The sequence below is a fragment of the Colossoma macropomum genome, unplaced genomic scaffold (genome assembly GCF_904425465.1).
Source record: "Colossoma macropomum unplaced genomic scaffold, Colossoma_macropomum, whole genome shotgun sequence".
Lineage (NCBI taxonomy): Eukaryota > Metazoa > Chordata > Actinopteri > Characiformes > Serrasalmidae > Colossoma > Colossoma macropomum.
The window spans coordinates 98435-170523 of NW_023494862.1; the positions used below are offsets into that span (position 1 = coordinate 98435).

Consider the following 72089-nt stretch of genomic DNA (forward strand, 5'->3'; position numbering starts at 1 on the left):
AAGTTGCTCCTCCAGCTGTTTTTTATTAGTACCACTTACTTTTCCAGCCTTTTGTTGCCCCTGTCCCAACTTTTTTGACATGCATTGCTGCCATCAAGTTCTAAATGAGTTAATGTTTTTCATGAAATGGTAAAATGTCTCACTTTCAACATCTGATATGTGTTCTGTGTTCTATTGTGAATAAAATTTGGGTCAAATCATTGCATTCTGTTTTTATTTACATTATTTACATTTACATTACATTACACAGCGTCCCAATTTTTTTGGAATTGAGGTTGTAGTAGCCCAAACGTACATTATAATACTGGTTAGCAACTGGGAGTTGGCCCACTTTCTACCATACAAGACTTCTATGAAGGCATTTCCTGGTTATATGCATACCTCTCTCTGTATATATTCATGTCTGTTAGCATGTTCTTAGGCCAGGATTAAAGAAGGATTAGAAAGTCTAAGGTTAATGTAATGAAAGACCATAGTCTCAAGACAATTTCAGTGCAGGATTCCCCTTTGACCTTAAAAGTTTTAAACCAACCCTGTCATGACATACAGCTCTGAAGGATTCAGTTTAATCTAAGTAACACATAAATCAGAATATGGGTAGGAAATTAATATTGAGTTAAGAAATATGGCATACACCATATCACATTGTTATATTGTTTTATCAGTATTGATAGATAATGATAATTATATTCAAGATAATATTCTATTCCATTAAACAGAGCATAAAAATAAAATAAGAACCTTACTTATATATTCTTTGTAGTGCTTTACACATGGTATCCAGGACCTGAAAGTTAACTACAATGTATGCCATTTACTGGGTGCTTTAGACTGTTTTGACTGAAGATGTCAAAATATATAAAAACTAAATAATTTATTAAGTTTGCTTTCTCCTTTGGTGTAACTTTAAATGACAAAAAAACAGAAGAAAATTAAGCCTAATCAAAACAGACTATGTTTAGCATAAAAAAATCACCCAAGCCCAAGTCTAAGATAGTACAAGAAAATTCCCTGAACCCCACTGTGAAGCCCCACTGTGCTCAAGGTGGGTAACAGACTTCAGATAGGAACCAGGGATCTTAATGTTTTAAAAACATAGCCATTATATTTGCTTTCCAAAATGACTAGTACTTTTTATATGTAATGTGTAGTTTTATATGCAATGTTGACAAAGGTAAAAAGGAAAAAATGGTTTTCATGTGGGTAGTTTATCTCTCTGCCATGATAGGATAAAATCTTTAAACTATCATAATACAATGTCATAGGCACGCACACACACAAATTTTCTGCTGGAGTCTATCCCAGCGGACACTGGGCGAAGGCAGGAAACACCCTGGACAGGTATGTCATAGGCATGAGGCAGCATATTTGTAACCATCTATGTTAGTTTTGTGTGAGGTAGCTTTAAGAGGCATTAAACACATTGGATGTCTGGCTGCTATTACCCTTGCTGTGAAGAATTCTGGCTTGGTAAATGTTTCTCGAATGGTGCATTTCACATCAGACCATATTGATTGACTTTGTATACAGCTTAACCATTTAATTAAGCAGAAAAAATACAGAATTCCCCTTTAATGGCCAGAAGAACATTTGCGAGGATTAGAATTAGCAAGGTGTACACAACCATAATACCTAGATGAGGTACAGCAACAAGTTGACGTGAGTGCGGCCAATAACCTTTATGTGTCACCAAATAATCTTAGACCTGTACAAATTAATAAAAGGTCACTTTGACTGACTGGGGAGCACAGAGCGAGTATAAAAGCAGCGCCATCTGTCGTCTAAATGACTGTTACCCAATAAACACTGCAGGCCATTGTTCTGATACCCGGAAGTCCAGACATTTTTGACGAGTTGCCTGTACCAGTAAAACTCCCCTTTAACACACTGTTTAAGACCATGCCATCGGGAGATTACAACAATTCTGAAACGTCTTAGCACAACGAGTATGGTGACGTATCAGACAATTTTGGAATGGGCAGTTCTCCTGACTGTCTACCTGCTCTGCACTGCTTTAATTGCATTTGTTGGATATTGTCTTTATGTGAGACATATTCACAAGAAATATGACCACATTCCCGGACCTCCAAGGGACAAGTAAGAAAATTTGTTCTGTATGTAGTAATTAATATTCTTTACTAATATTGCCTGGAATAGAAACTATAGAGGCGTAGTTGGCTTGTTTGTGAGAAGTAATTCGGGCTACTGTTAGTCCTCTAAAGGCTAATATAATGTCGTGTTTTCTTATTTTTTTGCTTAGCCATATACCGACTTTTCTGAGAGAAACGAATTCGGAGCGTGTCGTACACGACAAATTCCTCGAACGGTAAGGCCCTGTTCATCTAATGCACTTTCTTTTATCTTATATCCACCAAGAGCTTATATAACAGGTACAAATTCAACTAAAATTATGTTATCGTTCGTGTCCATCTTGCACATAACTAGTATAACTGTCATATATATTGAGTTTCTGAAATACAGAAAATCAGTCTCTGCCCCCTCGTTTTCCCCTTCCCCGTCTGTCTCTTTCTCTCTCAAACACACATGCGCAGCCACAAGCAGAGCTGTTCAGCTTTGAAAAGGCAAAATCGTACTATGAACTACAGTCTGACCTCATTAAAGCCACTTTGTGGTTTGTGGTTTCAGAAACTCAAACTGATTTGTTTACAGGGCTGAAACGTACGGCCCGGTCTACAGAATTAACAGCTTTCATGGTGTGGCACTAGTGGTCAGCTGCCCGGAGGCTACAAAGGTATATATTATGCTGTGCAGTTACAGTTAACCTGTCTTATAAAACATCACAAAAATAGATAAAATCAATTTCTTTGTTTTGGTACTGCAGGAGTTTTTAATGTCCCCCAAGTATTCCAAAGATCTTTTTGTCTACAAACGTCTGTTCAGCTTGTTTGGAAGAAGGTAAGCTTCTTCATATCTTACACTTTAGATAAATAAGCTCTGGTTTCACTGACAAAAGTCTCAGAAGTAGCAAGTATTCATTTGCCGAGTCTAGAGTACATACATAACAGTAATATGAAGATTACTCATCTTTAACCCTGATGTTGATCTATAAGTAGGCCTTCATGGATATCATGAGCCAGTCAATAGCACATTTTTTGCTCAGCACTCTGGAAGACTTGAGCAGGATTGTAAATAGAGTGAAAGATTCACATTAATTCTGAGCTCATTAGCGGTAAATATCCACTCTAATTTACTTCAGTATGACAAAAGGACTCAGCAGTCACTTTGATTAACCATACTCACCTTCAGAGAAGGCTGTGTTCAGTTGTTTTCCAGTCTTGTTTAAAGCCTTTGCGCACAAATAAAAATGCTTGATTGCATTTTGAGAGATGCTCTTTGTTGGTGGAATGAAGCGATGAGCAATGTACGTCTATACAACCTACGCTTCTCTATGCAAGACGTAGCAATTTGTATGTTTCCACTGAGGGGAGGGATCCCCTTTCCCAGTGATGCATATCTGAGGAAGCATTACACATGACTTATGAAAGGGCCTTGCAAACACAGCAATTACTTAAGTAGATCTATTTTGACTCTTGTTGTCAAGTTCAAGAAGTTCACTGCAAAAAAAAAAAAAAACACTTGCTGATAACTGCAGCTCAAACTTTACCTCAGCTTGAACTCAGCTGAGTTGGGTGAACATCTGTCACATTTCTTGGCATATCTACAGATTCCTGGGAAATGGACTGGTGACTGCTATGAACCATGACATCTGGTACAAGCAGCTCAGAATCATGGACCCTGCTTTCAGCAGCTCGTAATTTATGCTTTGTCACTCATCTGTTTAGGAGAGGCTGAAAGGTTGTAGAAGGCAGAAGTACACAACTCCTCTTCTAACTCTTGACAGTTACCTACAAGGTTTAATGGGCACCTTCAACGAGAGGGCTGAGTGTCTTATGGAGAGGCTGGAGGAGATAGCAGAAAAGCGGATGACTGCCAACATACGCCACTTGGTCAATTGTGTGTTGTGTCACACTGGATGTTATTTGCAAGGTTTTGATGTTCTCTGCTCTCTATCTTCCAAACTCCTGATAATATGTCAGTGATTTAAGAGCTGTCCACAGTGGAGATAAAAGGACTTGATAGGCAATTTTCTTGATCCAACATGTTAGATTTGGAACACTGGTATGTTTTCAATAGAGTGGTGACAGTACTAAATATTCTACCACAGCTGGAATAGTTTATCTTGAATCAGGTTTTTGTTTCTGTTATGTCTGGATAAGATTAGGTTGTAAGGCTACAAGGCAAACAAATAACATAATATTTACCCTCAGCGAGGTACATCATCATGCAGGCAGTTGTTCCCCACAATAATTATGAGTTAATTTTTCTCTGCCTTTATTCCACAGGTGGCTTTTGGGGTTGATGTGGACTTGCTGAAGAATTACAACTCCCCCTTCCCAAGTGCCATAGAACTTTGTTTGCAGGGCATGGTTCACTATGTTAGAGATCCATTCTTCACAGTGCGAACATCCTCACCTTTCACAGATTTGCAGTTCTTACAATGATTATTATGTAAGAATGCCTCTCTGTAATCCAGGTAAATGGTAAGGGCATTTTGTTTGTTCACAGCTCTTCCCTAGGAACAAAAAGAAAGTGCAGGAGATTAAAGATGCTGTTGAACTTCTACGTACAACTGGATCCCAGTGGATACATCAGAGGAAAAGTGCTGTGGAAAATGGCGATGATGTCCCCAAGGACGTTCTTACCCAGATGCTCAAAACGGCTGGTGAATGAGTGCCACTGAACCAACCCTGTCCCAGATTATTTTCCATCCTCATTTGTACACAGCTGTTTCTTTTTAAGTAGTAGAAGTAGTCAAAAGATATTGCAGTCTTTTAGAGTCCCCTTCAAATCAAGGAAAATTAAGCATCAGTTCAGCATCTTGTTACATTACAATACGTTTGTTATTGTATTATGAGATTTTTTTAAATTTCATTTCTTGCAGAGGAACTTAAGGCTAATAATGAGGAAAACCATGAATTGATGCTTGACAATTTTGTGACTTTATTGCGGGTTTTATTTTATGTTTGTTTTGATCTCATAGTAAAAATTAAATATGTTACTTAGTAACCCTCCCAATACTCCTGCAGGGACATTTTCAGCTTAGTTGTCAAACAAGTCCTGTTTTTCTTTCTTTCTAAAAGTGAAATGTGTTCTTATGGCAGTGCAAGGACTGCAGTTTTGAATGTAGAGGACAAAATAGTGGGTGGTTGGAGGTGGGTGGGTAAAGTAGTAACACTCACTTTGAAATGTCTGCAAAGCATTGACCTCAGAACAGGGATAAACTCAGACATATGAAACTCTGAACTCAGAAAAAAATTATACTCATTTTGCACAAAGAAACAAATTATGTAATTTAAAAAACTTCAATATACTTGCAGTTTCTCTCTATTATTCCAATATTTATGACCAATTTAATGAGCCTCTTTCATAGATATTGGTTTGTATTGTTATTGTATTGACATAATGTTATATGGTGTGATTGGTTACTTTCGTACTTTGAATAAGCCATTTTCATGCTTCCAGTCCATGCAGCCATGATAGTCTTGAAAGAGTTTTTTTTTTTTTCTATTATTAGCAGTTATCCTATTCAGAGTTTGAAAAGGTTAGCAAATGGTTAAACTAAAATTTGATTGGTCAGTGCAAAAAATGGTATTTCAAATGTCACATATTTAGCAAGTGCATTTTTGCTTGTGTTTTTGGTTTATTTATTATTAAGATTTTAATATTTAATGCACACTTAGGCAGTTATTTTGGGTGCGACAGTGACAAAAGTGGGTTGGCCTGTGTAAGAAACTTCACCACACTTCTTTACAAACACTAGCTGTTTTTATTATTCTTGTTATTTTTTAGGACAGGAAACAACAGCCAATCAGCTTTCATTTGCCATCATGGAGCTAGGGAAGCACCCAAAAATATTAAAAAGGTAAAATAAGAAGTGTCCATTAAATAATCCTAAGTCATTTAATAAGTTTCACATTTTTAAGCTTTCTGAGGTTAGACATTTTAGTGAGCATGTGCAATGGTAATTCCAGCTGTTGGTAATAGCTGTATAAGAGTTATGTTTTTAACCGTCAGGGCTAAAGAGGAGGTGGATGAGGTTCTTGGAACAAAACAAGAAATTCTGTTTGATGATCTTGGAAAACTGACTAACTTTTCCCAGGTTAGTCAACAAAACATTTGAAAGCATATTCTGGTTACAGATATTTTCTGGGGTCACTCAGTATTGATTTGTTATACACCGACTGGCTACTTCATTAAGCACACCTCCTTGTGCCTACACTTATTGTCCAGTTGTGCTGAGAATGATCCACCACCCAAATAATACCTGGGCCTGTTGGGGTCCTGACCCTTGAAGAACAGGGTAAAAGGGGGCTAACAAAGTATGCAGAGAAACAGATAGACTACAGTCTGTAAATGTAGAACTGCAACATGCACCTATTTGGTACGTTTAGCCGATAAAATGGACAATGACTGTAGAAATAGGAGATGTACGTAATGAAGTCGTTGGATGGTGTATGTTATACTATTAGATGTAGTTATTCCTGATGTATGTGCTATAGGTCTTAAAGGAAACACTCCGCCTGTACCCCACTGCACCAGGCACATCTCGCTGGCTCCATGATGGCACTGTTATCAGTGTATGTGCAGTCCCAGCAGGATGTGAACTTATTGTGAGTGTCCTTCAGTTTGAAAGTACACCTAGCACCAGACTATGCTTAATAATGCTTATATTCACATTTTTTACATTAAATAAAGTATTGTGGTCCATATATGGAAACAATGCTGCTGTGTTTTGATTTTTGTGTTTTCGTGATGTCATGAAAGCCAACACATTTACCGACTATAGCAGTTTAGCACACTGAATTTATAAAACGCGTTTCAGCCCAAACTGCCTTTTGAATCAAGCACAATACAGGACAGCCAATCAGAAGAGAGTTCATTTACATATATCAGTCTTAAAGGCACCACAACAAAAAATGGTTTAAATCTAAGCCATAAATAGCATTTGGAAATGGTCTTGTAAAACTTATTATATATGAATTTGTGTTCTTTTTGTGAAGACCATATTTCTGCTACTACCCATTTGCCCTTGGTCCACGGTCCTGTCTTGGGCAGATTTTTTCACAAGTGAGAATTTGGTCTTCAGGTAAACAGTGTATATATAGATAGATATTATGTAATAGAACAGAAAAGAAAGTATATTTGACTTTGCAACCATTTATTTAAAAAATAATTAAGTGATTATTTTCTGAAAAAGTAAGTGCACCCCCGGCTTCTGTAACTGGTACTTCCCTCTTTGGTAGAAACAACCTTATGTAGGTGTTTCCTATAGCCCTCTACCAGTTTCTGACTTCTATTGGGAGACATTCCTCCATGCAGAATTTCTGTGCAGTATTCTGTGCAAAGGGCTTTCTTGCATGTACAGCACGTACATGATTTTAGAGGTAAGTCATATTTGTGCAGTCTGTTTCTAATGGTAGGTGCATGCACTTTGACATCCACAGAAATTAAGACTAGACATCTATATGTCTAAACATGTTAAACAAGTCGAACCTTTTCATGGGGTGTATTTACTTCTTCGCATGATTTTATGTATGCATATTGTCATTATCCAGTAGAAACCAAATAGTTACATGAACAATAAAATCAAACAAACGCTTTTACACTGTCTAAACTCTCAAATGTGTTTCTTTTCAGATGGAGGCTAAAGTTGTGCTTGCAAAAATTCTTCAAAGGTTTGAGTTCAGTCTTGTGCCTGGACAGTCTTTCAATATAAAGGATACAGGAACTCTTCGCCCTCAGAGTGGAGTGCTATGCAAGATCAAACATTGTTCTCAGGGCAAGAATTAAGTATTTGGCTTACTGAAGATAAACAATATGCTATACTTACCCTTTGAAACACTATGCAATAATATGTGCCTATTTACTATTAACCTAGGGAATGTCTTCTGAATGTGTGCTTCAGAAGCAATATTAATGAGATCTATAATATTCATAGGAGCTATAAGTATAACCATAAGATGGCAGTGTTACCATTTTTTTACTGCCATCTGTATCACTGACTACTGATCTAGTGTTGTATTACATTAATAAGTGCCTTTTTGCCCAAGTGTCTTTAGGATTTTGCTTCTGTATGGCTTTCAATGAATAAAACATACAAAAAAGTGACTTTCTTTTATTCTGATCGTTATTATTGTCTATTCTTGTTAACTGTTCACTAATGTTTAAGTCAGATTTTTTAGATTTAGTGATGTAAAAGTGTTACTAGGCCCCAGCGAGGATCGAACTCGCGACCCCTGGTTTACAAGACCAGTGCTCTAACCACTGAGCTATGGAGCCAGCTGCTGGACAAATCCTACATGAGAGTTTTTATAGGTAATACGCACTTTTTCGTACACAATTCTTCATAAATGTTTGCCAGTAAACATGAATACACGACGAGATCAACATATTATGTAAAGGAATATTGCTTTGATTCAGCTATGTCTATTTGCGATTGTGGTACGGAGTCACTGGCTCACTAAGATTTTTTTTATTTGAAGCAGCGGTTTCTCAATACCTCGTTTCCGAATGACTGTTAACAAGAATTTTTTTTGTCCTATTTTACCGTTTCCTGTTCAAAGTACATTTGCATGTCAATACGTGCTGTCCACTTGAATGCGACATGCACCATCAAATGGCAATATTTCGCATTCACAGGATGGCTGCTTTCAAGTGCTGTTTCTTGTAGTGGAAACAGTTTCTAAAGTCGTATGATCAGCGAAGATTCATTAAGGTTTACCTTATATATATATATATAATCCGTGGTATGATGATACACATGCTGTCGAGCCGATTCACTAAGAATAGCGAAAAGTTAGTTTGGTTTTTATTTAGCTTCAGTTTTAGTTTTTAACACACACACACACACACACACACACACACACACACATATATATATATATATATATATATATATATATATATATATATATATACATATATATATATATATATATATTGCAAGCTGTTGTGAGAAGAAGTATGAGACAATGATAAAATTAAATAAATGCAATATAACTCTCATAACTCAAAACTCAATAACACAATAAATTCGCTGTCAAACAGTGAGTGCTACAGTACTTCCTATTGCCAAAATAATTGCGTCACGTCGCGTGCACATATGTGACGCATTCAAACATAATTTGAAAGTCTGTCTGTACGCCGACTATAAAGAACGCCCACTACAAGACACACCCACTTCAAGGAACATAGCGACCACTCCCACTACATTGCAAGACGTTCCCACGCGGGTTATCCGTCTACGTATTTTTTTTTTAAACTGGCGCAGTGTACTGCAGTAAGGGTTTTTGTTAGGATAACTATGTGCTCAGTAGTTATAATAATTTTATTTCCAAAGCACATTCCATACGACAGTTTAATTACCAAAGCAGACTGATTCATAATGTGCATAAATATGTGTTAAAATCTGCAGTTGAATAGGCTTAAGCATATGTGGCACTGTCCAATAGTGTCTCATGATACTTCAAAATGACACTAACAAATCCCACTGACATCCATAGTGGCCAACTATGCGTGACAAGATGTATAGGTCTTATAGGGATGCACTGACATAGGAATTCTAGGGCTGATGCCATTATTCAATATTTTTCATTTCTATCAGTGCCCACATTGATGCCAAAACAGTAAAACAAATAAAATTGAGACATCTTAGTGTAGTAGCCCAGTGTTGCCCAAACATTCTGCTTTGTCATGAGAGCAATAAATGTGCAGTCAAATATCGGTTTACAATATTAGTCAAATTTAAAATCTGTGTTTAAAGCAATTATCTGCTGACACAGATATGAGTATCATTGTGGGACCATCCATCCATCCATCATCTAAACCGCTTATCCTTCTGTGATTGTGGGACCCTAATCCTACTTTTCCCACCCTTTGTCCCACAGACCTCCTTCAGTCCCTTGCAAAGTTTTTGCCTTTTGAAGTTGCAAGGATGTCTCCATTTGTCCTGCATACAGTCATACACCCCAGGTTAACGCTACAGAGAACAAACTCATGCACACTTCAATACACAATTATGGTTTGTTTGCTGAATTTACAATGCTGGAAAAATATATATAATTAAAACATAAAATGTGGCCTATGCTAAAGTTCGGCACATATTACATCTGATGTTTTGTTTTCTTCCAATCAGTTAAACTGTGCACTAAAATTATCAGAAAAATGCCATCACTTAGAGAAATTACTGAACATGTGATTTGACTCTCTGTCAACATGTCTGGTTTATGACATAGATAAAAATGTCATAAAGGCTCTGCCTTTTAGTTGGAAATAGTCTGATTCATAATTCTGAGATTGAGACATAATGAAAATTTCATGTCTAAACACCAAATTGTTGTTTGACCTCCTTACCTTTAAATGCTTGTTTACCTGATCATCTGCCATTTTTCTAACAACTTCATCACCTTAAGCTGCACCCTTTCCCTTCTGCAGTGAATATGGGCCTGCATTTCCTAATACATCCAGGTTTTAGGTGTCTAAACATGTGAATCATGCATGTGCATCATTTAAAAAAATGATATTATGCAAATACATGATCACAGTTTTTGTCTTTTATAGTTTCAATTACATATTGTGCGTAACAAAAAATACATATTTTATTTTTTGTGTCTAATAACATTGAGAAGTACAACCCCATCACACCGTACTTGTGACAGAAGCAATGTGACAGGGTGCAGTATTTCAATCTAAACAGACTGCCATACTCCCTGCTATCAAGGTTAAACCTTTTAACATTAGTTTCAGAAAATTACACAATGTTTTTTCTGAATATCATAAAAAATGACAAAAAAACTGTCCTCTATACATTTAGTGTGATGGGATGGACATGTTTTGCTTGACGAGCCCTGTTAAGAATGCAGAGGACAACAAATTATCAATGTAGAATAAAAGCAAAACTCACCAGCTCTTGAATTTGGCTCCCCTGAACACTTAAATGATGTCACTTACTCTTCATCATGCCGCTTAATGTGGTACTATACTATTTTTATGGCTAAATAAAGTTATGTGGGAGGGCACAAATTGTGCTTTAAAATAAAAATGAAAATTAAATGCTAAAATTAAAAACAAATGTTTTCATATTAAGTTGATACATGTAAACGTCAAGGTTAGATGTTAAAATTAAAACTTTTATTTAGTAACACTTGAGATGTGGCTTCAAAGACTGTCAATATTAACATGTAAAAATGCCCATATTCCAAAAATACATATAAATACATTTTTCACTTATACGTTTTTATGTATACATAAAAGGTTTGTGTTAAAGACAAACTTAATTAATACAGACTAAAAGCAAAGATTTTCCACCCAAATGTATTACATCAAATGGTGTGACACTCTTTGCTTGTTTATTTATTTATTTACTTAAATACTATTTATTAAATTCTGTTCTTACCTACCAGTCTTGATTCTAATAGACTAGTGTTTCTCAACAGGAAAAATACTAAAATGTGAAGGCAGTGGGCCTCCAGGAACAGGGCTGGGAAACACTGTAGTAGGCCACCCACATAGTCTACTAGGTCGCATTATATAATGTTTATCTATAAAAACATTAGCTAGACAGATTATTGATTGATTAGCTAAGATCCCTCACAGATTTCACACGAACAGTTGGCCTCCTGACAGATAAAACTTATGTCTGTAATGGCTGCGTTTGATAAACCCAACTGTGTGCGCTGTTTCTTTAAGAGGGCAGTCTGATTTCCACTGGGCTTCTCTTCGTGTCTTTGCCTTTGCTACCTGTTCACCATTCTTTCGTCTTGCTCACATTGCAGCCGACTTGTTAGCTGACCATTTTTCAAGCGTTTCTGAGTATCACAATTTTCGATAGTCTTTCGGAACGCATTTCCAGAACGCTTAGGTTGTGCATTACTATAGCGATGTCCTACGGTGCTCAACATGAAAGTCGCTTGAACTGTGGGATTTTCAGGAAGCTTCTTTAGTGACAGACACGTACGTACAAACAGGTGCTAGTTTGATTTGTCGGAAAATGTTGCATTACATGCTTGCCCTCGTGTGTTGTTTAAACCCGATCCACTGAAAATCCCTTTTAAAAAGGCAGCGCCAATGCATTACTGGGTTGTTTATCAACATGCTGTTTGAGAATGAAAGAGCTAAAGCATGCCTATCTCGCTTAATGAAATTGCTACACTTACATATTTGTGATCTGCGATGGCAAATTTCCCCGACGAGCCAAACAAGGACCTTAGTAAGGTTTCTGACGAGGGTCTGCAGAGATGGACCAAGGATGAGTTGGTCAAAAGGCTTAGGAAGGTGGACGGCGAGAAAATAAACTTGATGATGGAGCATGGGAACATGATGAGGAACGTGAATCGTAGGCTGCAGGTGCACCTCCACGAGATCCGCAGTCTGAAGGAGGTCAACCAGAAGCTGCAGCACGACAACCATGAGCTCCGGGAACTCTGCTGCTTTTTGGACGACGGCAGGAAAAGGGCAAGAAGCTGTTGCGGGAGTGGCAGCGGTTTGGCAGGTACCCGGCCAGCGCTCTGTTTAAGGAGGTGGGCACGTACCAGCAGAAGCTTAATAGGCTGGAGGCCAACCAGGAAACTTTGGTGCGCGAAAACACGGATTTGAAGGAGATCATCCTCATGTTGGAAGAAGAGAGGAACGGAGCCGGCTCCAGGAGTTCTATCGACAGCCAGTCCAGCCTATCCAATCTGAACGGAGGCTCTGGTACTGTGCGAGATGTTGGGGATGGTAGCAGCACCTCTAGTGCCGGAAGCGCAGGTAGCCCAGATCATCACCATAACCACATGAACAAGGCAGTGGAGATCAAAATGGGCACCATGCGGAGGTCTGTGGATGATCTTTCTACTCCCCATCATTACAGAAGTATCCCGAGCGGACTGAATGGTAAGTGCTGTCTCCCCTTCTCTCGCTCTTCCTATATATATATACGTTTGTTAATGAGCTAGGAATAAAAAGTCCAGTACACAAAGCATACAGACTCTTCACCTAGTTATAGCTGCGAAACGTTAAGGCTAGTATAAGTTACATTAAACATAAAATTAAACAAATTCTTTCACATTTCACATCAAACCACTCTAGCTTTAAGTTGACATCTCAAGGATTGAATTTTGCAGAAATAAAAACATAAAAAGGAATGTGGAGGTTTACTTGTCATTTTAGATTTTGAATATATTTGCATTACAGATGTCATGACCCCTGGTTCTTATCAGCAACTCTGTAAAGATTTCCAAGTCAGTATATTTCTCAGCAGTACACCATTTCACAGAAAACCACTTTAAAAGACTTTGTTTTAGAGATGAAACGGTTACCGGTTTCACGGTAAACCGCGGTAAAATTAATGACGGTTAGTAGTATCGTTTGAACTTTAAAGTATCGTTAAAACCGCGGTCGATTACCGCGGTGTGAAAAACTCGCTGTACAGAGTCAAACAAAGGCAGAATCATTCTCTCAGATGCAGCTCTCTGTGTGTGTGTGTGTGTGTGTGTGTAGAGGGGAAGGGGGAGAGAGAGAGAGAGAGAGAGGGAAAGGGAGAGAGGGGAGAATATAGCGGAATGTAGTGACAGAGATTCGGAGATATTTCAGCCTTCTAAGAAGACCAAGTCTGACGTTTGGTCATGTTTTGGGTTTTATAAGGATGCAGAAGGAAAGTTAATTGAAGATGACCACCCTGTCTGCAGATGACCACCCTGTCTGCAGAACAGACCGAAAGAAAATAGCGGCGAAAGGGGGCAACACATCAAACCTTACGAGTCATCTTCGCGACCACCACCCGCTACTTTAGAGAATGCAAGGTTAACTTTAACGTAGAAGTCCGTGGGGACTTCGAAATAGAAGAGATGTCATGGTTTGTGTGGTTTAACTTATGCTTATGGTTCGTTAATAATATAAAATGAAGCTTTTAGCGTCAAAAATAAATAAATAAATAAAAAAATAAATAAATAAAAACAATCGGTGAATCAACTGTGAATCGAAACTAAAGCTTTTAACACATTTCTGTGGAGCAGAGTCCCCAAAATGAGCTCTGAGTTTACAGTCACACAAGCTCCTGAACGAGACGCTGCAGAAGTTCAATCTGCGCAGCTCCCTTTTCTCGTCTTGCTTGCAGTGTTTACTGTCTGAGAGGAGAATAACACTGTCTCAAATCACTCAGTGTCCCCTACATAGTGCGCTACTGTTCAAACAAACACGATCATCATTAACAAGCAGTTGAGTTTTAAATAGGGAATTTGTAACCTATTGTTAATATATTGTTATTGTGAACATTTCACGCACTCTTTGGGTGAAGGATTTGCTATTTCATGATCCACGAAGTGCACTACATAGGGAAGATAGTGTGCTTTGAGACTGGACCTCGCGCGAGTAAACGCTGTGTGCTGATTTTAGGAAAAGCAGAGTTTCAGAGATTAAACTTTAGGAGTGTTTAATTTTAAGTTATGTTTTAGTTTCAAATGCTTTTAGAGAAGCAGCTCCACAGGTGAAGACACGCTGTATGAGTTCTACACTGTCTGCAGCTCACAGCACGGTCACGCAGTTTCTCTGTGATTTTGGCTGTTTTTCTTAGTGCACTGGATGGATTAGGGGTACAGCGCCACAACGGCACAATAATGCTGCAATTGCAGTCAGGACAGAGATCCCCCGAGTGCAACACTTTTTAGAAGTAGTCATTTTCCATTAAGACCCACCTCATAATAATAATAATAATAATAATAATAATAATAACAGTAATAATAATAATACATTTGCTATTCTTTTGTTTACATAGTATTACAAGTATTGTAAGTAATACAACAGTAATACTACAAATGCATTGACTATATATATATATTTTTTTTTAATTTTTACCCGGTTTTCTCCCCAATTTAGTCGTCTCCAATTCCACCCGCTAGTTAGGACTCCCCCAATCACACGATGCTATCAACGCTAGGAGGGTGAAGGCAGCACAGGCTTCCTCCGAGACCTGTGAAGCCAACCACCGCTTCTTTTCGAGCTGCCGCTCACGCAACGTCACTGGACAGCCGAACGCGCTCGGAGGAAAGCGCCAACCGCCAGATCTGTTACGTCAGCTAACAGACGCCTGCGCTGACTAGCATCGCGCTGAGTGATGGGGGGAGAAGGAGGGGCCATCCTACCCACCCAGAGAGAGCGAGGCCAATTGTGCTCTCTCGGACTCCCGGCTACGGATGGCTGTAGCATCACCAGGGATCGAACTCGCGGACTATATTTTTTTAATGTTTATTCAAACAAAAAAGTGCATATTGCTGCCAGTTCTATTTGTGTTAATATAAAAGTTGGTGAAACAAGTTTCAGTTTTGGGTATCAGTATTTATTTATTTGTTTATTTATTTATTTTACTTTTCAACACATTTGAACAATATCGCGATAATCGTGATAATTTTGGTCATGATAATCGTGATATGAAATTTTAATATCGTTTCATCTCTACTTTGTTTACATCTCAACAATTGAATTATTCAGAAATGTTGAAAAATTAGTGCAATTCCACTTTCAAGTCAGTTGTGCTATGCTTTATGTTGTATTATGTTAACTATGTGTACATTAAATTAGGTTTTCAATGATTGTTCAAATGCATATTGTTTTCCCTGGCTGTCAAGGAGCTTTTTTTCAGTCTTTTTAGAGGGCTTATGGGATCATTGAGCAGAGCAGAAATTAGTGGCATTGTTTTGAGCCCTGAATACCCAGATGAGCTTAGTGTTTGATGAAATCCTGTAATGAAATGCATTGTTAAGCCTTGCTTTAGCATTGCGTTAACACTACCATTATTTGAGATAAAAGGTCAGTTTTACTTTGCATAGAACAGCCCATTGGCACATGGAATGCAAAATTCATACCCTAAAATATCCTAAAATCCAAGCCTTCTCTAAATAATGCTATTAGCCACCTATACACTCTTGCACAGTGAGCTCATGTGGAGGTCTCACAATTCCTCCCATCTATAATGTTTCTGAGAAACCAGTCTCTTAGGGACTGTAGTCTGCTGGTCTTTCAGCTTCTTTGACCTTTACTAGTCTGATTCTTATCAGAATGCTGTCTAACACACTAGGGGTGGGAATCTCTAGGCACCTCACGATTTGATTCGATTACGATTACGCTGTGTCAGTAAAATATCTTTGAGACGGGACACTGTATGTCGGCTCCAAAGTGTCCAACATAGCGCGAAAGCCCTGGTTCTCAATGCCTGAGAACGGATGAAAATCTTTGCCAATAAAAGTTGCAACAGAGTTTGTAATCCGCTTCTGAGTTAGGTGAAAGCTTTGACATTGCTTACTCGAGGGTCCTCTGGTTTGCAGCAAGTATAACCAGTAGGAAAATGGGTGGAAACGTGTAATATGGTTTCTCATATTTGTCATTACCAAAATATTTTAGTTTAGTGTGACACAACTTGCATATAGTATGGCTCTTATATAGGCCACTTTTTCCCCTGGCGTGCAGACTGCAGGTCACCTAGCAATGCAGTCTCGCCTAGCTAGTAGCAAATGAAAAGGCAAAGAGAGATTTAGGACGAACATTTGGAGACGAATGGACTTATTCGCATTTATAAGCAACGCAGATGGTTTCCTGGTACATTAAATCTGCAAGGAGAGACTGTCAAACACTAAAAAGTTGCGAAGATGAAGTCTTTAAAATTTTCCCGGTCCATCTTAAATAGACTGCATTTACATTCTGGCGCCTCAGGCGGAATTTAAGGTGGAACGGGAGAATTCGAACAACAAGCTGGAGAATGAGAAGCTGATTTCAGCCTCATAAAACAGTCGAATGTTGAGAGACATTTTAACCTATACTACGACATTATCACATACTGAGACATATTGGACATTAAATGTTGTGGCTCCCAAGGTGGTTTGATTTTTGTTGAAAGGACAAAATGGCTCTTCTTAACATTTGGGTTGTGACTCCTAACCTATCCTGGCTTTTAATGCAGAGGGTGCCGGTCAGATTTCTCACTCATCCAGTTGTGTTTTTGTTATGTGCCGCCAAAGAGTGTCTGGGCGCTGCACTTCCGTACTCACAAGTTCTGCCTTTTGTGTTCCGTCAACATTACGTTATAAATTAAATATTTAGAAAATCGATTTTTGACCTTTGTGAATCGATTCAGAATCGTCCACATCTGCATCGCGATGCATCTAAGAATCGATTTTTCCCCGCACACCTATAACACACTGTTACAGTTGAACCTATTTGCGGAGTACGCTTTGACATTTCCACCTTTTGTTCATAAATGGTAGCTCGAAACAAAGTTTTTGTTTAAATTTGTAAAAGAGATGTGTATATATATTTGTGTTAAAAAAAGAAAATGTGTTCATTGTTTGTTTATTTTGTAAGTGAATTTCTTCCTTGCTTAAGAATTTTATAACATTTCTTTCAAGGCATCTTAAAATCTTCGTTGTAGTTAGTGTATTACTTTTGCATGTCTTGTCTGCCTTTCCTAAATATCTTACTTAGAAATCCCCTCATTGGTTGGAGGTGCTTGGTTGGCCCTGTTTTCTGGGAGATTTGAGTTTGTGCACTCAATGTTCTCTAAGTGCACATAGTAAGCTCCATTACTATTACTGAATAGCCATTCTGAAAAAATCTGGAGGCAGCAGACATGGCAACCTTGAGAAGTGCTGTGTGAGGGGAAGTAAAACTGTTTCAGAGGAGGTGGGGTGGGGCCCTTTAGTGCTCCAGTAACCCCCTCACTTCATACAAGACAAGGACTTAGGGGGTGATGTCCATGAACAGAATATACAATATATCTGCCTGCCATGCCTTTATCTGTCCGTTTTAGTTTTATATCTTTTATATTTAAGAGAATAGACCAAATTAAATGGTGTTCTCTATCAGTCAAGAGTAGAATGTTATTTGTGCAGGCAATATACATTATAACAGACATCTGCTCATCCAGTGTCTCTTCCAAGGGTATTAATAGCACATTTGTCTCCCATGTCATCGGTAATACAGTCAGAGACTTTGTTTCCTTTGGCTCATTAAAATTTGCAAAAAGTAGTTGATGTCTGCATGTTCAGATTGAGATATTAAAATCTAGGACTGTCACTACTGATTACAGCACTGATTACAACACTGTGCAAAAGTTACCTTCATTTATTAAATCTCCAGGCAAACAGGCAGTTTGCAAGTTCAAGTTATACATTTATCAGCATCAGGAAAACAGCTGAAGTACCAAGACCTAAATATAATATCAAATTTCAGTATTTAGTGTGTCATTTCTGCCTTTATTACAGCTTCTATCTTTTTCAGGAGACTTTGTTTTTCGCAGAGATCTCCAGGGATATGTTTCCACACCTCCGAAGTTCAGCCTTAGAAATGGGTTGTATTTTCTATGTCACACAATGCAAGTAATCTCAAACACTTAAATAATGCTGAATTCTGGACTCTGGAGTACACAGTCCATTGTTCTGAAAACACCAGCAGCCTCTTTGTTTGATCAAATTGTCTTCTCATTTGCAAATTGTCTACTTTCAGACTCATTGCATTGAGTTGTCATCTCACAGTGAAAGTTTAAACTTTGACTGAAACTTTAAGTAATGATGGTAACAGTTTGACATTGGTCATTTTCAGTATCTTTTAATAATTTTTTGAACTCCAGTTTTTTCACTTATTTTCCTTTGACTCTCTTCCTTGTGCAGATGGATTATCTTGTATCTAATCTCTTCAAAATATCTAATTAATGACTTAATGGCTGTTATGACTGGAAATGAAATAAATCAAGTCTTTGAGGAATCCAGCAGTTATTTAATTGATTAATCTAGCAGTTATTATATGATTAATCGAGTGATCCGTCTGTGTGTGTCTGTTTTAATAGGCTGAACAATGACATACTGTACAGAATCTTTTTAAAGATTCCAGAATGCTTCACTGAAAAATTAAAAGGAAGCCACTTGAAAACACTTCATACATAAAGTTCTATGTGGCAAAGAGTGGAAAAATTTGTGTTCATCAGGCTCTTTCTTACAGTAAGACAAGTAGGACAGTTTAAAATACATATTATCTGAGCACCTGCGTGTATCAACAAATTCAATGTATTTAATTTTTAATGCCATTTTAATACTTACATTTTAAAAACCCATGTTAATTCGTTTAATCAGAGCAACAATAAAAGGAGACTGACGTGTGAAGTGTAGTCTTGTGCTGTACTAACCCAGCGTGTCCACTGTGATGTAGGAATATGTGCATTTTTTTGTTTTAAATGTGTTTCAACCGGTTGGTTTGTCTATTTTGCTTTTATTTCTCTTTGCTCAGGTTCCAGTATTCTAAAGAGCTTTTAAAGACCAGAGTAATAAGGCAAAGGTCAGGCTTCATGAAAAGGCTCCTTTTCAAAATGATCACATCCTTAAGCCAGCTTACTCAGGTTGTCACTGCTATTAAGTAAGTTATTCTCTCTAGGTCGGTGGGTGGAGAGACTGGTGGCATCTGCCTGTGCCAAAGCTCTTGTTTTATCCTGCCAGTAGTGTGCCAATTGTGGTTCAGTGTGTTTCCCAGGAATAATGGAGGAATAGAAATTTATTTATTTATTTATTTACTTACTTACTTACTTAAAAGCATAATTTCCAGTTTTAGAAAAACAAGTTTGAGAAAAACAAGAACAGTAAGCAGTTTTTGTTGGAAAGATGTAGTAAACTAGCTTATTTATGATAAAAAATCAAAGATTAAGATTCCTGATGTTCAGCCTGTTGGAATGATGTGATGCACGACTGGCAAAACTTGGACATCGGTAGTGCAATAGTGATTAAATTTTTGATGGCCTGCTCCAGACACCCCCTCTAATTAGCAGATTCAGCTACTTTATAAGGTGCACACATTGCTGATGCATGCGTTCAATTGCACACATGTAGCATGTGTCTCAATTCAATTGCACACATCCAGCGTCTCTATAGAAAAGCATTATCAATAGAATGGGATGCTTTGGAGCAGATTTTAAGGTCTCTATGCCCAGTGCCAAGTGTTGGCTAAAGGGACATAAGGCCCTCAGCATTGGGCTGTAAAGTGACGAAGCACCCTTTTGGGACCTTTCAGATGAGTTGGAGTGTTGTTTATAATCCACAACTAATCATCAAACATGAAAGTACAGTCTTTTGTTCATGACTGAATGACAGTTTAAAATAGCTTTCTAAAAGGTTCTTAAAGGTTCAATTCTAGGAAAGACCTTTAACTGGTATAGAACCTTAACATAATGTAAAAGTTCTTTTAACTACACCCATAGCTGAACAAAAAAGGAAGGGGCACACTGGGAGGGACACGCTGAGAGGGACACACTGGGAGGGGCACGCTGCACTGTAAAAAAAAATAAATAAATTGTGGAAAAAAAAACAGTAAGATGTCTGGCAGCAAAAGTTGCCAAACAGTTCCCATAATTTTTACAGTAAAATACTGTACAGTGGATAACTTTTCCCTGTAAATATTCTGTGTAATTTTACAGCCAAAGTTTAGTAGAATTACAAATTTTCATTGTTAAAAACATCTCTAGAATGTATTAAAATCATGGAAATATTGCATAAATACACTTAAAGTCTACAATTTGAGGGCTGTTATCTTTTAAATAACAGTGTAGTTAGGTTATTTTATAGAATTATTTAATCAATCTACAACATGCACCTGTCAAAGTACAGATTTTTAAGGTACTATCTTTTCAATTCTGTTAAACATTTTTCAACAGACATAACCTGTCAATAAATATTCTTATCTTACAAATTTACAATGGATAACAGTTAAATGTTGGTTGATCTGCCTACCAACTATTACAATGTACTGTTTATCCACAAGATACCGCTGTTACAGCATTGGATTCTACTGGTTAAATACAGAAATACAACACAAAATTACATGTAATTAACCCAATATTAAAGTCGATGGTTAACATTTTTTATTTTATCATTCAGTATATTCACAGAAATTTGGCATTATCAAAAAATTATATACCATAATTTTGTGGTCATTTTGGAATATTCCAGGTTTTATACAGGAGTGAATATACTTAATTACATGAACATTTTGCACAATTACCCTTTACTTCAGCAGATAAAAGAATGGTGTACTTTAATTTTACATGAATACACAACCAATACACTATTGCTATTTCAAAACAATGTAAAACCTTTGGCCAGGACAATAATACCTCAACAATAATACATACTTTCATTTTTTTATTTTGACAGTTGAACTTTAATAATCATGACATCACCCAGCAACCTAGCATTCAAAATATTTACCAGATGGAGGCAAAAAGATAGCTACTGTGAATCTTTCTACAGTTTTAAAGTAGTATGCATGCACTTACTAAAAAATTCAGATTGGAACTGCATGAGAAAAATGTTTCTTGATTTTATTTACACATGCTAAAAACGAAACCAGCAACTTGTAGGGCTAAGCAACAACACTACACTGAAGACTTCGCTACACTGAATATGCCTCTAGAATGAGGACTTTTAATTGGCTAATACAAAGCACAAGAGTCAGTAACAGAACCTAGTACTGCAACCGTTATTACAGTGCCTCACCTGTAAAGAAAAAAAAAAAGAAAATCAAACATCTGTTTCAGCCTGTAACCTGACAAATCCTGTGCACTTTTAAATCAATTTAGCATGCATACCATTGTAATGTAAAATGCAACAAATCATGATAACTGTTGTTGTTACTGTTATCATCTGTAATTGTAGTATTAATATCTGAATTAGCTGGTCAACTGGAAGTTACTGACTTTTGATGACTGATTTGCTGCTTTTCTCTGCTCTATGTCATTGTAACTCTAACCTTTAAGACTTTGTTGTCTGATAGTCAAGCATATTACGCAGCAGTTTGATGATATAGTCTTCATGACAAATTTCTAAAAAAAAAAATAAAAAAAATTATCTTGAATCATAGTATGTGCAAGCTGAAGCGAGGGCTGAATGATTTGGGGAAAATATCTAATTGCAATTCTTCTGACTAATATTGCAAAATCAATGCGGTTATCTTCTATATATTAATGTAATTTTTATTTTTTATTTTTTTGCCATGATGACCAGAATATCTACCTTTTCTGGCTTGAGGTGCATGAACACTGAGCAAGACTACTATTTAGTGGTTATCAATTTACAGCACATATGTTGGTCAAACTCATCTACAGGCATGTACATATACATGCTCTGTATGGTTTGTTGAAATTTCCTCTTTTAAACCTTGTTAATATATATTTTCTATAATAAATATTGCAGTTCTTGTGATTTAAAAAAAGCGGTTAATCTTCCAGGCCTAGCTGTGGCACTAACAGTAACATTCCAGCCTTCATACTGCATCATTATTTCATTTTCTAATGTTATGTGAACCAAAAAACATACCTTGGTCACATCCCTTTGTTTGTAGGAATCTTTTGAAGATGTGGGAACACAGCAAAGTGTGTCGCTGATGCAGCACTGAATGGAGGTTTTCTGATAGGGGCAGAAGTGACCAAAGAAAAAAACAGAAAAAAGCACAAGAAACAGAACAAGAGTTAAAATTGCAATTACTGTTTAAGTAGAGTTCGCAAACATTTTCATTGGGTTTTCATTACTACCCTAGTCAGCTTGATAACAATAATCACATGCAGCTCTTTGTACTTTTATCAAGAGCTAACATCTTTCACTTTTACCATTACTGCCAGGTTAGCACATTCAATAAGCTCAGTAATACAATAGTTTGCCTAAACTGAACTTAACAAATGCACCATTACATTAAATTTCTAAGACTAGTGTACTTAAACTCGTTAAAGGGATTAACCAGGGTTGCCAGGTCCAGCAAAACTCAGCAAAACCAAAGTGTACTTAAAAACCTTCCCACCAGATACTGAAACTAGCTCAAAATTTAAAGTATTCAACTGCAAAAGAAACAGTAAATTGCATATATACAATACTATGCAAAATTCTCAATTATATGTATTATATGTAAATCTATTGATCTGAACAGTAAATGTTATTATTAAAAAAAACATTAAATACACACAAATAAAGAATACATTATTTTTAACCTTTTAATACTATCCAATGCATAGGCTGAATCTCACATGGCTCCCTACACCTTACATAATGCATAACATAGGCCTTAAGTTACAGCTCCTGCACTCAAACACTGCATACTCTGTCTAACGAAGAGATACTGGTGATTCAGCCACCTGCACACAATTCACTACAGGACATTCAGAGCACTAAGAAGCCAAAACTCCATAATTCACATAGTGCACTATATAAACAGGAGGCAGCCATCAGAGATTCAGCACTAGCGTATCTAATCAGTCCTTCATTAAAATAAATCAGGAGTGCTGGAATTTAACAAATCCATTCCGAACTGCAGTGAGAAATCAGGATTCGGAACTGTGTTCCTCTAATTGTATTCTTCTAACTAGCATATTAATAACCGTCAAAAACACTTTTATAGCCAAGATGAATTGTTTTAAACAATTTTCTAGGCTGCCTGTGACTTTTGCACGGTACTTTATTTAAGGTATTTTACTGCAGAGATTATTTCACTAAACACTGAACATTTTAACTTGCCTAAATACTCCTGATAGACGTCAGTAAACTTTTAAGTTTCTCCTTTGTTTCTGTTTGCATATACTAGCTAGCTAACGTTTACTGTATCTCTCTCTGTCTCTTTCTCTCTGATTCTCTACTTCTTGCGCCAGTTCTCCCTCATGTTCGTGAATCTCTCTCTCTCTGTGCGTGTGTGTGTGTGTGTACTGTATTGTACTGTACCTGCAGGTGTGTCCTCAAGTTTACGGTTATTCAAACACTCATACGGCGATTCCTCGGACGCGGTTTGTTCTGAAAGGAGCCCAAAACACTGCAACTGTCAAAATTTTACTGACGACTGCATTTTCAAAAAAGTCCAATTTGGCCTGGAACCCGCGAACCTCTCTCTGGTTGCACTCTCTGTCCCCAGGTTTACAGCTAATCAAACACTCCCAAGACGATTCGTTTATACGCTAATAAGGCTGTTCATTTTCTACTGTCTGTAATCAGTCGTTTTGGCTGCTGCTGCGGTTTTCAAACGAGCCCAGTTTGGTGGCGAACCAGCAACCCTGGCAACTCTAGGGTTAACACTTCAGCTGTGGTATTGTTTTGATAACGTTAAATCCGTACACTTAGTGAACTTAGCTAAACCTGCTGTTAGCTTGCACTAAATCACTTAAGCTAGCTTACTACTATTAGCTTACTGCTACTAACATTACTATTCGTAATAAAGTAACTAAATGCAAAGTAAGCCGTTTTCACTCGCAGCAAAGCAGCAGGTATGTGAAAAAATAAAACCAAGACATTACCTCAGTGCTAAACATGAGGACATAAATTACCTCAGTGCTAAACATGAGGACATAAATTACTGTTAAGTTACAATAGGCAATGGAGTTGTTATATTGTTATTACCCTGTATTGAAAGTAATTTTATAGGACAATTCTGTAAATTAATTTTCATTAGGTTTTATAATGTGTTTATTACTTATAATTACAGAAAACATGCATAAAAAAAAACAATGTTCTGTATTTTTTTATGAACGCACATAGAGCAGAAAAAATGTAAAACAACTTTATTGTCTGTATTTTTACATTGTTAACTGTTTTTACCCTGTTAACTGTGTTTTTACAATTATAGCTACTAAATTAACACTCAAAACTCTTAAAAAATGGTACAACCGTGTTAAAAAAATGGTGAATTCTTATCATTTAAAATAAGACTTTGACTGCATTTTTACAGCAGATTTATTGAAAAAGGTGATTTTCCTGTATTTTACAGGTATATTCTCTTATCATGAAAAATACAGAAAAAAAACGATTTATTTACAGCAATGTCTGTAAAAAAATCTTTTACAGTGTGGGAGGGGCACTGCAGTGATGTTCGGGTTTGGAGTTAGGGCTGGTAGGGAAACCGGGTGGGCTGGGCTGCTGTTTTTTTTCCGCTAGCAGACCTTAGCAACTTATTTATTGATAGAGGTATATAAACACAAAGCAATCGATTACAAAGGTATATGGGTGCTAAATATTGGATTACTAGTTATGGAAAGAAACCAGAGATATTGAATATACTGAACAAAAGTACTAAGATTAGCTGATTTTCCAAATTATGTGGCTTTTGAGCAGCAAGCAGAACAACCCTAACACTAGTGCTGGCCTAAGTGTCAATAAAGAAAAGCAAAATCACTGTGAGACTGAGACCACAAAAGGGCAGTGCGAGTGAATCTACGACCTGGATGCCTCAGAGCTGCGGTGATGCACGTGTCGTGTTGAGGGGAAGAGAGGCCGCTGCTGGCATGGGCTGGAGCAGGGTCCGCAGGTCAAAGGTCAAAGCTGCTGGACGCCTCAGAGCCGTGTTGATGCACGTGCCACGTTGAGGAAGAGAAGCTGCTGCTCACACAGGCGAGGAAGGGTCTGCAGGTCAAAGGCAAGGCCGCTAGAGGTGCAAGCCCTTGGTCAACGCTTTGGACCGGACCCCACTGGCAAGGCAGGCTTCCGGCGATGCTTGGCGGCCTCTCCAGTGAGGAGCGCAGATCTTCTTCTTGGCGATGGAGGCAGGCGTTGGTCGGAGCAGGCTCTTGATGTGGATCTCAGTCAGCACTGTTTTGCCTCTGTTTCTGCTCTAAAACTAGGTTCTGAGCGGCCTATCGTTGGCAATTAGACTTTCAAAATAGATTGACGAAACTTGAAAAACCAACGCAGCTAGATGCAGCTCTTCAATAGTCTAACCTTACAGTTACAACACTTTAAGATTACTGAGTAAATGAAACAAAATGGATTAAGACACAAGACAAACAACTAACATTTAAGATCTGCAGAACTTAGTTAAAGTGCAAAACGAGGAGAACGGGCTTCTCTACTTGGAGTTTCGTTAAGGTTACATGTTGGCTGTCTCGCTCCCTTCAGGGCCAACTTTCCCTGTCTTTCTGTTTCTTCTTCTCGTTCTCCCTCCTGTTTCTCTTTCTTGCTGGCTTTAAAGAAAGAACTTTGAGGGGTGGAGCTAAGGCAGAGCTAAGGCGGGGAAAAGGTTTTGGTTGGTTTGTTAGGTTACCTATAATGAATATGCAATTTTTTTGAATGCTGCTCAAGTGTCACATAATCCTTTGGAGATTCTGGGTGTGGTTACACTAAAGTCAAAGAAGCATGCAATTTCACATATAAAACATTATTGTTTCCATAGTGACTATTGCAAATGACTATGGAGCTTACAGATCATTATCCCTTAACGTTAACCATGATATGGTTACATACAATAAGTTGAATCCTTAACCATTCTAGTCATATAAGAAGTAGGAACTACTTAGACAAAGAATTAAATTGTTAAGACAATTTCGAGGTTATACATCACATTACTATTTCTAAACAATGCTTACATGAACGGTTACATAATAACTCAGAGTAAAATAAGTGAGTACGTAATCATCAGTAATTCTGTTGATATGTTGGGAGAAACTCTATGATTAAAGTGTACATAGTCACACAAGCTACAAACTTTAGAATCCTACTTCTAATAACACTACAAGAAGACTTGCAAGAAAAGCAGATATATAAGATTAACAGTGATCATGAAATACATGGGTTGTTTCTCAAACAAAAGAAAAAGAAAAATTATATAATGGGTGAAATGAACATAGTTGTGAATGATCAAAGATCAATACAATAACCTAGATCAGTGAGGAAGGGTTACAATTCAAGAATCAAAATAACTACTAGAATATAAAAGAATATAGTGTAGAAAGTTAGGTATTAATTCCCTTTGGCAGGGATTAATCAATTCACGCCTGACAAGGCAACATGTTAACAGTAACAGAGGTGTTCTTCACAGTTTGATAAAGGAAAGGCATTTGATTGATACTTGATTAAAGATCACATTGTGAATAATTTGCCAGAAAGCAAGGCTCTCAGGAGCCTAGCCTCTGCACAGACCCCAAATTTATGATACTGAAGGAATGCACCTAAGAGTATCTGGCCACACCGAGGGGTCTGCTCAGGGATTCGTGAAGTCCCCTCACCCAGACTTGATTGGTGCGCCATGTTTGGTCTTTGTTTTAGATAAGATGTCTCTCTTTGTGGGGGAAGGTGAGATGTATGGGTATAAGAGAGAGGGAAAGGAACTTTCAAAAGTCACAATTTATTAGTATCCCAAAATTTACTTCAGTGATGTCCAAAGGTCTCTTCAGGATGTTTATAAAGGGGTGGCATGACGTTCCATTATGTTGCCCTTAAACTGTTAGCCAAAAGAAAAAGAAAGTCTTCAGACCTCTGAGTCAAAGTAGGTCTGTTCTGAGGTGAGCCACCCCCCCTCCCCACTTCTGCACCAGGTTGCAAAAGCGGGGGGGCAAATGGGGCTGTGAGACGTGTCTTTAGCAGTCAGCCATAAATTTACTATGGGTCCTTCTAAACATCCTGCCACATGCAGATGCAGATCTCACTTTGCTCAAAAGATTTCTGATCCGTTTATGAATTAAAACAGCAAAGCACGCTACATAGCCTTAGCTACTTATTTTATGCTAGCCATTCACTAGCATTGCCAGCATCACAACCTAGCTTTTAGCATGCTGTCTGTCTAAATCTAAGCACAGAAGTATAACCGGGAGACTTCATATCAAACAGGGTGTTCACAGATGTGGCCAGACTGCATCACCTGTCATCCAGGGTTTTCTGCAGTGGCCCTATATCTTTACATTCTGCAAGCTGTTTGTAGCATATATTAGCTATATGGAGACTTGCAATATATGGAGACTTCTCATACGTTGAACATTTTTAAGAAACATGCTAATCATAACATATTTATTCCAACAAAGCTTAGATTAATTGTTTTTTTTTTTTTACAGTTGTTACAGACATCTGGCATACTACAAGGAGTTTCCTGAGAATAATAGAGCTTACACAGGATTTCTTTGCCTGCTTCATCTTAAATTTGCAAATTTAATAATTTCATGTATTAATAATTGAAATGATATTTACACAAGATATTACATTCCAGTATACTCAGAAAACACATTCACAAAAAAAAAGAAAAAACAGAACAGCAATCACATTGTTTTATTCAACTAAATATTACGTGTTAACTAGTCCAAATTCATTTTGCAGATACATTCTAACAGACAATTTCAGGTCTTTAGTATTTTATGAATTATATGTGTTTTCTCATTTGCCCCTGTCTCTGTTAGCGTTAGTGAGAGTGGATGTATAAATATTATATTTTCTGTAAAGTCACCCAAGACAATGTTTGGATTCCTTAGGCAAAATTGATTAGCTTGCAAAACACATGGTGAACTAAAATGCATAATAGCTTCAAACTGGATATGCTGTCTTGGTAGCTAAAATATGGTAACTTGGCCTGTAACTGTTTTGCTATCAAAAGTATGCTCCATCTAGAGGAAAATAATTTAAGATCAATCAAAATTATTTGCTTTCTTAATTTCGTTGACGGTCCTGAAAACTACACATATACACATACACATGGTTTGCAAGAGAAAGGGACAGTTTTTGGGAGTGGAGGATCTTAACCAAGCTCCCCAACATAGCTTATAGGGGCAGAAGGGTAGCGACGACAGAGAGTACACAGAACTGACCCAGGACTTTGTGGACTGGTGTCTGAGGAACCACCTCTTGATCAATGCAGGGGAAGACCAAAGAGATGCTGGGGGATTTTCGCAGATGCAGTCACCTCCCCCCACCAACGAACATTCAGGGAAGGGACATTGAGAGAGTGGACTCTTATAAGTACCTGGGTTTTCACCTCAACAATAGACTGGACTGGTCAGATAACACTAGTGCACTTTATAGGAAAGGCCAGAGCAGACTCTACCTGCTTAGGAGACTGAGGTCGTTTGGAGTGCAGAGGGCACTCCTGAGGACCTTCTTTGACACCATTGTGGCATCAGCCATCTTTTATCGAGTGGTCTGCTGGGGTAGCAGCATCTCAACTGCAGACAGGAAGAGACTTGACAGACTCATTAAAAGGGCCACCTCTGTCCTGCGAAGCCCCCTAGACCCAGTGCAGGTGGTGGGAGACAGGAGGATGTTAGCCAGACTAGCATCCATGCTGGAGAACAGCTCCCACCCCTTGCATGAGACTCTGGCAGCACTGGGCAGGTTCTTCAGTGACAGGCTGCTTCACCCCAAGTGTGTGAAGGAGCGCTATCACAGGTCCTTCCTTCCTGCTGCTGTTAGACTGTAAAACCAGCATTGCTCCCAGTAGAACCGTCCTCCACCCCCATTAGACCTCACACTCCTACAGAACATAAACTGTGGAATTTATCACCATTTCCTGTGTGCAATATAATCAATACCCCATGTGCAATATTTTTAAAATATATCTATAGTGTAAAGATTTTTGCTTCTCTATTTATTAACAGTATATAAAGTATACTGTTAACTCCTCACCATTCCCATGTGTAATATAATCAGTACCTCATGTGCAATACTTAATGTGAAATTCAGGTAAAATATCCTCACAGTGTGAATATTTTAGTTTTTTATTTATTTATAATCTTTTATGTTGTTAATCTTTGTGAAGAATAGAGTTTATATTTTTATTATTATTTTTATCTTTTTTTTATATTTAGTGTTATATATATATATTGCCCCCTCATCAAAGTGTGAGTTGCAAACATGCATGCTGACAGTCTTGGTACTGAGATGGTAAATGATCATGCGTTACTACTGGCTGGCCAGTAGTGGATTAGTGCAAAATGCGTGCAATCCAGTCTTGCTTTTATATCCGTGGTAAGCACACATTCGACCCATTACTCTCAACCCGCAAAAGCTAGATTCAAAAATACTAAACAATTTGAAAAACTAAATTTGAAAGACTTTGAAAGACTAATAGTTAATATAGCTAGCTAACTAACTTTAGCTAATGTAACCTAGCTAAGATGAAAAAAGCTAGTTTATTCCAAATAGCTAAAACTACAATATCTACAAATATAATAAGAACTAACAATAATAACTGGCTAGAATGCTAAAGTACAAGCTAAATGCGATGAGATGATACGTACAGAAAAAGATCCAAAAGGTGCCAAAGTTCTCCCTCGATCTAGGCTCCTGTGCTTTTCTTTGGAATTTTTTATTTTTTTATTATTTTTTTTTTTACAACCAATGTCAGAGCAATATATTATATATTATCAGACAATACGAAATCAGAATATGCGAACAATATCATCATACCATTCTAAAACACACATAAAAAACATATATATCTAAAGAAGGATGTGTATATATGAGTACACATGTACACATATACACAGACACACCTATAGAAGAGGAAAGCCAGTTAATCAAGTTTCTCTATAAAGCTGGTCATAGTAATTCAAAAATCTATTACTTTTCTTAGTTTCTACAAGATGAGGATTGGAGAAGTGGTTTAAACTCCATTAAAAAGATTGCGTTGGCTGAGAATTTGAACACTTCTGTTTGTGAATGAAGAAATTAACATGTAGAATGAAAAAATAACAACGTACTCTAGAGGCTTGTTAGTAAAGTTATAATAGTAACAAATAATATCTTTGAGATATTTGAGAAAGGATTAAGTAATTTTAGGGTTAAAAATGCTTTCAATGCCCATTTTCAACTGTAGTGCTTGCATTTGGCAATTCCGGAATGTTTTGTCTTGTTTAGCTGAATTTCATGAAGTTCACGAATGGCGGTCAAAATGTCCGCATAGCAGCTACTTTACTGTTTTTGTAGAGGAGTGTTGGGGAGAGGTACAGGGAGAACATCACTATCAATGTTTGGGTCTGACTCAAACCAGTTCACACCACTGAGTCTAACCCACCCAACCACTCACTGCAGTTTCAAGGTTACCACTCACACAGTGTGCAGCAGCTTGCATTTCCTTACTGTTTGCTCCTGGTGCGGTTGCAACTTGATTTCTTCTCTTTCCACCCATAAATAGTCAAGCTCAGTTCTTAGACTACTTTGTCACTGACATATTTATGTCTAGAATGTTGGCTTTACTGCCGGCATTACTACATAACCTTGAAGATAGCTGACGTTTGACAAAACGCATCTCACCTGCTTTCATGTGTGGCACAGGTAGCATTGGTTGACTGATTTGCACAATGTGACACGTTATTGCACTTTGTTACGAAGACACATCATCCACACCTATAGCAGAATTAAACCAGAGAGGTGCTGTAGAGGCGGAACTGACCACGATAATGTTATTTTTACAGTTTGGAAAGATGTGTTCAAATTTCAAGCAAGGCTGGTATATTTTATAATTACAGAGCAATGCATTTTGGCTGTTAATGAAAAAAGGTCTTCCACACACACAATTACAAAAGTGGTTCTTTAGGATACCATCCTGAAAGTTTCTATAGGGAACCAAAAGTGGTTCTTAAATGACATCACTGCAAGATGTGAATATTTCTTTAAAAAGAGTGAAGAAGTCACTCTTTTGGTCCAGACGAGCTCTTGTCTGGGAGCTTGAGGTTGAGCTGCTGAATCTGCAGAGTTTGCTGCACAAGTAGTAAATTACATTGCTTTTTGCTAGGATACTCTCTTTTTTAAGAGTTGTTGAGTGTGCGCTCGTCTCCCCCTGTCCCTTTTCAGTTCCTTAACTTCAGTTCCCAAGTTAAGACATGCTTGAAAAAGAAAACACTAAGGTCTTAATCTCTCAAGCATGCTTGAACAAAGACAAGAAAACCACTGTTTTTCGAATAAAAGGTCTGCTTTTTAAATTATTTGCTCTCCATATGTGTTAGGCCAGTGAAAATCTAAATAGCTAGTTCTGCTATGTGCTCACAAATGTGTATGGAAGATAAAAACTGCTTATTTGAAGCACAGGCAGAATGCCATATATTGTTTACATGTATCACAGTTTCAGCCTGCGTTTTGTTGGGTGAGTGTGAGCACTAGGATAGTTGTCAGAACAGTCAGTTTAATTGGTGTGGTTTATATAATAATAATGATGATGATGATGATGGGTTAATTATATAGCCTTTCCTTAGCTCAGGGTCACTTTACAAAGTGCCAAATGTGAAGCACAGGCAGAATGTCATATTATTTACATGTATCACAGTTTCAGCCTGCCTTTTGTTGGGTGAATGTGAGTACAGGGATAGTCGTCAGAACAGTGGGTTTAATTGGTTTGGTTTTTATATAATAATAATAATAATAACAATAAAAATAATAATAATAATAATAATAATAATTTAATTTTATAGCACCTTTCCATAGCTCACAGGATGCTGTGGACTGGATATTTTTGGTTGGTGGATGGAGGATTTTCATTCTGGCAGTGACACTGAGGTATTTAAAACCTCCAACAGCACTGCTGTGTCTGATCTACTTGTACCAGCACAACATACTTTGTATGTTACCCCTAGGTGATTTCATTACGAGACATCTTATCAATGCGCCTCATTCACCAACATCTTTACCAACATATTCTAGCCTTAGAACAATCCCAAACAGGAAAATGTTGGTGAATCTTCATGAAAACTGCATAAGTGGGTTTTAAGAAGAAATATTCCTAAGAATAGTTGGTGAATGAGGCCCAATGTTCATCTACCTCTGTGAAGCTGGCCTCCCATGTGGTCAGAAATTGGAAAAAAAAATACTACTTCTTGTTTGTGCTATGTTTGTGCAATAAGAATCATAATTTGTGCTGGCAGTGCTTTCGGGAAATTAAACATTATATTTTATTACCTGTAACATCACTCAGCCCCCTGTCAACATCCAAATTGCGCCGAAACAGTCTCATTTGTTGGTGCTGCATTTGTGTAATTTTTGATCCTTTGAAATCACTTTGTCATAGAGCTCAATATTAATACATTCCCACAACAGGCCAGTTCATTCAAGGCTGTACTTTTGTCATGTGCAAAATGTAATCATCCCCTGTCATTGAAATTTAATTCTTCAGTCAGTTCTCAAAATTATTTTTGCAAAAATATGGGTTTTCTGTATTATTCCTACATTACAATCAAAACTATGAATTATTAATTTCTGCACGCGAAACTGAAGTTTTAAGCCTTTATTACCTTATACGCTGTTCTGCTCCCGTCTCACGCCCAATTGTGATTCTTAGCAGTGTAACGGGTTTTGCAATTTTTAATATTATTATTGCTAGAACCTTATGTGAGGGTGTGAGGTAACCCGGATTTATTTGAAGTCTACAGACCAGGGCAAGAGAGAGAAACGCTCGCACCAAGGATGCTTCAGAAAAGGGGAATTTATTGGCTAAATATCAAACTACTTTTGGACTACATTCAATGATAAACAATAGAAAATAAAACAAGAAAACAAAACAAAACAAAGTGATAGTAATGAAAGACAAAATAGCTTGAGTAAGCTAAGAGTGATTCACGGCTAAATGGTATGAGGCAGTGTGGTTTGGGGAGTCGCTTGGGAGAGCCTCTAGAGAATTAACCTAAGCCTGGACGGGAATAACTATATGGCTGGATGTACCTATAAAAGTTCTCTTATTAAATAAATTGGCGTCAGGGCCCTGACTGCAAATTGATGGTTCCAGCTTACGTGGGAGTCGGGGGCTGATTTCAGCAGGGGTCGTCTCAGGACAGACTCGATCGAAGGCTGGAGCTCACGCGGTGGTTCATCTCCTAGCTGGCCGTGGATGCTGCATCTCAGTGCGGGCACGCGCCTTTCCGTCAGTGATTGGGCGGAGGCGTCTCGTGGCCGTCTGACGGTGGAGCTTGGGCGGCCTTTCGAGGGTCGATCTGTTCACAGATCAGTGCGTGGCTCTGGGTGCAATTTAACTAACTACCTCTCTTTAGCGGAATCGAAAGTTATGGATATATCCTCCTGGGCCAGACAAGAAATATCCACCTTCCTTCTCTGAGGGTGGTTCAAACTTAAGGTGTGTAGACGAACAGGCAAGTTACAAAACAAACAAAGGTTTCAGATCTGAAAATTTAGCGTCCTAATACTTCTGACCTGTCTTTCTGACCTAGGCCGGCACAAACTTAGAAACTTTTGTTGCGAACGCAGGACTCCCTAAATTTTGCGGTGCACTCTGGTTTTGCTCGGCTGGAGACCCTACCCTTTGGAGGTGGTGCCAGAATGCTGATAGGTTCTCTTCACCTAAGGTTCTCTGATTGGTTGTGCATAGTTTGAGGAATGCCTTCCCCAAAATCACTGCCTCCTTTGTTTCAGCTAGTTTAAACAAAGAAAAAGAACATTTCTATATCATCCAATTGGTTTAACTTTCAAAATCAAGGAATGAACAATTAGGATATTCAGGCATGTTTCTAAGAGAGAGTTTAACCCTTGTTACCTGATACACAATACATCTCAAAGAACACAGGTACTATTTGCCTATCATCTCTGAACATGACCCAATGCATGAAAAAAATAAAATCAACAATAAAAGGAAAGGAACAAAGGAAGAAAAGAAAAGAAAACCACATTCAGGATACATCTTGGTCAATGGTCTGAACTCATAGCAATTAAATGGTTAGGTCTGACTGTTATCAAAGTTATACTTTACGTATTTCTAGCACTTAACGATAGAAAAAGATACAGGTAATATTTAGGTACTACCCAACAACAAGATTAATACCACAAGTAGTATTACTTGCAGATCATAGAAACTTTGATAATCAAGCAGACAAAGCATGAATCATTAAGAAGACAAAGCACGAAGTTTTCTTGCTTTTTTATAAGCACAAGTCCTTATGGTGGTGATGCGGTAATTTGCGGTTTCACCCCTTGGGGGTGCTGTGGGTCCATGCTTGAGATCCCTAGGGAATTTAGAAAGTTGGAATTTTGCCGTCCAAAGTCGTACAAATTCCGTTTTGGTATGTCTAGTTTAGTTAAAAAGAGTTCTAACGAATGATTGCAGTTTGGAGTGGACAAACACCTTAGAAATGTACTTTCTGTTACTTAAGATAAAAAGGTGTCCACAGTACTTTGGAGAGGCATTTGCCACATTCCAGAGGAAGTGTCCTGTTTTTCTGCTGGGTGAAGGGAGAGGGGTGCTGGTTCTTGATCCGGTTGTAAATTCTGCTAAGTCTGGGTTGGGGTATCAAGCCTGACAGATTTACACCTCGAACCAGTCTTGCTGGAGCCAGAAGGCCCTTAACTTTGGGTAAACACTCAGCTGGAGTTGAAATTCCGGCCATTGTTCGCTACAGCAGATAGTTAACAATACCAAATCTTGGAGAAAGTTTAATTATTTTATTGGTTACTGATTTCTTTTCTCCTTTTCTTCTTTCTTTGTAAAACTGAAATATGATACAGAAATAAAGCTTTTTAAGCTCATATGTCAATCTGTTTGTATGCTGTTTCACACAAGTTTTTTATTAGGCTAACAGAGACACAGGCTAATTCACAAATTTAGCTAACAGTAGGCAAATGCTAAATGTCCAGCATCTAAGTCAAAAAACCTTCTTTACATAAAAAGTAGACTGTCAGTATTGCATTGCTTTGCTACTTACAGACATGAATTCCTGAGATACAACGAAATAAGAAGTAGAGCATCTGTTTTGCACGTCTGAACACTTCACAAATCTAAGCTGAACTGAACAATTAGCTGCACAATATAGTTTATAACTAAAGCTGCAATACTCATTCTTGTCACAAGGTGACAGTATCCACTCAGGTCTGGGGCAGAACACTCACCGCCTGGTATGATTATTATACCACTATTTCTCATGTCCTTTCAAAAGTAGTACAACCTCAGATGCTGGTTGTAGGAATACTTTTCTGTCTCCATCTTTGACAGTTTTGACTCTTGCAGACCTTGTTGTGCTTGCCTGGTATGGCTTCAACTGTTATTCCTAGAGGCCAATCATTTCTCTTTGCCAAGGGGTCTTTGAGAAAGACAAGATCTCCTTCCTCAAGACTGGGTTTTGTGTCTTGTCATTTTTTTCGTGGTTAAAGAGCTGCAAGATAGTTTTCCTTCCAGTGTTTCCAGAAAACATCTGCCAAGGTTTGTACTTGTCTTCATTGTACGGAGAAAAGATCCTTGGAACCAAACTCTCCATCAGAGGCAGGCAGGGTCCTGAGCTTTTGTATGAGATTAATGGCAGGTGATAATATTGCTGGTCTTTCAGGATCAGTGGACACTGGGATCAATGGTCTATTGTTGATTATGGCCATGACCTCAGCCATGAGAATGACCAGGTCTTCATGAGCCAAGCGAGAACATCCAACATTGAGAAGCATGGTGTCAAGGATTCTGCGTGCTATGCCAATCATTCATTCCTAAACTCCTCCCATATGGAAAGCATGGGGAGGGTTGAAGTGCCAGGAACAACCTTGATCCTGCAGGAAGGTTTGTAGCTGTTTGTCATCCGAGATGATATTTAATTCTCTGTATGTGCCAACAAAATTGGTCCCCCTGTCTGATCAAATAAGTTTGGCTGGCCCTCTGATAGCAAAAAATCTTCTCAAAGCATTTATGAAACTTTAAGTTGTCATTGTTTCTACTACCTCGATATGAACAGCTTTTGCGCTCAGACAAGTAAAAAGAACTTCCCATCTCTTGCTTTCTGCTGAGCCTCCTCTGGTGCGTGGAATTGACACATTCCATGGTCCAAAAACATCTAAACCAACATTAGAGACTGGAGGACCTGGGGTGACACGATCAGCTGGCAGGTCAGACATCTTCTGTTCAATCTTTTTCCCCTCTAAGTTTCCAACAAGTAATACATATATGAGTTACTCTTGATGTGACCCTCTTGGATCCAAGAATCCACAGGCCAGTGCTACTCATTGCGCCCTCAAAGAGGTGTCATCCCTGGTGAGTGTCAAGTTAATGGTGATGTTCTGTTAACAGAGTAGAAATGTGATGTTTCTGAGGCATGAATATGGGGTGTTTTTCTTCCCAGTCCACCTCAGCGGCTGAGATTCAGCCACCAACTCTCAACAAAGAGTTCTCATCCAAAAGGGGCTTCAGTTTTCTCAGTGGGCCTGACTTGTGGATCTCCTTTGAGAGGTTGCTTATCTCTTCTCCAGACACCTCATGTTGTATGCATCTGAGTATTGTGGTCTGTGACTTGACATCTATGTTGTTTTTTTCTGGAGTCTTAGAGAAGGCTCTGGCTGTGCGGATGAGCACTGTTATGACTCCATAGGGACTTCCATATTGAGAACCTTTTAAACCTGTAGGTCTTTGAGTCTGCATTGTTTTCACTGAGAAGTTTGAGACATCTTGTCTGATCTCAGAATCACTGTCAGTTTTGACAAGCTCAAATGTTCTGGGTTGATCAACCTGTCCTGAATCTATGCTGAAATCTGGACCTGTGAGCCAATTTGTAAGGCGCAACAGTTCGAGGTATGGTGTGTATGGAGGTGTTCTCCATACACAGATCTCTAATGAATGCTCTGCCTTGTACAATTGCAGGTGCAGCAAGTCCCAAAGCATCATACATCTCATTCACCATTGACAATATGCCTTGTTTGGTTAATGGTCTTTCCTCTTGAGACACAGTGAATGTAAAGCAGTCTACCAGTTGAGCCTTAAGCTTTTCTGCACAGGCAATGGCTCACCAGAAATTTCCAAATCTTTAAGGTCTTTGGCTCGGTCTTCAGGGCAAATTGCTTCCATGACTTTAGTACAGTTTGTGCAGTCGTATGTGTGATCTTCGCTGGGCAGTGAGGTAAGGCTATCATCAATATAAAAGCTTCTCAGAACAAAGTCTTTGATGTTTGTGCCAAATTCACTCTCACCATCTACAGCAGTCCTTCTAAGAGCATAAATAGCCAGAGCAGGCGACGGACTGTTGCCGAACACGTGCACTTTCATGCTTTTGGCTCTGCGAAAGCGAACAAGTACCCCCAGGAGTGAATTGTTGAGGTTAGGTCCTTTTAGCCACAGATCATTCAGCGAAATCCCTTTGTATTTTGCACTCGAGTCAAACACTACCCAGATCTTCTGCATGAGTTCCATGAAATGTTTCCCCCTCTTTAATGGCCTTTTATCCAAAGAGCGTCTTAATGTCATGAGACGTTTGGCTGCTTGCTCGCGATTGTTGGGGAGACATTTTCTGTATGAACGGAAAGGTAGTAGTGCCACCCATCTATTTCTGTTGTCTCTATGTAGTTCCCTATCCATGATGTCAAGGAAGTTTGTCATCAATACTCAAGGCAGGTTTATCATCTTCTGGTGTTTGTGTGAGCACTTCACTCCCAAGGCTGTTCGTTGTCTCAGATGACTTGTTGTAGCTCTTCTTGATAAGAAGATGGTGAACACAAAGTTTGAGGTATGATGGTCGGCCATTTCTAAGTAAGTTTGTTTTGTGTACGTTGACTACGGTGGGCCGGTAAGCTCCATTCAGGCACACTCTACTGACAATTATCCATCCTGGATCCAAGCGCTGAGCATAAGGCACTTTTCAAGGTCCATTTAACTTTGTGCTTCCAGGAGGTCTCTTCCTAACAACAGGATGTCAGCATCAGGATCTGGGATTTTGGTTGCCAGCAGTCGGAGGTGAGTAAAGTGATGTATGATTTCTGGAGAGGGAATTTCTGACCTGTCATCAGGGATGTGCTGGCATTCAAATAATGTTGGGAGATGGAATTGTGTTTTGCTATCTAGAGATTCTACTACGTACCTATGAGGTCTCCTCCCTGTGGTTTCTACAATGCCTAAGCACATCTTCAATGTGTAAGGGGTTGAACTCCCATTGATGTTGAAGAGGTCAAAGAATTCAGTTTTTGCTAGATACCTGTTGCTCTGATCATCCAGTACTATGTATGTCTTAAGGGCCTTTTCTCTGTAGCCTTCAGGATACACCTTCACAAGAACTATTTTTTAACATGACCTTGGTGAGACCATCTCACCACATATTTCTGTGCATCTGGTTGTGACTGAAGACAAAGTGCTCTCTTTGTCACTCTCATTTTGCTCCCCGCCTTGATTCTTCTGTGGGGCTGCCCTGGTCACATTTGTAGGGGGTGGTACAGGTTGGCTCTGGCTGAACTGTAAGCCTCCTGATCTCCAGACCTGAAGGCAGCATTTTGTGCTTTGAGCAGGGGGCGAAACTTTCTGTTCATCCAGGGCATCTGGTTAGGGAAGATCCTTTTTATTTTGTGAGTTGTCACTCTGTCCACACAGCTGTTGATATGATTCAGGACAGAGTTGGTGCAGATGTGTTTTTCACTGTTACATTCCTATTCCTAGTGTTATAGGTCTTTCACAGTCTTTAGTAAGATGTTGTAGTAAGAAGCACAGCACTTGAAGCAGATGTTTTTATCCCTTATGTATGAGCTTTGCTGATCGAGTGACATGCTCCCGAACCTTCTGCACGGTGTGGCTTGTGATGCAGGGGACGTTCTTTGTCTGGATCACTGTTTACTTTGTTTGAAAGGCTGTTGGAGTTGCCCTGTTGTTCCTGAGCTACATCAGTTTTACGCACAGAGACTGAATGACTGTATTGTTTAGCAGGTTTCCCTGTTTTCATGTGGAATGCTCCTCCTGTAGCTAAACTTGCAAAACTCTGGTCATTTCTGGAAAAATGCTGGATATGCTACTCCATAGTGTGATTAAAATTTTGAGCCGTGCATCATCCATCTTTCTTGGAGGCAATAGAGTAATTTTTCTGCAATGGGGCTAACTCCCCTTGCTGTGTCTACGTACGAGAGGCCTGCTAGATGGCCACCATTCTTTGCTGCTTCTGTTTCAAGAAGCAATTCCACTAGTTCTCTTAATCTGTGGTTATCTTTATTTGCTATTTTGGAAAAGATTCTAATCTTTTAACAAGAGCACTTTCAATCACTTCTGGAGCCCCAGAGCATTCTTTAAGCCTCTGCCAAAGTAAACTGAGTCCAGCCACTGCATTGTGACGTAAAGTGATCGTATTCTTTTTGCCGTTGCAGACAACTCAGGACCAAGCCACTTGCGTGGCCATCCTTTTAATGTTATGTCACCGTAACTGCATTTTATCACAGATGTGGCAGCTAGCATCTCATGTGCTCCAAACAAGAGCAGTGAATGAGAGCCTTCCAGTTGGCACATCGCTTTTGTTTATTTTTTGTAATAAAACGTATTGGAAGTAAATTCATTATGGATCATTGCAAATACTTTGCTTTAAAAGTACCAAGTCATCACACAGTGAGAAAAAAGAAATCAAGATGCATCAATAATCATTTTATAATTGCATCACAGCCCTCTGAATCGTAATCGTGAGGTGCCTAGAGATTCCCACCCCTACTTTCAAGGCCCAATAATTTTTTAGGTTGGTCATCAAAATGTAACAGCCCTGAGCTCACCATTTCATGCAGCAGTAAATACTTTGCCAAGTCGGACACATCAGATTTAGCATCTCTGGCTGCAGGACAAGTCTTTGATTGCATGGGCTGACTAGGGAATGTGACCGGTCTCTCACCAACACTTATGCTGTGCATTAGACTGATCGGCTTTGCTTCCCTATTGGGCCCCCTCATAAAGATTGTAACCATGGTTAGGCGAGCTTTTGAATGAGTATTCAGTCAATGGACCCCCTTTATCTCACATTGTGCAGGGGCATTGATCTGTGGTACACCGGATTAAATTTTTACTGACTTGCTGTTGTCTGGGACTGGGTGTGCCTCTAAACTGATGGCTACTTGTTGCTGAACATACTCAGTAGTGCACTGAAATTTTCAATTTGAGTTGGGACGTTCAATTTGTATTGGCTGTAAGACTCCTCTTTTCCATACATGGCAGCTTCCTCTAAGTATTCTGCCTCTGCTAATGCTGCAGCAGCTTCCTTTTCCACCGCTAGTATGTGCAGTTCAGCTTGTATTTGAGCCTGTTTCTTTAACATGTCCACCTCTCTCTGAGCAAATTTAATCTTAGCTTGTACAGCTACTACTTAAGCTCATGCCTTCGCTGCTGCAGTGGTTACTGAAGATTGTTTCGATGAACTGAAGTGCATAGAGCATTGAGATCGCGTTTCGAGTGATCCTTGCGCAAATACATCTCTATCAATGTTCTCTTCGTCTTTTGTTACCATGTTTGTGCTGGCTACCTTCCAAAAGTATGAAGAGGATGGTGCTGGGAATGTGCAGATGGCTCGCTTTCCTAGTAGATGACCTCGTTGAAGTCTGGCTTTTTAGTATTCTGCTCTCCCCTCATGCCTGTTTGTGATTCTTAGCAGATAGTTAATACTACCAAGTCTCGGAGAAAGTTCAGTCACTTTATTGGTTGCTGATTTCTTTTCTCATTTCTTGTTTGTTTGTAAAACTGGAATATGATGCAGAAATGGAGCTTTTTAAACTTGTATATCAATCTCTATGCTGTTTCACACAAACAGGTTTTTTGTTAGCCTAACGCAACACAGGCTAATTCACAAATTTAGCTAATGATAGGTAAACGCCAAATGTCCTCTAACAAAGTCAAACACCTTCTTTACATAAAAAATAGACTGTCTCTATTGCGTTGCTTTGCTACTTACAACCATGAATTCCTGGGGTACAATGAAATAAGAAGTAGAGCATCTGTTTTGCATGTCTGCATTTTTCACAAACCCAAGCTGAACTAAACAATTTGCTGCATACTATACTTTATAACTAAAGCTGCAATACCTGTTCTTGTCAGGAGGTGTATCCACTCATGTCTGGGGCAGAACATACTCTTTAAATGAATATCTTTCTGGCCCTATATTTTCTTGAAATGTTTGCATGTTCTCCCCATGTCTGTTTGTCCTAAGGGCACTCCGGTTTCCTCCCACAGTCCAAAGACATGCTGCCAGGCCAATTGGACATGCTAAATTGCCCTTAGGTGTGAATGTGTGTGTGTGTGTGTGTGTGTGAATGTATATGTCTGCGATCTGTGATGGACCAGCAGCCGGTCCAGAGTGTATCCTGCCCTCCGCCCAATGACCAATGGGATAGACTCCAGCACACCCACCCACCCAACCACTCCCCCCTCCCAACCGAAAAGGATAAGCGGTTTAGAAAATGTGTGTGTAATTTTTTTAATTAATTTCATTTTTTATTTTTTTCAGGGAAGTCATTTGAGACTGGATAGGTCATAGGTTGGCGTGGAACCAAAAGGGAACCAAAATATCCACAAAAATTCCAGAGCTGTTGTTAAGCCTACATTGGTTGCTGTTAAAATCTGTTGTGTTCTTTGAGATTCCAGTCAATTTTTAGTTGATACATGGAGAGCACTTTAACAAGTCACAAATCAACATGAGCACACACTGATTTATTAAAAGACCAAGATTAATGTTTGTATTCCTTGAACTACGTGCAATCTCACAAAAACCCATGATTCATTTTGACAATGTTTTTTGAACAGTGGAGTAGTCATTTTTATCATCTCTTAGTCAGCTCTTGACTTCTACTCAGTGCAATTATCAGGGACAGCGGCTTCTCAGGAGGCAAAAAGTGCATTTCTCAGATCTTCGTCATCAGCCAGTGTCACTCGTGTGGTAAATGTCATCACTGGTGACAAAAACCTAGTTTTAACCACACAAACCAGCTACAAATGCAGCACAAACGCAGCACAAACGACTGCGATTTGAACATTGATGGTGGGCTAAGTGACATTATTTTTCAAAAACTCTTTAGCCTATAACTTTTTTTTCCTGCCCCTGGGCCACCTTTACTCTAGATATTGAAACATTGCTTTGAGAATTTGATTGCAGTCTGCTACAAGCGCATTAGTGAGGTCAACTATTTATGTAGGGTGATTAGTTCTATATCACAAACACTACTCCAACTCATCCCAAAGGTACTGGATGGTGATACTAGATACTGGATACTCCGGAGAATGTGGTTCAACTACTCAACAGCCCAATGCTGAGGGGCTTTATACCCCTGTAGGCTCATGTATGTCTGCTTCAGAGTGTTCCATTCTATTGGCAATGCTTTTCTGTGGAGATGTGTGTGGGCAATGTGTCTGTAGTAGGTGCAACATTTACAGTAACTGAATTCATTAATTAGAGGGTGTGTGGATATTAATGGAGTGTATTTCTTCAGCACCAAAAACAAAAAGGCAAGATAACATTTAATTTGTACAAAAATTAGTTTGTACTTTTTGTTCTAGCTTTTATACCAAAGTTATACCAAAAACTACCAAAGTGATGATAAGGTTAAATCTCCTGTCTTTAATATTATTAATACTGGAACACAATAAATTGATGTCGTTTTCACAAGAAGGCACTTACCTCTTTGTCAATGGCCTGGAATGTCTATAAGCAAATGTTTGCCTACAAGAGAAGGATTTTGATATGTACTGTGCCTGCTGTACAGAGTAATAAAATCACTCTTGTACTAACAGAAAGGTCAGCTTAGCAATAAGAAAAACGAGGCTGTGGGTTATGTAAACTCCCCCCTCATTAGAAACAGAGGATAAAAGGCAGTGGAAGTCATGTCTGGCTGGGCTCAGTGTATTTCTCACCACACTCACTGCGTCAGTGAAAGCTTTATAAAACTAGCATCTACCCCATGTGTAGAGGAACCCATGCCCATCAAACGAAGTCACAGCATGCCTGAGGTCTCCGCACTGCGGCGTAACACTGATATTTTCCAGGATCCATCCTGCTGCTGGCCAGTGGAACTAATTAAAGCATTGTGGTCACAGAACACTGGTTCTACAAGACTGCAGCTTTTTTGATAACCATTATCTCCATGGTTTTGCAGCGCATTACTGGAGTTCCTTGCTTGGAAGTGGTGACCCTAAGGTTGATGTGTCCAGGTGAGTGAGCAAGAAGATCCCCAGGTTTCAACAAAACCTCCTGGAACACCCCAGGAGCATGACATCAGCATGAGCATCAGCATGAAAGTGAACTGTGCATGAGGAGAGGCATGCTTTAGTAATGCATTAAAACCTTGCACCACTAAAAACCCCAAAAGCGTCTGAAGGGTTTGACCAGCTGGTGTGGGGGACTGGGCTGTTGCAAGAACTGTGCATAACTGGCAGAGTTGTATGTGACACTGTGTATAGGAATGTGGTTTGAAAAAGAAATCCTGTATTACCGATTTTCTTCCAGCAGCTGTTCCACAAGCATTTGGTAGCTAATGATTAAAGGATCTAAATCATGGAAAATGAAATCTTTCTTCCTTTTTCTGTTCCAAGATTTTGATTTAGTGTGTATATATTGTTATAGTTTAAAAACATATTGTTCACCACCCAGACCAAACACTCCATACATAGAAACTAAGCTACAAAAACAGCTGTTTTAAATTCATTGTTCATCTTATGTTATGAAAACCAATGCATTTACATACAACCACCTCTTCAGCCTACAGCCAGAGCTGGTTGGCCCTATGCAAATTGTGCAAGGACTCTGCCACCCCCTCATGTCAAAGCTGTTTATTGTTTACATATTCAACATCTCTCTGAGCACTGCAGTCGTTCCAACGTGCTTCAAGTCCACCACCATCATCCCTGTGCCAAAGAAGTCTCCAGTGTCCTGCCTCAATGACTACCGTCCCATTGCACTCACTCCAATCATCATGAAGTGCTTTGAAAGGCTTGTCATGAGGCACATTAAAGACCAGCTTCCTCCTTCACTGGACCCACTGCAATTTGCATGTCGCCCCAACCACTCAATAGATGACGACATCTCCACCACACCCCACCTGGCTCTCACTCACTTGGACAATAAAGACACTTATGTCAGAATGCTGTTCATAGACTTCAGTTCAGCATTCAACACCATCATCCCTCTCTTAGTCATTTCCTGACGAAGAGACCGCAGTTAGTCAGGATAGGTAATAACATCTCCAGCACCACCATACTGAGCACCAGCGCCCCTCAGGGCTGTGTGCTCAGTCCGCTTGCTGTTTGCCCTGCTGACTCATGACTGTACTGCAAAGTACAGCTCAAATCACATCATCAAGTTTGCTGATGACACGACTGTGGTGGGTCTGATCAGCAAGAATGATGAGTCAGCATACAGAGAGGAGGTGCAGCGGCTAACAGACTGGTGCGGAACCAACAACCTGCCTCTGAATGTAGACAAAACTAAGGAGATGGTTGTTGACTTCCAAAGAGTGCGGGGTGACCACGCCCCACTGAACATCACTGGCTCTGCTGTGGAAATCGTCCAGAGCACCAAGTTTCTCGGTGTCCACATCACAGAGAACCTCACCTGGTCCTTCAACTCCATAGCCAAGAGAGCCCAGCAGCGCCTCTACTTCCTACGGAGACTGAAGAAGGCTCATCTCCCCCCTCCCATCCTCACCATGTTCTACAGGGGGACTGTGGAGAGCATTCTGAGCAGCTGCATCATCGCCTGGTTTGGGAATTGCACCGCCTCCGACCGGAAGACCCTACAGCGCATAGTGAGGTCAGCTGAGAAGATCATCAGGGTCTCTCTCCCCTCCATCATGGACATCTACACCACACGCTGCATCCGCAAAGCCACCAGCATTGTGAATGACCCCATCCATCTCTCACACAGACTTTTTTCACTGCTGCCGTCTGGCAGAAAGTACCGGAGCATCCGTGCCATCACTGCCAAACTCTGCAACAGCTTTGTCCCTCAAGCAATCAGGTTTTTAAACTCACAAGAACTGAACTAAATCCCCCCCCTACACACACACACCTCTTTTGATGCTCTACTTGCACTATCTATCTGGAACATTGCTGTGTTTACACTGTTTTTACTACCTCAGTAACTGTTTTACTACCTCAGTAATTGTTTTAATTGTTTTACTACCTCAGTAACTGCTGTGTATATGTATGTTATCTGACGTAACTTACAGATCACATCATGTTAAATATGTCTGCACCTTATTCCACTACCTCATGTCCAGAAATCTGTGCTGTGTCGGTGCTGCACTGTCCAGTCTGTTCCGTGTCTAATGTCTGTTTAATTTATCATATTTATTGTGTTGTTTCTAGCTTAATTTTTGTTTGCACACTGTCTGCACGTTCGCACTCTGTAATTTTGCACTTTGTACTTTTGTACTTTTTGTTCCTTGTTGCACCTTGTGCCTGGAGGAACGTAATTTCACTCCACTGTGTACTTGTACATAGACGGAATGACAATAAAAGCCTCTTGACTTGACTTGATGGCACTGGCGACAGCATTTCTTTTTTACAGTTATAAATGCTTTACTTTCTACGTGTTTACACAGTATGATTTACTTTTCTTTCTTTCAAAAATAAACTGCTTGATTCCTCGTGTCATGTGATAGGCTGTTCATTAATGTCATGTGCATGCTCACAAGGATTAACTAGATGGAAAATGTTTGTGAATGAATTAAAGTTGGCTTGATAAAGCCATTGCTATGAAATCACAGGTGGTAAGGTATTGCTACACACGTAAAGATGGTTCTTCAAGGGTTTTTAGTAAATAAGTGGTTTTATTTAGAACAATGAGTTCTTTATAGAACCGTCTCATGCTTATATGGTTCTTTGCATGATGGTGTGTTAAATATGGTTCTAAATACATTCTACATTAACCTGCAGAAACATTTTAACATGCTAGTGGTTGAAGAATCTTTTTTCAGTTTGTAGGCCATTGCTGTACTATCCCAGGTGGCTGCTAAGTTGTTGTTAGGTCATTTCTGTCATATTCGAGATGGTTGCTAAGGTGTTTCTTGGCCATTGCTAAGTTATGTCAGGTGGCTGCTAATATATGTGTTTTTTTCTTAACATTCCACCATTCAATTCATTTCCCATGGAAAAAAGTATTCGTTTTGAAAGTCACGTGCTGTACGAAAATCATATGTATGATTGCTCCCAAAAGTACCAGTGTACTATTCCTGTCTAGGCCCTTTGATCTTGCAAAGTTGCAAAGTTTCCTGATTCTAATGGTTTGCGAAGCTGAAACATAGTCAGGAACTCTGTATAAGTTGTACTCTTTTTGTGAGACAGGCCCCTGGGCTGCTTTTTTTTTATGAGGTGCAATACAGGGCAGCAAATCAGAACATTTACATACATCAGCTTTAAAGGTTGAATAACAAAAACATTCTACTTAATTGTAAGGGATAAAGAGAGGTTGGAAAATAGTCATATTATAATGAATTATGACACATATGTGATGAGTGGATCTCGAGGGAAAAAGTGAGAAAAATGCAGTATTTTAAATGAGTCAACCTTGTAGGGGGTGAAAGGGCCATTATAAACAGCAAAGTTTATTTGAACAATGTTTCTGTGACCAGTTAAGTCAATGAATATGGAAAGCCACAGTGACTAAAAGCATGATATTTATGTGAGAATAGTAAGGATTATTTGTGTGTGAGGCACAATCCAACTCTATCTCTGGAACTTAAGGCAGAATTTGATACTTGAAGCTGGAGGGTGAAAAGCATTTATTGTTTCAGTATAAATTGCTGCCAGTTGCACTGCACAGAATCATGTTCCACTGTTAAAAAAAAAAAGAAAACAACAACAAAGGATTTATGTCAGTGTGGTGTAATTCGGCATTGACAGCCAAGAAGAGACCATGTGTAGGTTATATCATGGCATAATGATATTGTCTCTGACAATGACCAAATATTTATAAATAAGTGACGATATACTGTATAGCATTTCCTACCCAACTAAAGTTAATTTATGGTTGCATTGAAGAATAGTGCTTTGCATGGTGTGTGGTGAACAAATCACTGGGCAGATCTTATTCATTCAAACAATATTGCTTGTGTCAATAAACCTGTGTGTAGTGAGCCACAGTTTAACATTGGCCTATGTATGTTTTCAGCAATTAAATATATTTTAAATATTAAATATAAATAATTTAAAAATGTTTTATATTTTGTCCAAAATTTTCCAATTAGGTCCAAATAGGATCACAATTGGTAGTTTGGGAAGCAGAAATGTGCTCTATAGGTACTACCTCACTGCATCTATTTTTTTCTTCAAGTTTCCATGGATGCTTATCTGTAAATTAAATGTGTAATCTCTTACCAAGTGATTGATGCAGCCATGAAGTTTTATGAGCAAAACAGGGAACCAAAGCTCTTTTGAATGAAAGATGACCCTCCGAATAGAGATGGCACCAACTCGAGACCCAGTATTGATATCGGGCCAATACCAGCAGCAAATGCTGATATTGCTGGTATAACAAATATGCACTAAACCAGTATTATTCTGTATGAAATCTAGCCTAAAACACCATAGAAGTGTTTGTAGCATGTGATGATGCTAGCTGGTCTAGCGCATCACCAACAGCCATGAACAAGACTAAAAGAGACAAAGTTATGACTAAGCCTTTTATTTTAGTTAATGTAAAGAGACAGTTACTTACCTGTTTCCTGGAAGGAGTGATGGTGCGGGTCATTCGGTTCTCTTGTAGGTCTGCATATTTTTGGTCATATGTTTTCAAATGTATTTGATAAATGCATTTTATGTATATTTCTTTTCCATATGGGAATAATAGGCCACAAAAACCTACATGAGAAACAAAATTTGAAAGTTTAAAACAAAGTTTGTGTTTTTAAGCAGAAACACAAGCATGTTTATTTTCTCAGGTTTAAGCAGTATTCTCTATGGCGTTATTACATGACCTGCCATGCTGAAACTGGTTATTGGTGGAAGATGTTGGGGTTATCGTTTAAGAGGCTCCTCAGTCTGCATTGGAAACCGCCAAGACGGTGAATAGGTTACGTGATCGGATGATAGCAGATATTGCACACAATCTTACAAGCCCAGATATAACCAATTAAAAGTGCCCACAGTATTCTGAGAAATATAGAACAGGGGAAATTTCAGTTTGCTGAGCTTTTGCACTTATTGCACATTTGTATTGTTTGTATTGTACGTATGGTTTGTTTTATGAATTTTGTATATGTGTATATCTACCCTGTTGTCTGTTAAAGGCCTATAAAGATTTGCTGAACAGCGGGAAAAATGAATCTGACTCTATTCTTATTACAAATATTGATTAATCCCATGACAGGCAAGGCTGACAGAAATTTAGCTGTATAGCTTCAGTGGTAATTTGCAAATCTCGTTGGAGATGCATTACGAAAGCTCGAACGGCATTGCAGAAGACTCAGAGAATCCATTACAATGCCACTGAATGAAGAGGAACTGAAGGCTGTGTGACTCTGCAGACAGCAGTTAAATATGTTTATGACCTGCTGCCTAGCTTGTTCAGTAATGATATGCAGTATGCAAATTCACCATTACTCAGATCAGCACATTAGTGCTATGGATTATGTATGTGCTGCAGTTGCCAGCAGTGAAAACACACCCCACGCAGCAATGTAAATGCATTTTAATGAGAGCATGAGAGTGTTAATGGCCCGACTGTGGCCAAACTGCAGGTTTTCCTTATATGAGGGCTTAGTGTGGGCTGCCCGTAGTGGGTCCCCAGTCTGTTGTGAATCCTAGGGCATGTGCAGGGCCCCATGCTGGTGGACCACACTAAGCCCTGATATAAAGGCTTAAAGTGGGCTGCCTATAGTGGAGCCCTAATCTGTTGTGAAACAGGGAGCATGTGCGAGGTCCCATGTAAGAGCCCCTATGGTGGTGGCCCATGCTAAGCCCTCATATGATCATGGTTTCAGGCATGCTCCTTTTCCCCAAATTTCATTTTGTTCCATGATTCCGGCGGGTAAAAAGACATGGCGGTCTCAAGTTCGAAACCAGGTTGCTCACCACCTCGTCGGCTTTAATAGCAGTGTGAGTTCTTGGTTACTCCTTTGTCCAACTCCAACTAACAGGGTGCTTAAAGTTCATAGAAAAAAGTTCAGAATTGCCCTCTTTTCCACAGGTAATTCATTATTAACGCTCTTATCTATATAACAAATAACAAAACAAATTTAAATGTGCATTCAATGTTACCCGCAGCCAGCGGTACAGAAGGACCATAGTATGGTTTGAGGTCTACAATGTTTACATTGTCCCTTTTCATTTTTTCTTTTCCACATCTCACCCTGTAATTGTTGGGACCCAACTGTTTCTCAACCTTAGCGAGACCTTTCCATCTAGGTGCAAGTTTGGCTGAGAATTTAGCTGAGGCATCGGACAGTGGGTGTGTCTGAATCCAAACCAGATCCCAACTGCAAACTGTACACGTCTGCAACGGACATTATAATGTCTGGCTTGTTTGGACTTGGCCACACCCACATGTCTTTCAACCTCCCTTAGTAGAGCCATGTGATTATGTAAAGTGTTGTATGCAGCCATGTGTGGTGTAGGTGCATGATGAATGAAGTGTTCAAGTGGGCCCTTAATAGAGCCCCAAAGCTAACATGGCCGGCAAGACCCCAGTGGATTTGAGAACAGCTGTATTGATGGCCAGGTGGACCCAAAGACGCTTGCTTGTGGTCCCAGTCTTGGTGGTGCTTACCCACAAAGGAAACAATCATGGCCTTCATGGTACAGTTCACTCTCTCGGTGAGATTGGTCAGGGAATGGTAAGCTGTTGTTAATTTCTGAGTCACCCCCCAGGTCTCACATAACTTGGCCATCACATCACTTGTCCACTGTGGCCCACGATCTGATACGATGTGAGCAGGCACCCCCCAGCGTGTAAAGATGTCATCACGGAGTATCTGGCAAACCCGTGGAGCCTTGGCATCTTTTAAAAGGGAATAATTCCACCCATTTGGAATAATAATCCACTACAATCATCAGCATTGTGTTCCTGGAGCAACTCATAGGTAAGGGACCCATAAAATCCACTCCTTTCATTTCTCCTGGCTGCAGGACCTTGGTTTGTTGTAGCAATCCGGCTGGTTTAGTATTGGGCTCTTGTACTGTTGGCAGGTCACACACTCTTTTACATACTTCCAGACGTCTCCTCTTATAGTAGGCCACCAAGCCACCTCCAGAATCTTTCTGAGGGTTTTCATCCGTCCTAGGTGGCCCCCAAAAGGGCTATTATGGAAGTACTGTAGGAACTGCCCCGTCATTTCCTCAGGGACCACTAACTGGTAATTGAAACTTCCAAATCTGGAAGGCACACCACGGTATAAAACCCCTTGTTGTTCTTGATAGTGCACTCGTCTCATCTTGGTATTCCGGCATGATTCTTTTACTTGCTCACAGATCTGACTGCTTTTCTGAGCAACTCCAATGTCTTGCAGCGAGGTTGGTAAATCGCACCAATAGGTTTTAGCCACTGCTACACAGATGTTTCTTTCTAGAGTTGATGGAGCTCTTGATAGTGCATCTGGCACAATGTTGCAACAGCCTTTCCTGTAATGCACTCTGAAGTCAACCGAGTCAGGCTAGACACAGTCTTGGGGGAGATGAATGCCCACGTAAGGGCTCTATGATCTGTGAAGATGTCAAACACAGAGCCCTCCAGATAATGCTGCCACTTTTCTACCGTCCACACTATGGCCAAGCATTCTTTCTCGGTGGTGTATATGATTGAGACTATGTGTAAATTACAAGTGTAGATATTACTGATGTATTAGTTTAGCTCTAAATAAAGCTAGGAACAAAGCTAGCAACGTACAATAGCCTAGTATGAGCTAAACAAACTGTTACCCCAAGTGCTGTATGTGACCAGCCTCACAAAACAACCAAACTCAGAGAAAAAAAACAAGAAATAAGAACAAATCAAAAACGTGTTTGATGTGCTTAAATTGTACTGAAGTGAGCTCAAAAGAGAATATTATGGCCAGAATATTATAATTATTAGCTTATAGGGGTTCCACAGGGAATGCTTTTACAAACACCTTTTAAGGTCGGGGCGGCGTAATATATCACTCTCAAACGAGCTCACCATGCATACAATCCTTTACCACGGTAGCTGCAGCATTTATTGTTCTGTTCACATGCATTTCCTCCCCCAAACACCCAAAAAGTCTGTGCAAAGCTAGTAATGTATATACACATATACATAAACACATACAATATATACAGTTCACACGTTGGCAAAACATCAACATCAGGAAACAGTTCCACGAGCGCCAAGTATTTAAGGGAGAGAGAGTATGGTCCAACTCTGTATAGTGTCCGTTGAAAAAAAGTCACCAACAGCAAAAGTCGTGCGTACAACTGCAAACAGTGAACAAAAAAAAACAGAGAAAATAGATCCAAGGGAGAAATTGCCCACGCTCATTCACCATGCCGGTATTCTCTCTCTCCTGCCATGTTCTCCTTTCCTTGTTTTGTTTTTGCCTCTCTCCTCTGATTGGGCGATTGTCCTATGACGTAGTGAGTATAACAGGGTACTTAAAGTTCATAGAAAAAAGCTCTTTTCCACAGGTAATTCATTATTAATGCTCTTATCTATATCTAACGGTCTCAGTCTTGTCTCTTTGACCCAGACATTGTTCTTGAGACCAGTCCAGTGCAGTGCCTCTGTCTGAGATAATTGGAAACTGAACTCTTTTTTGTATATTATTATTGTATATCAACAATACATTTAAACAGAATAAAACAGTCCTTCCATTAGTTGCTGGTTGAGGATCTAATTGATCCTGGGTTAACTGGATATTATTTGCTTGTTGATGTTCAATGGTTGCGAAATTCAAACATCTCCTGAGGGCAGATCGGAATGTTACCGTTACTGTGTTTTCATTTAATAATAAAAATGTGTGTGTAATGTAATTTAATATTATATGTTACAAAATATATTACATTCATTTACACATAACATTATATTTTATATCATGTATAACTAATGATAATGAATCCAAATAAACGAAATGAAATCCAAATAAACAAGACAAATTATGCTCTCTCTGTAATCAATTCACATTGATTGTCACATCACATCTACACAGGTGCAAAGGTGAGTGAAAATCTTAGGTGCGTAGCTGCTCAGCAGCCTGATGGCCCGGGGGAAGAAACTGTCTTGGAACTGGCTGGTTCTGGACTTTATGCTTCTGTACCTCCTCCCACCAGTGGCTTGGGTGGATGGGGTACTTTAGAATCCTTCTGGTCTTCCTCAGGCTGGTGTAAAAATTCAGAAAGTTTGGGAGCTGGACCCCAGTGATGTGCTGGCCTGTCCACCTTTCCCATACCAAGTGGTGATAGAGTCTTTCAAAATGCTCTCCACAGTACATGTGTAAAATGTTCTGAGGATGCCAAACCTGCTCAGCCTCCTGAGGTAGAAGAGGCGCTGTTGTGCTTTCTTTACCACCCGTGTGGTGTGTTCGATCCTCTGAGATGTGAACCCTGAGGAACTTGAAGCTGCTGACCCTCTCTACAGTGGCTCCATTGATGATGATGGGGGTGTGCACTTTCTCTTGCTTCCTGAAGTCCACTATGAACTCCTTGGCCTTGTCAACATTGAGAGGGAGGTTGTTCTCCTGGCACCAGTGTGTCAGGAAGCTGACCTCCTCTCTGTAGGCCTCCTCGTTGTCATTGGAAATCAGGTCCACAATCATGGTGTCATCTGCAAAATTGATGATGACATTGCAGCTGTGTCTGGCACACAGCCCTGAGCACTGCACAACTCTGTATAGTTGCCCTGTGCCCTACTTCATCCTGCTTGTCTACGTCCTGAGTCAACTCCCATTCTCTGGCTTCTCTATGCTTACAGTAGATGCATGCTTACTCGCTGCATGGGTGCTGGGACAGGGTATGATCATTACTATGCTGCTCACCTGCATGGGGGTTTATGATGAACTTGTAGGTCTGCAGCTGCAAGTACCACATCTGGACTGGCCGTTGTGCCTTTCGACGCCGTGTCCACAAGAGCAGTGCACAGAACCCCTTCAGTGTTGATGGAAATGTGACAGAAGTCTGATATGGATGTTTGTACCACCGCACTGTCTGTATATCTAAGCTGTTGTTTCTGGCAAGGGTTCATCTGGGCGTTCATCTGGGACATGTGAGACTTGGATGGGGGGGCCTGCAGTTTCCCCACTCACTGCAACCCTGGTATGTTTCCTGCTGCCTTCAACCCCAATGGACATGTCTTAGCCAGACACTGGCTGCGTGGCAGCAGGTATGGCCAACCTTTACATCAGTTTAGTCATCTCCTCTGATGCACTTGACTCCCCTACAGCTCTGACTGCAAGACTGGTAACATCTGTGCACCAAGCAGCTGCTGATAACACCATTTCTCACTCCAGCGCCAACTTCAGGGCCTCTGCCGCATAGGCAGGCCACCTCTGTGTGGACGCGCAGCTCATTTGGATGAACTGGTCTTGGGCTAGTTTGCTCTGTACAGGTGGTGGCATACTGGAATATTTCAGAGTCTTAATGCTTACCGCAAAATGCCTTGTTTACTGCACCTAGAAAAAAAAAAAACAGTAAAAAGAGGCAGTAAAAGAATTTTGTAATCAATGTGAAATTTAACTGACAACCAGTGTAGGTTTCATAAAACTGGGCTGATATGGTCAAACTTTCTGGTTCTTGTGAGGCAGCGTTCTGGACTAGCTGAAGCTTGTTAAGCCTTTTGCTGGAACATCCAGACAGCAGGGCATTACAGTAATTTAGCCTTGAGGTAATAAATGCATGAACTAGCTTTTCTGCATGCTGTAGACACAATGCATTTCTTAATATAGCAATTAATTAGCAAACTTTACTTTTACGAGGACACATGATTCACCATTTACATTTACAAACTGATAGCGATCAGTGAGATAAGATCTGAACCAGCCGCAGCTAAGAGAGGAGTTTATTATTGACAGAATAGGCTTGTTTATTTCTTTGAGTAAACCTGTAGGAATCAGATCTAACATACAAGTAGAAGATTTAGCGGAAGAAATAATTTTAACTAGTACATTTTGTTGAAGTAAGGTAAATGATTCCAGCCTCTGTGCAGTAGTTACAGTATTCTCAAGATATAGATTGGCATTATAAGGCAGCAAGTTTGTAGAGTTGAACTGTGCGTTCTGAATTGTCTGCCTAATTTTTTCGATTTTATCACTAAAGAAATTCATAAGTCATTGTTGCTATAGGCTAATGGCATCTGGGGTTGAGTAACTGTTTGGTTCTTAGTTAATTCAGAAATTGTGCTAATAATAATCTAGGATTATTCGTATTATTTTCTATGAGAGAGGAGAGATAAATTGAGCGTGCTGCAGTAAGTGCTCTTCTATAATCTGTAAGGCTCTCCCTCCAGGCGGACTGGAATACTTCTAGTTTAGTCAGGCGCCATTTTCGCTCTACTTGTCTGACAGTCTGTTTTAAAGCTCGAGTATGATCATTATACCACGGGGCAAGCTTTTTTTGCCTTATTATTTTACTTTTTAATGGAGCCACATTATCTAGAGTAGATCAAAGTATCTTCTAAGCATTTGCTCATAATATCTAATTCAGTAGGATTACACAGACAGCTGATAGAAGCTGATAACTGTGGGAGGTTTCTGATAAAGCTACCAGCTGTGGAGGAAGTTATAGTCCACTTAACACGATGGCATGCTGATGAACGTACATTACCACTAAAGCAAATTTCATATGAGATTAGGTAATTATCTGAGACTGGTGTGCTCTGAGGGAGAATGGCTAAGTTATCTATGTTTACACCAAAGGCCAAAATTAAGTCAAAGGTGTGGCTGCAATAATGAGTGGGCCTTTATCTCCCTTTATATTTTGAGTGAAACCTACAGAGTCTAAGATAGATATAATATAATGCCTTGTGGTTCTTGTGTTTTATCAGAGTGGATATTAAAATCTCCAATTATTACTTTATTTGAAAACGTTATTAAACTTGATAGAAAGTCAGAGAATTCCTTTAAGAACTGATAATATGGGCCTGGCGGCCTATAGATTGTAATTAGTGAAAAGGAATTCTTATTTTCTTATTTCTTATTCCTCGATCACATTTATTAAGAAAAAGAACTTCAGAAGAAGAGAATTTGCAGCCTATTTTCTGGCTCAGGCCTAAAACTTTTGTATGGATTGTTGCTATACCTCCACCCCGGCCACTTAAACGAGGGCTATGTACATAACTGTAGCCTGTGGGGGTAGCTTCATTTAGACTAAAGTATTCATCGGGTCTAATCCATGTTTCTGTCAGGTACGGAGCATCACAATCATGATCGGTAATAATTTAATTTACAACGACGGCTTTAGATGTAAAAGATCTTATGTTAAGCAGTCCTAGTTTTAGACCAAATGTACTGTCACTGCAAACTGGTATAACTGGTCTGATATTAATCAAGTTACTAGAGCAAAGGGGAATGCTGCAGACCAGAGACCTAAAGGGGAGGGAACTGGGATGGGAGTCTGTCAATCATTTTTTGCATCCAACAATTAAATAACTACTCTTGGCCGTCAATCACATTTTACATTGACCAACCACAGATTAGAACTTCAAAATAAAACAACGACGATAAAACATAATGTCAAGTTTATTCACAGAATAAACAAACAGGCTACTGCTGAAACTCATGAAAGCCATGCTGAAGACAATTAGAACCATTAGGAATAAAACCTGTTTTGCTTCCTAATGGGAGTTGGCTTGATGGATGGTTAGAGACCTTTAGGAAACAAACAACATATGGAATCAGTCCCAGAACACCTGATTAAATGATTTGAATCCTTTACACTGTGATATCAACCCATCAGGAAAACACAGAACACCATTAGCGAGTACTGAAAACCACTAGGAACCAACAGACACTAATGGGTTCTATGACTTTTTTCGACAGAGAGGTACATTAAATGTAATCCTCTAGCTGTGTTATGGGCGAAAAATGGATTTAGTGATGATATCACTAAGCAGAAGCAGCCAAATGTTGCAGTCTGTTAGGTTAGTTTAACACCCAATTTTGTGAGAAGGGGAAAGCTGCAGACCGGAGACCTAAGATTATCATTAGCACAAAACACTTAAGGTAAACAGTTTCCATTAGGAACCAAGTGGCTATTAAATAACTTTTTGTGAACAAGCAAAGTTTTGGTTTATCTTCCCACTTCCGCGTGCCTGAACAGTATGTAACGCCTTTTTGCACTTTCTTTCAAACCATAGACCACTGTGGCTGTGCGTCATTCTGTAGTCCTCGTTATGCCCATATTAGGAACTCCAGGTCTAAGCCCCATTTCTCTATGGACAGAATGAATAGGCTTTTCGAAAAATCGCCTCTATCGCACCTTGTGGTCAATGAAAATGTTCAGAACCCGATACGTTTTGTCCTGTGAACATTTTTCTAGTAATACTATTGGATCCTCTGAATTATGAGGTCGTAAAGAGGTGTAATACTAACATTGCTACATGCGAGCTAAAGCTACTGTGCATCAATTTGATGTCACTAAGCTACACGAAACTAAGGCGGGTTGTGCCGGTGCTCTGACGCGCTGTACTACTTTGTCAAAATGTTCTACCGTAGCGCATAATTACAGGTGTTACCCCTATATAAAACCTCTAGGTGGGATATTTTTGATAGGCTAAAACTCCTTATCAAAAATACTACCTGTGTTAAAACTATGAGGCTGAATTTAGCTTCTTTTCTCGCAGCTTCTTGTTTGAAAGTTCCTGTTCCACCTTAAATGGTGGAGCAACTGTGACTAGCCATCACAAACAGTAGCAAACAAGACAAAATGGAACAGGAGAAGTCGAACAAAAAGCTGGCAAATGTCCTGAGAAAATGTCCTCAGAAAAACGTTACCAGCATTAAAATAATAATTAGGATATTTTGATAGTCTAAATCAGTTTATCAGGGGGTCAGCAGTGATATTAAGCTGAGTCTGTACTGGACTAACATTTTGCATTTTGTTCTGTCTTCTTTTCATTTGCCCTCAATCTGTACATGGAAATGTTTACTGCCAAAACCTGTTTAAGGACGCTGCCAGTCTAATGACGTGAATTCAGTGCGCAGTAGCTTTAGCTCACATGTAGCAATATTCATATTTCAACTCTTTAACGACCTTGTAATTCAGATGATCCGGTGGTATTCAGGAGAAGAATGTTCACAGGACAAAACGTATGGGGTTCTGAACATTTTTATTTAACACAGGGTGCGACAGAGGCGATTTTTCGAAAACCCTATTCATTCTGTCCATAGAGAAATAGAGCTTAGACCCGGAGTTCCTAATATGGGCATAAGAACATGGCGCCAACAACAAAATGACGACACGACTACAGTGGTCTATTGGCTGATGCACAAAATGAGAGACGGGTAATTCACACTTGTGATTGGCCAATGCACATTTTGATTGACAGTTCATCTCTGTTATATGATTGGCCGATGCAAGAAATGATCCACAGTGTCTCCGCCTATTCATTACGCCCACTGGTTCTCCGGGCTGCAGTTATTTGGGCCTTGCAGACGGTCTGTTCAGTCTGTTTGTCTTCCTGGCCTTGGCCCTGGTTTGTCAGCGACTGACTATCCTACACTGACGACTATCTGAGAGAGTGCGAGCTATGCTACATGAAATGTTTACTGAGCACCACTTGGACAACCAGCAGTTCAGCGACCATAACCTGCTGTAGATTTCAGTGCCATATCAAACTGGGATGGGGCCAGAGCATATTACGGCATCGGACATCGTCTGGGCTAATTTACATATCTCCTTAATGTTATCTTTAGTTATTTCTGACTGCCACAGACGAACGTCATTAGTACCTACATGAATGACTATCCTCGAATATCTACGGCTAGCTAAGGTCTCACGAATCAGATGAGAGAAAAAGTGACTTTCAAAGGTCGGTGGTTGTAATTAATTGCGAGTAATATGCAACAGCGAATTGAAAATGTAAAGCCACAAAAGACTAGCAAAATAGAGCGGCGAAAACAGCAAACACTCCCGCCAGTAACTTCAGAAAACAGGAAATTACGATGCATAGGCACAATCATCATCTATTTTCAGAAGATGATGGACGCAGTCGTGGTTGTTATATAGCTGTCTTTAGTCACTGCTATGCCATACATTAGTAAAGTTTTCTCTTTATTAACAACTTGTTTGCTACTCAGCTCACATCTGACTCTCTCTCTTTTTCTGCTCACACACACAAATCCCTTCACAAAGCGTCCTTAGTAAAATAACCCCGTAAATAAATGCTGAAAAAAAATAACCTAAAACATGTAAATGTTTTTTGAACACACTACAATAGTTTTTGTTTAATTGTATGTAGCGTAGTGTAACCCACCCAAGAGAAGAAGAAAAAAAAAGTTATAGCAGATTTATTTTTTTATGTAAATCTTTTTTCCCATTTGTTTTTTTTTTTTATTATGTCACATTCTTGATATTAAAAAAATGGTCTGTCTACTGTTTACTGAAAAAGGGCTAAAATAAAGAGGGTATTGAGATCTGCTGCAGTGCACGGCAACACGTGATCACAGTGAGCCTCGTTGTGAACGTAGCACCGTGGCTGCGGGGTGTGCATCATTTGAGCTCCTCAGCAAACGCTTAATTACACTCCTTCAGACTCACTTATACTTTCATTTTGTAATAGGTAAGCCCTCTAAGCTCTACTAGATGAAATATTTTTCAAGTTCTATTTCTTTTAAACGATAATTTCTCAGTGTTTTGTATTTTGGCAGCAGCCATGCAGGCTATTGGTTCGTCAGCTTTAGGCTAAGCTGCTAGCTGAAATGTTGCTATTTTATGCAAAAGTTGTGTGTTATATGGGTAATGCACGGTGTTATTTTCAAGAAACTTTAAAAGTAATTGAAATGTGTACTAGACTGGCAGTGCACAGGAACATGTGATCACAGTGAGGGGTTAATTACACTTCTTCAGACTCACTTATACTTTCATTTTGTAATAGGTGAAAGTGCATTTTATGGGACTGCTCTTCTGTGCTCATGATGCTAGCTGCTTGCTGATGGCATATGGCTGGACTGCTAAGGATTGTTCAGTACATACACATTGAACATTTTGAGTAATAATCAGCTTAGCTTTAAGGTATACATTCAGATTATTACGGTTGATAGATTTTGTTCAATGAATGTATACTCACTGATGCATTTTGTAACAAGTTGTTAAAGTGAAAAAAATGGAGAAAAGGTTATTCAGTGCCCTACTAAAGGAAAAAGTAAAACTCCTGTTACATTTTGTTATTCAGACAATAAGGTAGTATATTGCTACCTGACCCACACAAATTTCTCTGTTTCTTCTTTTGTTGTGTGCGCAAGGGGATTTGAAAGGTTTTCCCTGTGTACCAGGTTACAGTAGCACACTATGAAAGTGGGTCATGGCGTTGCTGATGCAGTCGGAAGCGACAAGTGAGAGGGAGTCATGGATGCCCTACTCCCCCATGTCCAACTACATCACTCCACTGCGTCAGCGTCTCTGAAAAGCAAACAAAATGCGTCACCTTGCACTCAGAGAACGTATAAATATAACTTGTTTTAGTGCATTCAGGAAATTCTGGTACCTAGCTTCAGGGGCTCAAAAAGGATACATGGAAAGTACTTGGACATTTTGACCATTTAACCATTGCTACACTTTATTAAAATTCTTTAGGATTTTTCATAAAATGTTTAACAAAATTAGAGTTGTTTCAGAGGAAAAAACACTTTTATCACAAGAACTGATGACAGACTCTTTGTGTAGAGAAAGACTGATGAATTCCAACCAGGCTGCACTAAGGATACTGAAAAGCACAGAGGTGAAAACATCAAGGTCTGTGGCTGATTGGGGATCTTGGTGTTGGGGATCTTGTTGGATGATCATGAATTCAGAAATGCACAAAAGTATTTTCAATGCTAACTTGCAGATGTCTGCGAAGAAATTGCTGAAACGATAATGATCTGTTTTAAATAAATGCCACTTGGTTTGGCATTGTGTTTCACAGCACAATGTATGAAATACTTTTTTAATTATGGCACAAAGGTCCACATACTTTTGGGGCCATAAAAGTGATCTTGAAGTAATGTTTAGGATTGGTTAGATTAGTGGTTTTCAAACTGTGGGCCTTGGCCTGGGGGGCCATGGTGGTAGTGCTAGGGGTTGATTGGCCTAGAGTCTAGACTTTTAACCAAACATTATTTTAAATATGATCTAACCTATAAAATATTTAGGTTGAGCTCATTGTTTGGTCTGGTAAAATGCAAGACCAACATAACCGACATTTATTTAACTAGATAACTATTTTTAGCACAAATCAGTGGACAGCGTTTGCATGAATTTCATCTGGTATAGATAAATCTTTACAAAGAGAAAAATGTTGGATATTGTAGGTGTTTATGATGTTGTAAAAGTATACAATCAAGCAAAATTCGATAGGCTACATTGACTTGTGTTAAATGTTTTGCATTTTAAATTATTGAGTCACTTATTGTGGGCAGTGGAAACTTCTGTGGTTGGTTGTGTGTCCAAACAATTGCCCCTTGTTTAGACTACTGTGAAAGTTCCTGCCTAGTATATCAGATGAGATATACACACATCAGATGAGATGCTTGTGCTAACAGGTTTTCTTAAGTCTGTGTGAATTGTTTCAAAACCCTTTTGGGATATTTACCTGTTTTAAGTATAGTGCTTTGCTGACTGACTGTCAGTCAGTTGTTTTTTGTCTTCAACCAGCATTCAAACAGCAGAAATTCATAAAGCCTTATAGATAATGTTTGGCAGGAGCAGAGCTTTCCAACATTCTTAGTGGTTTTGCCATTTTCTGTTCATAAGTTTTTTTTTGTTTGTTTTTTGTTTTTTTATCAGTTCTTTTCACATAACGGTGTTCATTGCATGTTATAACATGTTAACCTAAAGTTTAGGATTGGATGCATTGTATGTATGTAATCTTATTTTAACCATGATGATTTTTTGTGTTACAGTTTGCCACTTGTGTCTGTATTGCAGTAAGAAGAATATGTGGTCAAATTGGCACCAGAAAGGGCTGTGCATTTCAAAATATGTTTATATTCAGAAATAGACAAGATTTTTTTTTTGTCATTGTGGGTTGGCCCAGTAGGTTTTAGTGTGAGATAACGCTGCCCCTTCAGATGAGCTAAGACGAGTACGAGAGTGGTACAGCGTTTGGTAGTGATGACTTGTTTATACAAGGTTTTTTCTGCTCAGTGGATGGTGTTACATGTTAGTTTTTCAAGGTGACGTTTTTGTTTGCAGAGAAGAGAGAATTGTCTTTTCATTGTTTCTCAGTAGCATCCTCAACAATATGCAGACTCACTTTACAGCACTCTTGTAGTAGCAAAGTGTAGTAAAATATACATTTTAAAATTACAAATACAAACAAAACGTTCAAACTTTACAGCCCCGTTAAAACATAGTATTTCAGTTTTTGAACTCCTGGTTAACTGGTACTTGGAATGCTGTGTGCATCCTAAATTTCAGTGCCTTAATGGCAAGATATTGTATTGTACAGATGCACTTTAATAATGGCCAATCAACCAGCCAACCTGTCTGTCAGGGCCTAAAAAGTGTGATGCAGGTTACAAGTGGTTGTGGGTGATTTTTTGGGTAGTGGAAGGAGATCGGTGTTTGGATGCTGGTGCGGGGTCTTTATAGGTTGGAGCTGGAAGCAGGACCTGCTGCCCTAATCGGCTTGGGCACTGACCTAAGGCCTCAGAGAAGTCAGGGCTTTTATTTTCTCATTAGCTAATGTCCATGTGGTATTCAGGGTTGACAACCTTTTTAATTGGGGTTAGAATGTGGGAGGGTCAAAGAAGGTCAATTTAATTTAACTAGTTTTTATGAATACAAATACACCCTAAATACTCTTGTTAGTGCTTCATTTGTGCTCTCACTTATTTCCCTTCTCTATACTTAAACTGAAGTGGTGAATGCAGTATTGCCCCCCATGTACTAGGAATTTGTCTCTGTTTTGGAATTTGTTTTTGATGCTGTTTCTGATCCACTTGTACCAGCACAACACACACTAATGTCACCACCACATCATTGTCACTGCAGTGCTGATAATGATCCACCGCCCAAATAATATGTGCTCTGTGGTGGTTCTGACCATTGAAGAAAAGGAGGAAAGGGGTTAACAAAGTATGCAGAGAAACAGATGGACTACAGTCTGTAATTGTAAAACTACAAAGCGCAAATATAAGATAAATAGAGCAGTTAAAATGGATAGTGAGTGTAGAAACAAGGAGGTAGTTTTAATAAAGTGACCGATCAGTGTACAATACAATATAGATCGGGTGGGATATAAAGTTCAAAATATTAAGTATATAAGTAATACAAGTAATAAAAAAAAATAATACAAATTCAGAAGTGTCCTGTTCAGAGCTGGTTAGTGAATGTTACTGCCTGATGGAAAAGTGGCTTGCTGATTTCATTTGAAAATCTGAAATTAAAATGAACCTCAACCTCCAACGAAGGATGCAGTATTTGAATGTGTCCCCAACAAGAAAATATTTAATACTCTTATGAATAAGCACACAAAAGCTCTGAAGGTGCTCTGATAACACATCAACATAAAATAAAACGTGATAGTCCTTTCATTGAGTTTTAGTTTTGTCATAGTCTTAAGAATGTGCTAACCACACTTTTTATTTGCCTGTTTAATGTACAAATGCACATTCACTTTTAAGTAGCCCTTTCACCCATCAGCAGGCAAATCATGGTTTACCTTCACTTATAACTTACAGATAATTTTAAATAAAAAAGACATTCAAACAGTATGTTCTTTACTTTGCGGTAGGGTTGACCACTCAGCCCTGCAACATTCCTGGGTGCTCATTTGTTGCCTTGATATTTTAGTAAATTCAGTGAATGGGTAGCTATACTCATCATGCAGTGTAAGGTAGGTGTCAGTTCAGCTACAGAGCCTAATCTTCTCATTTGCAGTTCTACCTAGTGCCTAAATGTGTCACAGACACACCGACTTGTCACTATGTTGAGGGTAATCTGAACTAATCAAAACTTTTTTTAATTAGGGCTGCAAAAAATGACTATTTTGATAATGGTTATTGAAATGAGTGATTATACAGATTATAAATCGCTCAGTTACCAAGTAACTCTTATGTAGCTGTCAGCATTTAAATTTAGCTGGAGGTTGTTTTATGCATTTGCTAACTAACAATGAAGACAATAAATATGAATACTTTTTTAAAAATTTCACTGTTTAATGAATTTTCCTGCTAATACAAAAGATAAACAAAAAACAATGTATTTTTCCAGTGAAAATCTAAAATTAAGGATTTGCAAAGTAGCAACAATAAAATGTAACAAAACTAAATCAGTACTCCCTTAATCACATCAACAGGTCCTCTGTGCTTCATCAACCACACAGCCATATCTACACATAAACATCACACAAACAATAAACATCACACAAACATGAGTGTGGATCCCTGCATCACCTCAATTTTATAATCCTATTTCACTTTCTGAATGCAACATTCTTGAAATACTGTAAGTTACAGACAGAACCTTTTTTTAAACTTAAGCTGGGTAATGGTACTGAACACACTCCAGAAGTGATGTTGACCGCCCCAAAATGGGGCGTCATCGACGTGCCTCGCTGAACCCTGCGCGGCATCTATGTGTGTATATCTATGAGCAACATCTCCAGCCATAAATGTGTGTTGCGTTCAAATTTGGCAAGCAGTAGCGAACATTTGTGGCAAACTTGTTCTCTATGAACAGTTCAATTTTAGCAATTTTGTGTAAACATTCCATTTCTATGGTAGGTCGGTAAAGTTAGGTTGATATTCGATATTCAGCGGATATTGGCGTTTCGCCCCTCCTATCGCTCACAAACAACCTCTTAAAAATTCTGAAATAACATTTTCTAAATCGTGGTAAAACAGACAACAAACTACAATCATTATATTTCGTCAAAGTACTCGATCTTTTCATTTCGCCGAGTACTTTTGATGAAAATAGCTGGAATCGCTGCAGTAGGCGCCGAAAACAGTAAGGGACCGTCGGTAAAGTGCGCGGACTGATTAAAAACGTAAAACATCCAAAGACATGAGGAGCCTGTTGGCAGTTTTTATAAAGACTTTAAACCTACTGAAATAGAAAGATGATGTGAAAATCAATGACTGACACTAACAAGTATACATCTGACCTGATCTGACAAACATACTACAACCTTTAGTCTGGTAAAATACGCCTCAACTGAATTTTAATGATTTTTTTATAGAAATAAATTACTACTGTGTCATATCCATATGACTTAGAGATCTAAAATCACTTGTTGTGTACAGAGACACGCCTGCCAAACATACTACAACCTTTAGTCTGACAAAATATGCCTCGACTGAATTTTAATGAATTTATTATAGAAATAAATTGATATTGTGTCATATCCATATGACTTATAGATCTAAAATCACTTGTAGTGTACAGAGACACACCTGACAAACGTACCACAACCTTTAGTTTGGTAAAATATGCCTCAAATGAATTTTAATGATTTTTTCATAGAAATAAATCGCTATTGTGTCACATCCATATGACTTACAGATCTAAAATCATTTGTAGTGTACAGAGACATGCCTGGCAAACATACTACAACCTTTAGTCTGATAAAATATGCCTTGAGTGAATTTTAATGAATTTTTTATAGAAATAAATTACTACTGTGTCATATCCATATGACTTACAGATCTAAAATCACTTGTCGTGTACAGAGACACGCCTGACAAACATGCTACAACCTTTAGTCTGATAAAATATGCCTCGAGTGAATTTTAATGAATTTTTTATAGAAATAAATTGATATTGTGTCACATCCATATGGCTTAAAGATCTAAGATCACTTGTAGTGTACAGAGACACACCTAACAAACATACTACAACCTTTAATTTGGTAAAATATGCCTCAAATGAATTTTAATGATTTTTTCATAGAAATCGCTATTGTGTCACATCCATATGACGTACAGATCTAAAATCATTTGTAGTGTAGAGAGACATGCCTGACAAACATACTACAACCTTTCAATTGGTAAAATATGCCTCAAACGAATTTTAATGAATTCTTTCTAAAAATAATTCGCAATTGTGTCATATCCATATGACTTAGAGATCTAAACTCACTTGTAGTGTACATAGACATGCCTGACAAACATACTACAACCTTTAGTTTGGTAAAATATGCCTCGACTGAATTTTAATGAATTTTTTCTTGAAATAAATTGATACTGTGTACAATTGTAGTGTACACTGATTTGCAGTGAACATGTCACAAACCTATTTCAACCTTTAGTTTACTAAATTTATTCTCTCATTGCATTTTAATTTCCTGCAATGGACTTGCGATCTGTCCAGGGTGTTTTCTGCCTTTCGCCAAATGACTGCTGGGATAGGCTCCCCTCCCCCCCACGACCCAGAAGGATAAAAGCTTATTTTTAAATTTTAATTATTCTTCTTAAAAATTCCTATTCACCTATTTGACATACTGAGTTAAAATCAATTTTAATTTATTAAGACACATCAATTGACCCTACTATAAGTTTAGGTTTAAAAAGTACCTCTACATTTTTTGGCCACCAGAGAATCACTTCCATCTTATATGGCTGCCCAACCCTGCTTGTCACAATCTGTGCATAGTTCCAGTCCTGATCTCACATACTTTTAAACATACACTTGATCGTCTTTAAGAGCATCTGAATACTAGAGTCAGGTGTGGTGGAACTACAACCCTGCTGGGTGGTAGTTTTTTAGGTGTAGAGTTGGGTATTTTTGAACACCCCATTTCCAAAAAAGTTGGGAAAAGAATTTCAAATTTCGATTTATTGGACCACAGGACACTTTTCCACTTCCCCTCAGTCCATTTTAAATGAGACTGAGCCCAGAGAAGGTGACAGCATGTATGGTCCTGTTTATATAGTTTCTTCTTTGTGTTTAAGAGTTTTAACTTACAGTTGTGGATGCAGTGATGAAATGTTTTCACAGACAGTGGTTTTCAGAGGTGTTTCTGAGCCCATGCAGTGATTTCCACTACAGAATCATGTCTGTTTTTAATGCAGTGCTGCCTGAGGGCCCAAAGATCACGGCCAGCAAATACTGGTTTTTGGCCTTGTCCCTTACATACAGAGATTTATTTTATCTTTTAATGACGTTATGTACTGTAGATGATGAAAAGCAACAGTTCTTTGCCATTTTATGTCAAGAAATGTTATTCCTGAATTGTTGCACTATTTAATTGTGCGATCTTTCACAGAGTGATGAACCCCTCCTCATCTTTACTTCTGAGAGAGACAGCCTCTCTGAGATGCTCTTTATACTCAATCATATTACTGACCTGATGCCAATCAAACACCAGGTTTGTTTTTTCAACATTTCACAACTTTACCAGCCTTTTGTTGTCTCTGTCCCAACTTTTTTGAAACATGTTCAAAATGGGCAAATACTTTTCAAAAAACAATATCATTTCTCAGTTTCAACATTTGATATGTTATCTTTGTACTACTGTCAATTAAATATTGAGTTTAAATGATTTGCACATCATTGCATTTTGTTTTTATTTACATTTTGTACAGTGTCCCAGCTTTTTTGGAAATGGGGTTGGAAATGATCAAGCTTCAGGCTTGTGAACTTTTTGGTGTCCCTTCACTCTCCTGTTCAAACAGGGGTTCTAGTGTCCTGCTCAGCCAGCCGCCACCACTGACCAGCTCCTCAAGCCTGTCCAAACTGCCAATCCTGTGGTCCAGATTCACCCAATGTTTTGGGCTTTGGGAACCTCACTTTATGTAGTGTACTCTTGTTTGGGACTGACCCACTCCAGCTCTGACTCCACTCACTTATTACCACACACACTTGTGGCCCGTTTCTGAGACTGAATAACAAACAAACAGTATTGATTTAATGTTTAGGCACTTGAGAAAAACGTATTTAAAAAGCTATTTAATTGGTCAGTAAGTGATTAAGAATGTTAAGAAAAGCAAATATTAGGATGAATACAAATTTCCAAACATTCCAAACCCTCCTGGGGTTTCTAAACCCTTGAGGACATCAAGTAATAATTGTAGTTTTCATCCACTAGCTGGTTTCGTTAATTAGTCTTTCATTAAATCAGGAGTGCTGGTTGTTGGATTTGAACCAATCTATGTCATGGCTCAGGACATTAAGGAGAATTTGGGAACTAAACTTTGCTGCTCTAACCAGCTCACAATATCTCAGGTACTTTTAAAAACATAAGAAATGCTTATTACATTTTACTTCACTGACTGTAATGCTTGTTTGTATTAATTCAAGTGTTACATTGTGTTTTTACAAGCCAAAATATGCTTACAGCCAAGACAAATGGTTTTAAATGTAAAGACTTTGGTCTCTTGCCTTGCAAAGTGTTGCAGCTTTCTGAGTGCATTTCTTAACCATGTTCTTGTTCTGCAATATCTCTTGTTTTAACCATTCTTCTGTTTTGTTGGATTTTGATTGTAAATTTGCCTAGTTTGTGCCTGCTTGCCAATGTACTGACACCTTCCTCTGATGACAGGTTGTCCCTAATAAAGAGGGTCGGTGCATGTATACTACCGCAGCACCCATTTGATTTAACAAATAACGCAAACCAATAAAAAAAAAAACTATAAATTTGAAGATTTTAATCTTTTTAATTGTTTAATTTCTAATACTTATGACTATTCTGACCAACTGTTGACATACAGATCTACAGATGTACAATCACCTTAAGTGTACTTAGGCACATCTCATAAACTTTGACATGTTTTGCTGTCCTACTAGAATATTCAATATACATGCACTTAGGGCTGGGTGATAAAACGATAACGATAATTATCGCGAAATAACTTTTCCTCGATACGACATGTTCGATAAATGTTCGATATAATACACCATTCTCACACCTCCACGTTCAGCGAAAGCCTTGGTGGCGTTTTCTACTACTCTACTTTCTACAACATTACTGTGCTGTCGCCAGTAGAGGGCGCACTTCCGAGTTTTTCTATATGATTAGAGAGGGAGGGGGCCACGAGTAAGATGAGTCTTTAGCAACGGCTGAAACACGGAGTTCTACGTTCCCTGTTTGAGTGGAGCGACCGGCGATCTGATCTCCTGTGTGAGTGACGAGGTCAGTGGTGTAACTGTACCGTCCTACAGCGAACTCACCTCTTTCCTAACATACTAACCAGCTTTAGCTGCGTTAAATCACAATCACAATCCTCACAACTACAGCGCTGTTACAGCGCTCGGACAGTCATATTTAAGTATTAGTGCATTCCCAAGCAACGAAAGTGAAAGAAAAAAGTGGGTTCATGTAAATTACAGCCCTGATTTAAACGAAAGTAAACTGAGGAAGCTGTGAGGCACTGGAGAGCGGCAGAGCGCTAGCTTTCCAGGCTAGCTGTTTTTAGCAGCTGGCTAACTTGAAGCAGCTCTGTCACTCACACAGCACGGAGAATTGATGATACTGTAGATCAGACAAGACACAAAAGCACCGCTTTCAGTTTAAACGTTCCTAAAAAGAGGACTCCGTTTGTCTGGTGTTGATATTTTGCGGTTCACCACTTAAACTACTACGATAGTATAGAGAAATCCAGTCGTCGCTAGCTGATGTCTGAATACTGTGACGTCATTTGTAGCGGGGTAGCCGAGCGCTCGTCACCCGCTAAAAATAATCTGTTTTCTTTTTTATTACAAAATAGTCATGCTTTTCCAGCTGGTAGAAACAGCTCACCAGACACTTTCTCCCACTCTCCCATGACAGATTTGTGAAATGTTCCACTGTTTGGTGAGTGTTTGTCATGTTCCGACCATAAAGGATAGTTTAAAATAGCAGTTAACCCCCCAGGACCAAAAATCAGCCTTCAAACTTGAAAGAAATAATGATTTGACATTTATCGCGGTATGTATCGATATCGAACGATATGAATTTTGTTTATCGTGATAACATTTTTGGCCATATCGCCCAGCTCTACATGCACTAGAATTTTCCTGAAAAACCTTTCTCAAGCAAAATACAACCTTCTTGTTAGCATATTGTGGGAGAATTAGTTTTTTCTGGAACAAATAATTTGTCGCACATGAACAACATACAGTAGTCTGATTGTCATTATTATTTCATGAATTAAGTGTTTCTGAGGCACATCCATGTAACAAAAAATTATATTCATCTTTAAAAAACAAAAAAATAAAACTGACAAAAGTGTATCCAGTCTAATTAAGTACAAACTGCCATCACTGTATCCAAAGATGTGCAGAATTAAAATAAATATATTCTGGGGTATGAATTGCTGATCAGCTGACTATAACTTACACAACACTAAACTAACAATACAGTAAAAATTAAAAATTATTTGTTGCAATGTTTCTATTTTAAAAATATTTCGCAGTACATATATCTTCCTGAACTACTTTTTTACACATCCGTTTCACACATTTCACATTGCCATGTTGTTTCCTCATCAGGAACAGCACCTGGAATCATTCCAAAGCAGTCTGCATGGAGCCAACTTTTACAAGTTCCACATTGTATATAAATAGCCAAATAGAAGAAAGTGTGTGATAACAGAACCAGCTAATTGTGAAATCAGACTTTTTCAAATTTTAGCATAATAATAATTTTCTGAAAATCTCTTAAAAACAAAAATCAGTGAAACAATGCACCAGCCACACCAGAAACCAACTATCAAGATCTCTATGTCATATGTTGTAGTATGTTTGGCAGGTGTGTCTCTGTACTCTACAAGTGATTTTAGATCTCCAAGTCATATGGATGTGACACAATTGCGAATTATTTTTAGAAAGAATTCATTAAAATTCAGTCGAGGCATATTTTATCAGACTAAAGGTTGTAGTATGTTTGTCAGGCATGTCTCTCTACACTACAAGTGATTTTAGATCTGTAGGTCATATGGATATGACACAGTAGTAATTTATTTCTATACAAAATTCATTAAAATTCATTTGAGGGATATATTACCAAATTAAAGGTTGTAGTATGTTTGTCAGGTGTGTCTCTGTACAGTACAAGTGATTTTAGATCTGTAAGTCATATGGATATGACACAGTAGTAATTTATTTCAAGATAAAAAATTCATTAAAATTCAGTCAAGGCGCATTTTACCAAACTAAAGGTTGTAGTATGTTTGTCAGGTGTGTCTCTGTACATTACAAGTGATTTTAAATCTGTATGTTATATGTACGTGACACAGTAGGAACTTAAATGTCATAAAAAATCAAAAAAGGGATTGTTATCATCAAACTAAAGGTTTGTTTTTTCAAAGATGGGTACCTGTACACTACAAGTGACTTTAGATGTGTATGTCTTATGGACGTCTCACAGTAGCAATTAATTACATATAAAAAAATAATCTCTGCAATTCAACTAAGGCAAATTTTATCAATCTAAAGGTTGTAGTATGTTCGTCAGATCAGGTCAGATGTATACTTGTTAGTGTCAGTCATTGATTTTCACATCAACTTTCTATTTCAGTAGGTTTAAAGTCTTTATAAATAACGCCAGCAGGCTCCTCATGTCTTTGAATGTTTAACGTTTTTAATCAGTACCCGCACTTTACCGACGGTCCCTTACCGTTCCAGCTATTTTCATCAAAAGTACTCGGCGAAATGAAAAGATCGAGTACTTTGACGAAATATAATGATTGTAGTTTGTTGTCTGTTTTACCACGATTTAGAAAATGTTATTTCAGAATTTTTAAGAGGTTGTTTGTGAGCGATAGGAAACGCCAATATCCGCTGAATATCGAATATCAACCTAACTTTACCGACCTTTCAAAGGTAACCCTTCGTCCAGCTGTCCTCTAAGTTCACAGAGCGCTACCACCTGAAACTGTTTGCGAATGGTGGTAAACATTAGCAGAGAACTCAAGGCAAACAGAAAACTGTTCCCAACTGTTTTGAATGGTTCTCCTGTGTTCACCGAATTTGAATGCACCTGTGGCTTCGACGTTAGGACAACAATGCAGTGTGTAAAACTGGGTCATTCTGAATAATAGTTATTTGCTACCCGTTCCAACTCTATCAATGATTCAAGAGACCATGCATTTCGAAATGTTACAGCTCAGCTCATAACATGACGTAGGACAGCTTTTAACATTAACATTAGCTAACTTGCTCGCTAGCACAACTATCTTACCGAGATGAATCTTCTTCATCCAGTGAGCCGACGTGTTTCCTCTTTAGACGCTCCAACATGGAGGATGTGCCCCCATGCCAGCTAAGATTGGCTTTTGGAGTTTAGCTTGAAATGCTCCCATACTTTTTTTTCTTGAGGCTGCCATCACGCTTTTGTTAACTCTCCAGGGAGCGGTAATGTCAAAACATTCCTAGTTAGCGCAAGAAACACGCGTGATAATGTCACTAACTAATCAACTATTAAATTAGTTGCCAACTAATTTGGTCGTCCATTAATCATTACACCCCTAAAGAAAAAGCTTGGACAGTATGTCCAGGAATGGAATTTGTTTTTTCCTGGACAGGAATCCAAAAAAACCCAGACATGTCAGGTTTGCACCCCTAGTTTAAGAATGTGTTCAAGTGCAAATTTTAAA

General features: G+C 38.8%; 2 protein-coding genes and 1 non-coding gene across 3 annotated transcripts; 2 read left to right on the plus strand and 1 right to left on the minus strand.

Moving 5' to 3' along the window:
- Nucleotides 1–1827: 1827 nt before the first annotated feature.
- LOC118800336 (cholesterol 24-hydroxylase-like) lies at nt 1828–8161 on the plus strand. Its single transcript, XM_036560539.1, is given in 12 exon segments — nt 1828–2097; nt 2261–2326; nt 2671–2752; nt 2843–2916; nt 3863–3974; nt 3976–4008; nt 4365–4478; nt 4588–4744; nt 5872–5944; nt 6097–6181; nt 6582–6692; nt 7720–8161. Coding segments are annotated over 12 exon segments (1209 nt in total). The 5' UTR covers nt 1828–1948; the 3' UTR covers nt 7873–8161.
- Nucleotides 8162–8288: 127 nt separating this feature from the next.
- trnat-ugu lies at nt 8289–8361 on the minus strand. Its single transcript has one exon. It is a non-coding gene; the product is annotated as a tRNA-Thr (tRNA).
- Nucleotides 8362–11870: 3509 nt separating this feature from the next.
- On the plus strand, nt 11871–14978 carry LOC118800331 (coiled-coil domain-containing protein 85C-B-like). Its single transcript, XM_036560530.1, is given in 3 exon segments — nt 11871–12526; nt 12529–12954; nt 14935–14978. Coding segments are annotated over 3 exon segments (723 nt in total). The 5' UTR covers nt 11871–12252; the 3' UTR covers nt 14958–14978.
- Nucleotides 14979–72089: the final 57111 nt, after the last annotated feature.